The sequence below is a fragment of the Equus asinus genome, chromosome 4, assembly GCF_041296235.1.
Source record: "Equus asinus isolate D_3611 breed Donkey chromosome 4, EquAss-T2T_v2, whole genome shotgun sequence".
In the NCBI taxonomy this organism is placed as follows: domain Eukaryota; kingdom Metazoa; phylum Chordata; class Mammalia; order Perissodactyla; family Equidae; genus Equus; species Equus asinus.
Window position 1 is genome coordinate 67,254,666 of NC_091793.1, and position 72,089 is coordinate 67,326,754.

Genomic DNA, 72,089 nt, shown 5'->3' on the forward strand with positions numbered 1-72,089 from the left:
CCTTACAAACACCACACGTAAGGCGGCCTACAGGGCACATCCCAAGCAGTCTAGGGGCAGTTCCTGGAGATGGGACAAGCTGGAAGTCGTGTGGGTCAACAGCCGTGTCAGGTCTCTCAAGGGGCAGGGTGGAGGAAGTCTTCTGGGAGGAAACACCGAGCTGAGCACAGAAGCAAGAGCACATAGCTGGTTCAGATCCCAGCATTGCTGCTTGCTCCCTCTGTGCCGGGTCATTGAGCCCTTGAGCAGGTTATTCAGCCCCTCTGAGCCTCAGTTTCCTTGCCTGCAAAGTGACGACATTGTCCACCAGGTGACGTTATGTGAAGATGAGATGGAATAATGTCTGCCAACAGCCTGACCTCGTCCACACCGAGTGCTCAGCAATGTGACTTCTCCTTCCCTCCCTCCTGACATACCAAGAGGAGGAGGAGAGGTGAGAAGGGGTGGGCGGGCTCCTCCCACTGATCTCCACTGCACAGAAATCTCCTCCCACGACAGCCGAGACTTCAGGAGACCGGCGGGCCCTGAGAGACAACCGAAATGCAAACACCGGAATCGAATTTGTTTCCTGAAAGCAAACGTCTTCTCAAGAGCTGAGCTGGTCTCCAGCCGCAAGGAGAACTCAGCAAATCTAGGTGAGCCGAAGGCCAGCGGGAGGCGCTAAGCCATCATCTGTAGCATTGTTTTGGCCTCATGTGGTTCCACATTTTCCCAAGAGTTTCATAGTGAGTTTGCTGTGTCACCAGCCACAGCCAAAGTTCCTCTGGGGTGGAGACAGGGTCCTGTCCCTCTTTTGCATAATTCTAACAACTTCCACGTGTACAGCATTTACACAGACATCAGCTCACTGATCCTCAGAACAACCCCATGAGGTGGGCCTGAGGCACAGGCATCAGGATTAAGCTCCCACTTTACAGATAAAGAAAGTGAGACAGAGCAATTCAGTGTCTCATCCATTCCCCAGGTCTAGCGGGTGGCTGATTCAGGATGAGTACCCAGTTACTCTGACTTAGATCTAATGCCTGTTTCACTACATAATGTAACATCCATATATCTCAGCACTCAGATGTCCTGGATACGAATCAGACTGAACTGATATGCAGAGAAATTGCCTGACAGCTCCATCGCCATTCATCGTCATGTACTAGATGCTAGCAACAGTCCTGGTTCCATTGTGTACACTATTTGCTCCAAACCTCAACACAACCCTATGGGTTTTACTGCCCACCCCCATAAACCCCTTTAAAGATAGGAAAATTCAGACCAAGAGAGGATAAATAATTATATCAGGGTCACACAGCTAGAAATTGATAGAAGGGGGACAGAAAGTAACTCCAAAACCAGACTCTGTCAACTGTGCAAGGACACCTCTTGATGCTGTGCAGTAAAGGACCACTTGGAGAAATGAGGGACCCCCTCCTCTGCAGACTCTGAAGGAGGGAAGGAGCTCAGTGCCGTGACTACCAGATCTCTTTGCTTGATCCAAGGAGATGGTGTAAACAGATTGAACTGGATTTGAATGCCAGCTCCACAAGGTAAAAGATCTTGGTCAACTTACCCAAGCTTTCTAAACTTTGGTTTCCCAATCTATTAAATACGGCTACTGGTATGTACCACATAGGATTATCGGGAAAATTCAGTGAAACAATCAATGCAAATCATTAAGCACTGGTGTGTGGAAGGCACTCCATCCATCCCTTCTCTCTCTTCCAACATGAAAGAAAGGATAACACCGGATGTCATGCAAGAAGAATGTGGGATAAGAGGAGGTTCTATTGAGCAACAGTCACTGGAGATGGCCTGAGAAGTGGACTGGGACCTCTTAGAGAAAACCAAGGAGGATGGCACGCCAGGCGAAGGCAGCGGGCAGAGCAGGCCTGGAGGTGTGTCTTGTCTCCGTCGTCTCTTGTCTCCGTCGTCCCCCAGCAGCAGGGCCTGAGACTCTCGACTTTCCAAACCCCCCTATTGCTGGCTTTTGTTACAGTCCGTCCATGCTCAGACAGGAGGCACACACAGGGCCCAGCCCATCCTGACCTGTCTCCCCCCACAGAAACCCAGTCAGGCCTCCCCACCCCGTCGCAGTCTGGAGGCTGTGGCCTTGGGCCCACGGTCTCCACCAGAGTTTGTTGAGATGCACTACCGCAAACTGCCCTCCTCCTGACGGCTCTGCCTCCAGCCTCTTACCAAGGCTAGGTTTCTCCTCTTCCTCCCCAAAACTGCACCTCTCTTCCTGTTTGAGGCAGCTTTCTTCAACAGCTGGGGACGGTAAACTGGGGCAGGTGGGGTGGTGAGGCGGCCATTGTTATATTCTGCAAGGTGGCATCGTCACCTGTGGGTTTGAAGGACAGGAGCCTGCAGGGGCTTGAGTTGTCCCACTGGCTTCCAAGGCTGCTTTGCTCTGTGTCACCACAACCCACCCCCACCCCCACCATCATCCAGCAGACAGCTTCCAGCCTGTCCGTGTGTGGGAAGTCACATCCCTCCCCCGAAACCTGGCATCAGCCCAACTCATTAGTCCCCGGGCTAATATACGTGGCTGATATACACAGCTAATTATGAGCTTTTCTGGTCCTGTTTCCCTCCTTCAAAGCTGCCACATTTAGCGTGGCTTATTAAGTCCCAGCTATGTTGACAGTCCCCAGGTCCCTTTAGGGCCAAAGTGGAGCCTCCAACGGGACATTACTGCAGACGTGAGATGAACATCACCAGCTCTGCCAGGATCACGGATCCGCTTTTCAGCCGGACTCTGAGGCCTTTGAATTACAGTTTGTGAAAGCACCAGCTCCTTGAAAAACCTTGACAATGAAGACAGATGGACTGAAAACGAATCCTCTGGGAGGGTTTATAGTCTATAGATGATCCTACCAAAGTGGCATTGCTCCCTCCCCTCCGGCACCCCACCTGGCCACGCAACCCTTCCCCAGCACCACAGCACAGGTCGCCTGGGTCACACGACAGAGTCGGGGATGGAAGTGGAAATTGACCAAGGCCATCACAGTCAGAAAGCCCTGGGCTGGAATTCTGACTTCATTTATGACAAATGCTTTATCCATCTCTCTCTGAGTCTTAGTGTTTCAGCTGTAAAATGGGGTACAATATCGTCCCAGACTGTGGTTGTGAAGATCAAAGCCAAGAATTCAGGCAAAAAGGCCTAGCACAGAGCCTGGCACTAAGTAAACACATAATGAGTTACCTTCTTCCATAGTCACTAAAAGGGCTATTGAGAAAAACGTTGAAGGAGATGACACAGTAGTTGTCTACTCAGCTGTAAATCAATGGATGTCGCGAATCCTGTTAGCAACGGGCCCAGGCTCTGAGGCAATGCTTGCTGGTCAGTTGGTTTCAGGCAGTGAAGTCTTAGCTACAAGCAGTTTGTTAATTCATGTTGGTGGGAATCCTGGGAAGCCCCCACTCCTCCATCAATACCTATCTCCCCACCTAAACTATCACAGTCCTTTGATTCCTCCAGAAGAGTTCCATTGTAGAGTCCTGGCAGTGCTCCCTGCGGGAAGAGATCAAAGAACTATGATTCCAAGGCACAGATGCAGTAGCATCACCCCCATTTCCCAGCCTATCATGACTCCCCATTGCCTGCAGGAGAGAGTGAAACTCCCAGGCAGAGCTTTGGATGCCCTTTAAAATCTGGCTGCAACATGTATTTCCAGACTCAGCTCTCCCAAACTCTCATGACACTATCACATCCATTACACCACTTGTCTCGCAATCGTTCCCCAAACCCACCGTACCCTCCCACAGCTCCTGGCTTATACGCTTGCAGGCCCTCTTCCTGAAACACCCTTGTTCTGTTTGTTGAACCCATGAACTCAAGGACAGGTCCCAGGCCAAACCCTCGGAATCCCGGCAGGCTGGGCGCACCTCTGGTTAAGACCAAGGAAAAGAGGGAAGGCAGAAGGAGACAGTCATTTCCCGAACACCGTGTTCCAAGCACTGTGCTGGATGACTCACATGGATATGCTTATCTCATTTTAATCTTCAGAACAATGCTCTGAACTCTGTATTATCTCAATTATGTAGGAGAGAGAACAGAGCTGTCAGAAGTTAAAGTAACTTCTTGCCCAAAGTCACACTGTTAGGAAGCGTAACGGAGATCTGACCCCAAAGCCAGGGCACTTAGCTGCCCATTTCCTCACACGGCCTCCCTTCACTGGGTTGAGCATTTCAAATGCCTGGGATGGATAGTCACAGTTTATGGTCTCGTGGCCACCTCTGGCTCTGAGCTCTGGCTTCTGAACTCGCTTCCTCGTGTCTGCCCAGCAGCCACCCAGGTGAGTAACTCAGCTCGTTCCTGCTTCTCCATCTCTTGACAACTAGCGTCAACCAGTTCAAGGGCATTAAAATTTACAGAAGTCACCGAGCTCATGGGAGGGGTTAGCTAGGACCCTCCCTTGCCAAGAGTGCCTGCCTGTGGTTCTTAGGTTAGAGCAAAAAGGAGGGAAAGTAGTTTCTTGTGAGAACAGACATCATCAAGCTCAATTACACTGGATTGCATGACAAGGAAGTGGGAAAACAGCACAGGTGCATTTCAGGGTCCCTGAATGCCCCTCTCTGGCCAGTCATCCTAAGCCTCCTTCACGAGCGCTCCTTCTCTGCTTGCCCACTGGTTCTGTCCTGCCCCTTCTGGCCTCTTCACTCCAAGTCTGCTCCGTGCTTCTTACTGTCTCTTCACAGGGCTCCAGGCTCCTGCTGATGGCTCCCACACTTACCTCTCCTTCACTCCAAACCTTTGATTCTGACTGCTTCTAGATATTTTCTCCCAAATGCACCAGAGAAACCTAAAACTCAACAACTGCAAAAACAAGCTTGACAATCTTCCTTCTCTTCAACAAACACTTCTTTTTCCTGATTCCTTTCTCTTATATGGCAACACCTACTGAACTGACCAAATCATAAATCTAGGAGTCGTCCTTGACCCCTCCACCTCTTTCCTCACCCCTATCCAATCAGTCATTCAGTTTTGCAGATTAATATGCCTGTTTTCAGTCATCTCCCCTCTATTCTAGGACCGCCGCTGTAACTCAGGACTTAACTCTTAATTGGTCTCTCTGTCTCCTGTTTCATCACCTCCATTTATGAGTCACAGTGATGTTAGGGTCATCTTCCTGAAATGCAAATCTGATTTTGGACTCTCCTATCCAAATCCATCAACATCTCTCCACAGCTTTCAGAGTACGGCTCGAACTCCTTAGATCCACACACGATACCCTCAAGAATCTGACCACTCCTGCCTGTCTAGCCTTGTTTGCTACCACTCCCCCAGTTATACAACGTGGTTCACAGTTCCCCAGTCCCCAAGCTGCTTCACACTCTGTGTCTTTGCACACATCACTCTCTCTGCCTCAGATGCCTTTCTCATCCTGCCCCTGCTCCACATTTGGGCAACTCCCGCTCATTCTTCATCACCAGTTTACGGGTGGCCTCCTCTGGAAAGCCCTGAATGGTGCCACTCTGATTTAAAAGGCTCACCCCTGTTTCCCATAACAGTAGTTCACTTTTGTCATAGAACACATGGCACCTTCCTGTCATCTGCCTTCACACTTAAAAAGAACAGGGGTTCCACTTGCTTTATCTTCGTACTCTTTCAGAATATCACAGGTCCTGGCTCAGGGCCAATTAATAGATGTTTGTTACATGCATGAAAGAATGAGTGAATGAATCCTGGGAACATCTATAAACTCCACTCAGGTACTTTTGTCTCAGAAATGTCGACCTTAGCGGAGTTTATAGATGTTCCCAGGATTCATTCACTTATTTATTATTATTCATATTATTCATATGATATTTATTTTATTTATTGCTATCTATTATTATTTCTTATTATTCATATTATTCATATGATATTATTAATATCACTTACAGACAGCAAAATCGCTAATCTTTTCTATGTACTCACAGTTGCAAAACTCCCAGGCACTTCCCCCTTCTCCATTAAGCAAGTCCAATTGGGCCTCTGGCCACGCCGGCCCTGGCAGGATGGAGGAGAGGAGTCTTCCTAAATGCATTTCCTCTCTTGGTTTTCTTAGCTACAAAAACTTAGCTCAGACATTCAGATGCGCCTGAGGAGGACCAACTGCAAGCACCTCGTGCAGGAAGGGGGGCTCCCTCACCCAGAGTCGTGAGAAAAGACACTTCTCAGATTTGGTGGCATAGAATCCCCTCACGACTTTCCTCAAAGCCTTGTTGGAGTCGCCCCCAGACTTTCTGATCAGCGGAGAGGGTCCCAGAACACTCGTCTGTAATGAGCAAGCGGTTCTCACACAGGTGCTCTGCGCTCTTTCTAAATACTGCTTTAGGTATTTAGAAAACAGTCCTACTCATTCCTAAGCCAAACGTAATTTGCTGTGCTTTCAAGGCCCCCTCTGGGACGCAGTGCTCGGAAGACCAACCGCATTTGATATTCTGTTCAGAACTAATGGGAGCAATCACTTCTCCTCCGCTTGGAGAGCCCATTAGGAGAGCGGGTGAGATAAGCATTTAGAAGATCAAGATGCGTTTGGAATATCATTTATGATGCACCCTGCAGGGCTTCTCAAAACAATTCCTGCAGAGAGAGAGCGTGTGTGTGTCTGCCACGCTGACTCACTACGTCCATCTCACCCTCCACAAACACACATATCCTTGTGTCACCTAGTTTACCATTTAGGGTAAAAGTTAACCCAATCTGGAATAAAATGAAATCCAGAAATCTCTGGAGCTTAGCCTCCCTCCGACTTCTGCGGGTTTTTCTGTTTGCTTGCTTCTTTGTCTGTCTGGGTTATTTGTTTGTTTTCAGTGATGGTAGGTGATCACTGTACCCAGACATGGACCTGAGCGCTCAGCCCCTGCCCCAGCTCAGAATCCAGGGGGCTCTTCCTCGGGCAGTCCAATTCTGCTGAGGCCAGTTCTTTTCCTTGCAAGCATTCAAATTCCTTCAGAATCCCCAGTTCAAAAACAGACATGCATCAAAAAATTAAATTAATAGTGTAAATTATTTGCCACAACAATAATACAGAATATATACTTACCACTGTGCTTCCCTAAAGATTTCTGACCAGGTCAGCCTGGTGGACACTGGTCCTTCACTCTGAGCTCAAAAGAAATGAAAGGCGGGGAACTCGGAGCCGGGAAGAAAGAGCTAACACAAAGCGCGTGTATTTTCTGTTTTATTCTACAGTGAGAGGAATCTTTACTCATCTGCCTTTTAAATCATGGCAAAAGTTTCCTGTCTGGATTTTAAGCCTCCTTGTCTACTTCCAACGAGAAAATAGGTGTGGTTTTGGTTTGCCTTTTTTTTTTTAAGGGTTTATAGGTTTACTAGCACAAGCAAATTAGCATAAATGAGATTTTTAAACCATCGTATAGTCAGAGATCCCAACGGCAATATTCAAAATCTTTGTATTTCTCCTTTAGGCTCTAACACGAGTCTCTCTCCAGATCTCTGAATGACTGTTTCTCTGGCAAAGCAACTATGCTGGCAATCACGATAAGTAATAGTACCAATACTGTGTGTGAGACCTCCCTTTGTGCCAGGCTCTATTTAAGGAAGTCACTTATATGAGCACTCAGTCTTTACCACCATCCTACAAATGTTACAGATGTAGAATCTGAGGCCAGAGCAGCCACCATATTTTCCCCAGTTCACAGAGTTAGTAAGTAGCAGGGTCAGGAGGCCAACCCAGGCAGGTGGCACCTCAGCGCTGCTCGTAGCCCCAACTCCCCACTGCCTCTGGGGGGCTGAAGGTCACGCCTGTGCTGGGGGCTCATAATATCATCAGCCCTAGACTGTCATAGCCTCTCACAGAGTGCAGCAAGTTTAAGGTACGGGTCCTGGTGCAGCTTTTTATAAATCACACAGTGGACAGCCGAGTCCCACCTCCTCCAGAATGTTGAAATGGAATCACAGAGCAGAAAAGCGTGATCCACAAATTGACAGCAGCTCTTAACAAGTCATTATCTTCACCACCTGAAATCCTTCCTGAAAGTATGCCTTTTTTCCCCGTTGAAGGTTAACTGGTTAATTAACTGGTTAATTTAATGGAAAGAAGGAGGGAGAAAAAGTGGAAGGAGGGAGGAAAGAAGAAGAAATTAAGGTAAAAACAAAATCCTGCAGTGAAGAAATGGCAGAACGGAGAGTAGAACCCATCCCTCATACTCCAAAACCCAATTTGAGAAGAAATTATTTTCTACGCCTTTTAATTTAGCTTTGTGGTAGTTTTTGAAAACTCTTTTCTTTGAGCATTTCAGAGGAAATCTCCCCCTTGGGATGTATTGTTCATGTCACAGGCATATTGGAAGAACATGGGGGATCATAATAATCATCTCACAAAAGACACACTCAATATAGCAGAAAGATTGTGGTTGGTCAAATAACCTGCTCCATGAAGACTTGTGTGATAAAGATCCAAGGTGGAAAGAGGTGGTGTTCTCTAGTCCAGAGCAAAGCCACGTGCCTTCCTTATGGCCCCGCCTATCGCAGCTTTGCCATTTCTGCAAAGAGAGCAATGCCACCCCTCCAGAGAAAAAGGCGACTGAGAGGCCACCCATGGCACTCATGAGCCCTTGCATTATTATTATTGGTGTCCCTCTTATCCTCATCATTTTCATTATTTATCAGTGGCCCTGATCTCAGAGTGAGTAAAGCGCTCTCCACAAGTAATCTGTTCCCCCAGATGTCCGAGTGAATAATAGCTTCCCTCTCTCAGAATAATTGTGGGGTTTTTGGCCAACATGCATACCACTCTGTTATGGCTGCCATTTCACGAAATGATTAAACCTAGTTGTTTCACCTGCAGAAGGAGGAGGGTCACCAAGATGGTGGCCACCTCTTCTCTTATCCTTCAACAAAGCTTCCAACATGGGAAAGAGACAATCAAAGCAAACTAGGAGAAATGCCCAGCAAGTAAACTACAGCCCTGCCCAGGAGGAAACAATCATTCGTTCCCTGGGGAACAGCCCTCACCACCACAATCAAGCTCAGAAACTGCAGACTCGGATGTCCACTGGGGCCGGGCAGATGACAAAAGCTAGTGAGACTCAGACCAGTGAAGACCCGGGGTCGTTGCAGTAGCAGGGACCATGGTATGCCCCCTCTAAATGTAGTCTCAGTGTTGCCAAACTCTCAGATTTTTCCAAAAAAGCAGGAAATTGAGATTTTGATATGAAATATCCCATTTTTCAAATTTGGTAACTATTTTAAATTAAACTGTGTGGGCCAGGAAAACCCATTTCCTGGTCAAATATGTGGTAGGACCTCTCATGAGCATCTGCTGAACTGAAGGGGCCTTCGGTCCAGCAGGTGACTCATGGTGACCTGTGGGCATGGCCCAGAATCAAGAGCACAACAGTACTTGAGGGCTCTTGATCTTTAAAACCCTCAACTTAATGAAATGATCTTAGAGCTCTTAAATGCATGCAGCTACTGGAAAAAGAAGAATGCCGTCCTCCTTCTCTGCAGAGTGGTGGTGGGGATGAGTAGGCGCTTGACAGCTAACGTCTCTGAGCTTCAATTTCTTCAACTGTAGAACAACGGAAAGGCAATACTTACAGGAATGTTGCAGGGATTAAAATGTGCTAACACAGAAAACTTGGTCAGAGTGGATGCCTCTTGATAGATACTCCATAAATCTTAGTTCCCAGCTGCAGCCAAACGGCTTTGTGACTTTGGGCACATCCTTCACTTTTCTGGACTTCGAAGGCACAAATGCTGGGTTTGGACCACGTTATTTCCATGGCTCCTCAGGACATGGCCATTCTGGGAGCCCCTGGTGACGGCTTTCTGCGCCCCGGCGGCACTGCCCTACTGACATCTTGCTGTCTCTATAATGACTAGGATGGCCTTACTAACACAGTTACCTCCGAACTGAGATCCGGCAAAGGAGTCATTAACGATTTAACTAAGTTTAAAAAGAAGATGTAAAAGACCTCCAGATCTCCCACAGTGCTATCTAAAGGACAAAAGGTTGTCATTTAAGTTTTGACCTAATTGTAACATTTAAGGTTAAAATTCACACCGCTCTATAATCCTTCCTGAATAATTGCGATGTTCCCAGCCGATAACTGACATGCCTGGAGGTTGCTAGGGAAGCACTAACTGCACAAGATGAGCGTAGAGAAGTAAAGTACAGGACATGGAAGAGACAGTCACGTCTCCCATCGAATAACCCAGGGCACCATGGCAGAGAGGCCAAGGAGCGGAGCCCAGCTCCCCGCCGTGGTGGGGCTTGGGGTGTAGGGACCAACACTGCTGCAGCTGCGCCCAGGTAAGGACTCTCCGTTAGTCGAGCCTCCTCGGGCCTCCTCCCGTACATTATGCTATCGTTATACTCGATCGTCATCATGTCTCCCCAGGTACCAGTCAGTTTTTGCTGCAAAACACCACACAATCTCAGCCGTGTAACGGCGAGTACTATTTCTCACTCACGTGCACGTGGGGCCGTACCAGGCCACAGGTTCAGTCTAGTTCCGCTTCATATGTCTCTCAACCTCTTGGGACCAGCAGGCTTCCTGGGGTGCAGCACTTTCATGGTGATGGCAGAAACGTACAGGCTCTCTTAAGGCCTTGCCTCGGAGCTGGTGACCATGAACACTTCTACCCACATTCTACATGCCAAAGCAAGTCACATGGCCAAACCCAACATCCGTGGGGAGGGGAGGGATAGACTCCTCCCATGGTGGGCAGGGGAGTGAATATTTGCTGAGCAATAACCTAATCTATCACACCCCTTAACACTGTGAGCCTTTCCCAAAAGGGACCATTCTTACTCCCTCCCCAACACGTTGCACAGCTTAGCTATAGAAAACTTGACTCTCATTCATCCATTAAAATCCAGTCCAATGGTACCCAGTGGTGATGCAGTCAGGAAGAAAGCAGTGATGAATCAGAAGTCCAGGTAGGCAAATTGACATCAAATTGGGAAGTCTGTTAGCAATGAATAGAGCTGCAGTTACATTACTCTTTCCTGCGAGGTGGGGTGTAAAAGGAGGGCGGTGCTGAGTCTAAACGTCCTGGAGCAACAAGCCTGTGATTAAACTGGGCAAAGAAAAATGACAATTGCCAGGGCCAAGGTGGTGACAGGGCTTGAGAAGAGGCAGATGCTCAGCCATCACAGTCATGACAGCAGGCAGGAACAGCACCCCAATGGGGGCCAGGATTCCAGAACAGTAATGTGCACCCCCTTCAGCTCAGATCTGCTCCCGGCCTGGGGGCTTGATGGCATGGCAGGGTGGGAAGGCTCAGGGCTTTGGCAGTCGAGACTTCTGGATCCTTTCATCACTTCTACTGACAGTGTGGCCTCGGGCAGACTTTCTAATCTCTGAACCTTGACTTCTTCATGTATAAAATGGGAATAATAGTCTTACAGCTTAAAAATAATCTGAAAGAAATGTCCATTGTCCAAAATCTTGAGGAAGGATATTAATGGACCCAAATTTAAGCAAAATACTGTGCAAAAGTGAGAAGCAGGGTATTTTCCAGAAAACTAGGAATGGAGGAAGGTGAAAACCACAGCAGATGTGATGCTTCAGGAAAGAAATAGGTGAGGACAGGAGTATTTATTTAGTGCACATCATGTTCTTATCACTGTGATAAAACACTATATCATATGACTTAAATTTGAAAGGAAAGGGTCAACAGCTGATTATGGTCTTTCCTCCAGCCTCAGGGGCACCCAAGATTTGATCTTTGCTTAAATCTTTCCCATAGCACTAACTTGAGGAATTTGTAGAGGTATAGCAGCTCCAAGATGCATGCTATGTACACGTCAAGTGCGCATACCTCATTATTGAGGTTATTTAGTGAGTAAACCGCAATTGATGAGTGATTGGTAACGGATGAGTTACAGGTGCACTGAGAATGAGCGTTGACCAGTTATCCCTCAGGAAGGTGTGGCAAGACGTAGAAGCCACAATCCCCAGAACAGATCACTGTCTGTGTCCACTCAGCCTTGTCTTGTGACCATAGGGTGTCAACTATACAGCAATTTGGAAAGAAGTGGAAGCTTGAGGACCCCCAAGACCTCTGTTGTGCTATTGACATACATGCAGTGCTGTTGCCCATCTCATATCCTTTCTTAAAGTTAAACTGGACACTGGGTGAAGGCTATTTTGCCCCATGAGTTCCAAACACATTATGAGTCTCAGAGTATTGCTGCTACTCAGGCAGAGTGCACAGTGCAATCCTAAACTGGCTCTCAAACAGGGAAGATAACTTGCCAGAGACTGCATAGTCAGTGGCAGATACTCTTGATTGCCCTCACCCTCAACCTCCTCTCCAGCAGGCTGGGTGCCACAGGGGAAGGTGGATCCAGCCCGGCTCAATGATGTGCCAGTCATGGTGGTCTCCTCCCCTTACTGGTGGCTGATAGGTGGGCAGTGGATCAGTTGGCCAGTGGACATGAGGGGAGGTCACTAGGGCTCCCGGGAATCTGCAGTCCTTTCTCTTTTATGAAGACCTTGGAGAGACGCTGTCTTTCTGCCCCCTGGAATCACTATGTCTGACTGTGATACCTGGAAAACAGTGACCCTCTTATGAGCAAGAGGGAGCCATCCTGAGGCAAAGGTGGCAAACCGAGGATGGCAGAATGGTGAGACACGTTGATCTCAGCATTGAGCTTCTAATTGCAGGAGGCCTGGAGCTGCCTTACTGCTAAGCCTCTCATTATACGCAGCAATGGATTTCCTTATCATTCCAACAAATTTTGGTCACTGTCTTCTTTTACTTACAGTCAAGGGGATCCTAACACATGGGGTCAGTAAGTTCTGGAGCTGAGGAGATAATGGCTTCCCCAAGGCCCAGGAGGGTACCTGGTGAAACACTGACCACACAGGATCAGCAATGTTAATCTATCACTATGCAACAATCTGGTCTGGGAGAAGGAGTCGAGCCAGGCACCAGGGACAGAAAGCTCCCGAGGGTCAGCACCGAGTTCTCCCAGTGGAGGAACAGAGACCCGAGGAGAGGCAGCCATCAACACAGGTAAGAGTCCTCAGTCAGGCATCCCTGGTGCCACTAGTTGGCACTACCCTCCAGCCTAAGGCCACTTGACAGCACCAGTTTTGAAAACTCTTAGGTGAATATGTGCAGTTTATTTGGGGGAAAATGCTGGCATAATATTAGGACCTATGTGTAGGCAGATGTTGGACAGGGAAATTCAAAACGTACAGACGAAAAATTCTATCCACTGGGGACTTTGGAGCCCCTCAAATAACACCCAGGAGACAACTGCCAGGTCACTCCACACTGCAGACCAGCTCCGCACAGGAAAGCATATTTCCATGTCTTAGATGAGGTCCTGGCCATATAACTGACTTACACTCTGAATGTAATGATGCAGCACGTGCTAGACTGGAAAAGTCTCTACTGGAAGTGGAGGTGCTTGTCCACAGGAACATTAGGTGGTGTCATGGAGAATAATGGCCGAGTCACAGGTCCATGAGTGAGTCAGTTGTTTCTGACACTCACATATTTGGTTTCTATGCCTCCTTTATTCTTAGATGCATAATCCACGTTACCAAACACCGAGCAGGACTACTGAGTCTCCTCCTTTTGGAGGTGATGCTAATTCGAGACATTCTTCCCAGGCCCTCCGCACTGGCACGGGTTACAGAGAATGCTGATCATCTATTCCTCAGGAAAGCTCTGCAAAGAAGGACAGTCGCGCATGTGTCTGAGACTTTTGCAGGGCAACAGGCCTGTCAGCAACCTCGAGGATGGATGGGCTGACCTGTAAAGGTCCCCACTGCCAGCAGTCGCTGATTGATGAGAAAGGGGTGAGCTCGGAGAGAGGAGTTTGAAAAGCTTCATTTCAAATGTGACTCTGAGGCAGGGAACTGCTCTATAACCACAAGTTGCTGGAGGGACTTTTTTTTGGTCTTTCTTTTATATCTTGGTTTTTTATGCACATCAACAGACATGCAGATAAGGTCAAGGAACTTCCTCAGACACTCTTCTACCTGTCTCTGTTACACTTTGCTCAGCCGAGGCATCTTTCCAGGCCAGCAATCGAATTAAATAACCTGAGTATCCATGAGTCACTTCTATAAATTGCACTGCTTGTAACTGTCCGCAGGTCTCCTTGTAATGGCTACAGAATAAATCCTTCTCGTTAAGATGGAAAAGCTGGGATCTCCACTTTACCAAAGTGACGCCTGACTCCTGAGGTTTACATTTCTTGAAAGGCTTCCTCCCTCCTTGGGTCCAGGCAGAGTGTTGAGGATTTGCCTGGGGATCACTCTGTCACCTTGAAAAGGCAAAGGAAAGTTCTGTGTGCAAAGCTTGCAAATCTCAAATGATGGCCTCTCCATACCCTTTAACCACAGAATCTTGGCTTCCCTAAAAGTCAGACCTGCAGTCTGATGTATTCAGGGGAAAGAAGCAGGGAACCAGAATTTATTGCACACCTGCAATGAACCAGGCACATTTGGTATACGCTTTTGCAGGTAATTTTCAAGAGAGAGTTAAATTCCCAGAGAAGTTAAATAACTTGCACAAGATAACTAATACATAGAATTCTCAGGCACCAACCAATCAAGAACTTTCCATAAATTATCTCATTTAATTCATATGTAAACGCTAATCAAGAATTACTCCATTCATTCCCATTCTCATCTCACAAACAAAGACTTTGAGACTTAGAGAGATTAAGTAACCTGCCCAGAAGGGTGGAAGGAATGGACTCAAACGTAGACGTCTGATGGCCACAGGTGCCTGTTGAGTCCCTATACAACCTACTAAGAGAGAGCCCAGTTCCCAGCTGTGTGTGCCTGACCCTGCAGTCACATTCTTTCCACTGCACCACGTTCATCTCAGAACGAAGATCATGCAGTTGTCTGGAAGTTGAGATATGTCAAACTCAGGCATGCAAATGCCAGATACCGGATCTCAAGGGATCAAATGGATGTGCAAAGCACATGGAGCTTTCCACACCCACCACTCCGCACCTCTATCCTAGCATTTCTCTTCACACACCATTGGCAGCCCCACTGCCCACTCAGAAAGGGAGAGTGCTGGAGTTAGAAGGGACCAGAGAGAGGGCATGACTCAGCTGGACTCACACAGCAGGCCAGTAGCCGAACCATTATTGGAAGCCTTAGTCTTAGTCTAGAGGAGGCCGTGGCTCTTTAGCTCTGGCTGGAAATCAGAATCATCTGTACAGACTGTTCAAAATATGGACCCCAAGGCCTCATCCCACATCCCCAAGCAGACTCTCCAGTGTGGGCCACAGGTACTTGTACTTTTTAAAAATATCCCCAAGGCTTGGAGTGATTGTTTTTCTGTATACTTTTGCATTATTTGAATCTTGCACGATGAAAATAAATCAATTACTTTTTCTGTAATAAAATAAACAAATAAAAGTGTCGTGTGTGTGTGTGTGTGTCTTTGGTCTCCAAGCTTCCCTAGGCTCTCTGGATGTGTGACCGGATTCAAGACCTCCTGGTGCTGTCCCATCTATTCCAGGATGTTACTGCTCAAAATTCTTACCAATTGCTTCTATTAAACCTCTTATTGAAAATCAAAGAAATAGTATCTACCTTGACAAAGGAGACCAAAGAAAGAGAAAATACCTACAATAAAAGTGAATTAAGCTAGGGTTTAAAGTGTAGGAAAGGCTATACAGACTTTGAAGTCAGAAAGCTCTAGTTTGAGTCCTCACGTTGATTGCTAGCTCAGTTTTCTTGGACAAGTACTTCAACTGCTCTGAGCTCCACTTTCCCCATCGATCTGATGAAGATCATCGTCTCCGTCCTGCAGGACCGTGGTGAGTATTAAACACAATAGTGTGTGTAGCACATCTAATGCATACTTGATGCCAACAAATGGTAGCTATTATTATCATTAATATCGTTATTATCAAAACTAATATTTTATTAGCATTGATGACCTTTCACTTCCAAGAAATGAATGGGAAGAAAGAAAAGAAATTCAGGAGCATTTACATAATGAAAAGGGAGCAATTCACAAAGTATTCAGGCACAGAAAGCATCTGCAGGTCCCTGCAGGTCCCTGCAGACGCTTTCTGCAAGCTCTCCTCCAGCTATTTGATCCTTCTCCTTTTATGCTGAGAGTTCACAAGGCGAGACTTCCTGCTCCTTCTGTAGCTGGTGTAAGGCCAAGTACACGGGCAGCACTCAAGAACACAATTTTATCTCCTCTCTCTTTTCAGAGCTGCCTCAGGAGAGTAAAATCAACCACTGTCCAGGTAATCTTTGTGGAAGAAAAGCAGCATCAAAAATTGGAAGGTGCTTGTTTAACTTTCCAAAGAAAGAGGCATTGTGATCTCTTCACGTTTTGTGGCATGTGTAGAATCAGATCCCATCAAATGGAGAGTGTAATGGCATCAGAGAAAGGAAAAGGGAATCAATCGGAGGGTTCCATCTCCTCCAAGAAGATTAACAGTGGGAATTTGGCTGTTAAAGTCATCTCGTCATATCATAACAAAAGGAGGACACCCAGAGAGCTCCTGTTGGAGACAGATTCAGAGGAAATCACCCTGATGGATGACAGTGGACTCCAGGAGCACCTGCGGAAATCCAGAGCTAAATAACAGGAGGAGGAAATAATACGGAAGGCATCACAAGACAAATTGCAGCATGAAAAAGCATCCTTTAAAAAAAAAAAGTAGAGCTTCTGTAAAAATGACATCAAATAAGTGGTTACAAAATGGAAAGCCACAGTCTTGGAGCAGACTTGCCACGGAGCAGTGCCAACGGCCCCACAGATCTGCCCTTCGTCTGTAGCTCATCCTCAAAGACAGAGTGGTCCACCCAGCAGCCTCATCACTCCTCCAGGTTTTGCTGCACAGCGTGGAGATTCGGTAAAGTTAGGTGCCTTGCTCAGTGTCCCCCATTTGGAAGGAGAGAAGCCAAGTATCTCTCCCATCCTCTTTTCTGTTTGCCCGGACTAGCTTGTGACCCAGGAGGGGGTTTGTCTGAACACAGAAATCCTCAACTTTCAGTGCAGGTCACCAGCACAGGTGGCCTCTTTGAATAAGGGGCTGAGGAAAGAATGTTCAGTGAGGTGAATGCTAACAGCCCCCAGGAAGAAAGCTTGGATATCAGGGACAAGGTCAGGGAGTGGGGAGAAGGATCCCAACTAGAGGAGAGGGAAAGCCCAGGGCCCAGCTCTACTGATCTCATAGAGAGAGGGGCCTGGGGTGGGGCATGCTGCCATGTCATTTTTAATGATCTCATGCCACCTGTTACTGCCCAGGTCCAAGGTGGCCCAGGTCCTGAAAAAGCTCTGAGAGACTCACAGAAACCCAGGACCCAGGCGGGAGGAAGCAGAGAGACATTGGGAAGCCAAAGGTCCAGCACTTTCACACTTTCAAAGGAAAGTATTTTTATGCTTAATTGTCTTTCCAGGCTGCTGAGACCCCAACACAGTGAAGCAAGTATTGATGTGCAGGTGGGGGTCAACAGCGGCCATGAGCAATCAGATTCTTTCCATTGACATCCTTGTTTTGTTTCCCAGAGGAAAGGAGAGGAGGGAACTGCTTGTTCTCTTTTGATCTTGAACTTGGTTTAATAACAAGGATAATTTTTGAGAAATCTCTGGTATTTTGGAGATTCTGGTCTTTCAATTTTTGTGGTTTTTGTTTTCTGTTGTCTTGGTGCTAGGAGGAGGAGAAGGTAAATGTCACCTCAGGAAAAGAAGGTTATGACAGGGGAAGTCCCTGTCAGACAAGAAGGAAGAATAGGACATGGTCCTTTAGGACCTGCAAGAAGGGGACAGAAAGGGAAAGAGAGGAACTCTCTCGTCTACTGCTTTCCTCTCTCTCCTCTACTCATATGACCAAATCTGAAGCAGAATCTCAGACAAATTTTGAGAGAATTCCAGAAAAACGAAGCTTGTTTTGAGTTTTCCTGGACACAAATGGAAAACTTTCAAGAATCACCATATCCAACACGGCACCACTCTGACCTTAGGTAGGAAATGTCACAGTGACAAAGCAAGTCAGAAGAGAGTGAAAGTCATCCTCGGTTCTCCCCAGAGCCATAGGTCGGGTAACAGAGATTCCTCAGGGTCCTGCAGGCCTAGAGAAGGTCACCAACGGTATTTGGGACACGGATAGACCATGACTGCCAGAGTCAGGAGGGAACCCACTGAGACACAAATCCCACCTGGAAGCTCTGGAGTGGACCACCGATGGGGCAAGGGAGGAGGGCAGGCCCCCAGCTCGAGGAGGCTACGAAGTGATGGCCAACTCCATGCCTGCAGCCCGTGGCAGTGCTGCCTGACAGTCAGAAGCTAGACTGCCAGCCCCAAAGGCCCGATGTGGCAGGACACCAGCAACTGGAGCCAATGCAGAACCAACAGAGCTTTGCCTGCTGTGGGTCATCAGGGGACGAAAGCACAGTCCCTAAAACCAGACATGGCCATCCTCACCCCGTGGGCAGCAGCACCAGAACCCAGTTTTAGACAAGAGCAGCCACACCTGGAGACCACTGAAGGACACAGTGACAAGAAGCAGATCTGAGCCCATGTACCTAGTTGACACTTAATGAATGCTACCTGATTTCAACCAGCTTTATATCAGTTACAGAGCTTAACAGACGCCTTGTGTGTAAAGAGTAGACGCTTACTTAAATGCACACAAAGGCTCAGCACTAATTATGTGCATGTTAAAAACGTTAGGAAGAGGTATTCTTGCAAATCTAAATAATTATTGGTTAGGGAAAGGTTGCTCCCAAATCTCCATGACCTTTTGAAGAACTAGGGTGAACGCTGTTCTTTGCTGTCTGAGGACAGATATTAGCTGCCTCATGTGTCTTTCTCTCATAAGGGAAGAAACAGCAGGCCAGGCGCAGGGGCAGCCCTCACGGAGTGAGTCCAGGGCTCCTTGCACAGAGACCTTGCAAGGAAAGTGATATTATTCCCAGGACAACAAGGAGGCTTTTAAAAACTACTCGAGGACACACAACTGTTAAGTGTGAAAGCTGAAGTTTGAACACAGGTTCTTTCTTTTACACACTGTCCACAACTGTGTATGAGAGGCTGCTAGTGTTCAAAGCTGTCACTCACAGACAGATGGGTTCTCAGTTATTCACTCTGACACGTGGCCCTTCACTGCAGAGGATTCTGGAAATCAAGAGGAGGTTCCTAAGATGAGAGAGCATGATAAGAAGGTGACTATTCAACCACAAACATGGAGTCCAGAAGACAGAAATTTCATGTCTAAAATTGGATTATACTATATATTACTCAAAAACTATAATATAAAATTAACTGACCCCTCCCTATATTTTGTCAAGGTAGTAGTGGGTCAAGTGGAGGGGTTTAAGAATACTTTTTTAAAAATCTAAATGGACTTGGCATAACTGACCCTAAGTATTCCGAAACAGTGTGCCTGGAGGAGAAAGCAAAGGTCCCGTGGCCTTGTGGGAAGGGTTCTTCGCTTTCCCTGAGTCCCAAGGTAGATTTATCAGGGACAGAAGGACACAGTAGAATAGTGGAGTTCCCCACCCCATTCCAACTCTACCCAGCCTTATGCGTTATTGTTCTGCCCCTCAAAGTCCCTCCAAACCCCCCAGGGGAGAGAGAAGTGCCTGAAAAGGGCAAAGCAAAGTGCTGGAGCGTGGAAGGTCCCCCGCTTCAGCCACGTCCAGGACAGGACGGTCCCGCCCTCCTCCGACTGGTCGTTTGTTGCTTATAGGATCACGGGCTGTCCAGAGAGCCTTCTGTGGGTCCCGCCGGATGGTCTTCTCAGTGCTGTGAGATGGGGATCTCTGTTCTGTTCCATAGACCTGGCAGAATTCATCCAAAGGGTGCTCAGGTCACCTCACTCTCTCCCGTCTCTAGTTAGGACAGCCTAACCTTGGAGGGACAAAATAAGAATATTCTCTATAGTAGCTTAAAAATATCCTTGTAAACAACTTTTCGGGAAAGTGGTAAAAACGAGTCTGAACAAATCATTGGCATAACCACTGTACTAGGTGATTTCAGGAAAACAATTTTAATATCATTTCTAACAGCCTTGCCCAAGTTGGGAGAAGAGTCTAGAAGCATCTCCCCTGTGTTCCTTCCAGGGCAGAGAGACAGCAGGGCCCAGGGCTTCCTGGGTCCCCTGACGTGCAGCTCAGGGCTCCTGTGGAGCATCCTTGGCCAGCATCCCTGGGGTTCCTGCAGCGCCTGCAGAGCCCAAAGATTTCTGCCTCAAGGTCTTCTTGGAAACAAAATAGATGGCTTTGTCAACATAACTCCACAGCACAACGTTTGGGGTTCGTAGAACTTTCTGTAAAAATTCTTCAAGGATATGCCAACAGCCATTTGAATAGAGAAAATTTTAGGGAGCAACTTTTTGTTCACAGGACTCATCCCATCTGTAGGTTCGATCTGCATTTGTACAGCAGGGGCTCCTCCGCCATCGGAGGCAAAGCCACAGCGATCACTTAGAGAAACATCTCACAGCAAAACAACCTGTGCTGTTTTCAGGAGCAGATCATTTTAGGAATGACAAATCTTCGAGGTGGCAGCACAGTGACATACTCAGTCCAGAGTCTTCAGGGGAGAGAGCTTGATACAGAGGGCGAATGCTCCGCCTCCCAGACCCATTTACTGCGTGGTGTCTCTTGAGGGGCAAATGTGAGCATCTCGATCAGCAATGGCAGCGAGAGCTGACTCATCTCTGTATCCCCAGCGCTTAGCAAGGTGGCTGACCCACAGTAGGTACAAGAAAAATGCAAATGACTCAATGAATGGATATGCAACCTAAACTTTGGTTTCCCCGTATATAAAATGGGGGTCCATAATTCCAAAAATACAGGTCCTGTCAACCTCATAGGATGACCGTGAGCATCAGGAAATAGGGGAAGCCTACATTCATGATCACGTCTTTTGGGCAGACTCTTCATCTCTGCTCCTTCCTGCTTTTGAACTCAGTGGTCTGTACTATGCCTTACTCACTGAGGGGTCTGTCTTTGCTTACCAACTCGATGTTGGAGGGCAGGACTGGCGATGTTTATTTCTGTGTCCTCACTCTTGGTACAGATGCTCAGGGGTGTTGCTGAATGGGTCCTGGAGAGTGCACCCCGAGAAAATCTCTCTGAGCCCCAGTCCTGGTGGCCGCATGCTGCTGGCCCCCTCGGACACTCGGGCATCGGTGGAAACTGACTTGCGCCTGAGCGACAGTGGTAAGAAATGAAGTTAAATGTCTTCATTAGGAAATGTCAGATGCGTGAAGGAGGAAATGTGGGGCAGGGCCTGGCTGGCCCAAGGAGCTTGGTTAACGAGGCCTGGGAGTTGCAGGAGGCAGTCGCTATGCTCCGAAGATTAAGCTGGCTGTACTGGGCAGAGGGCGGAGGGGCTCGGCTGTTAGCATCCCAACTCCTCATCGCTAACGCCTATTTCCTCAACTGCTAAAGAGATCTGTGCAACCTGGCAGTTAGTAGAGGCGTTTGTCAAGATGAGAAATCCACTAGGAAGCATTTTGCATCTTCTACACAATTGGCTCCTTCACGATGTAATTGCGCTGGAAGCAGAGGCTTTCAAGCACTCCCCAGGCACCACGCGCCAGTTGGTACCCAGATCTTGACAATACTTGCCAAGCTCTTTGTGTTTCCTTGATTTTCATGAAAGGAAGATGGGAGCAGGATACCCTGGGACCTTCATCAAAGCAAGAGATACTTGAATTTATTGCTCATCTTCAGCAGGGAAAGACACTTCCAATCTCATGTTAAAAGCTTTCTCCTTTTAAAGGCATTAGTGATCTGCATGAACAAATAAAGCTATTTTCCACATGAGAGTTGGCTAACACATGGCACTTATAACACCACCCCTTCCTTCTGCACCGATGATAGACTTTGCTTACTAATGACTGCATACGGAGACTCAGCCTCAGAATCCTTCTCAACACCATGCTTTAGGCATTCATTCCAATCAAATGATATTCATCATTGAGACTTGCTACTGCTAATCTACATGCTTCATGAGCTAACCTCCTTGGCCTAATCTCCTGCTGTTCCCCACATGCATTTGATATTTTTTCCTGCCCCTTCTTCTGGTAACAGAACCCTAAAAACTACCTCCAGGACCCAGCCGCCTTCCACATTTCCAGTTTAAGTAGTTTAGGTGCAATCATTGCCTCCTGTCTCTGGAAGTGGACACACGAGCTAGGCCCGGCCAATCAGAACACTGATTCTCCCTGATCACAGAGATTAGTCTGGAGATGTTTACAGGTTCTACCCTGGCCCAACAAGACTCAATCTCAGGACTTGAACCAGAGCTGCCAGAAGAAGGGAACTTATTTTACGTCTGGACCTGAGCTCATGTAATTGTAATCCCACAGCCACAGGGAGGAAACCTGCCTAAGGGTGATACCGCATCGGAGATCGGCAGATGTGTGCGAGAGGGCACTGGAGTTCCCATGAGTCATGACATCTTTTGATTCTCCGTCCTCTGATGTTTTTAAACCTAGATCTACCTCTGTACTTTTCAGTTATATGAGGCAACAAAATCCATTTTTAAAAAGCAAGTCAAGCAAGCTCGAGTTGAGCTTCTGTCACTTGTAACTGAAGCAGCCCCAGGTGACACAATCATGTACTTCAACAGGATGCTTTCCTTATTTGGCGATGGACTCCAGAAGGAGCAAGAGAATATAAAATGGCAGGACCTCCCCTAGATGAGGTGAGTCAAGGCACATTTGTGAGCAGCCAGGACCGTGTCCTCTCCACATCCAGAAAGTGGGAGCCCAGCTCACACACGTTGCCCTCAGAGGAAACAGTCATAGAAGGACAGTTACAAAGAGAGACTTGGCAGATGGAGGCCAGTCACCACTGGGGCCTCAGAGTGAGCCAGTGGGGAAGTTCCTGTGCACAACCAAGTCTTCAGGGAGTACAGACCTCGCACTGTGGCTTTGATTTGCCACTTTGACTGCCACAGACACAAGTTTGAAAAGCAAGCCAAGGACCTGAGGAGTCTCTGCAGCATAGATCTGAACCACTCTCCCCAACCCATTGCTTGAACCACACTTCACTCTCCTCCGGAAGTCCCTGGCTCGGCCCTTCCTTGCATCTTTCACTTTCTGCCCTACTTCAACCCTCAGTGTCTTCTTCCTGCCCACCCTCAAGGCTCCCCAATATCCAAAACTCAGACTCTCCCTCTGACTATGGGGTCTGACCCAGCTATGGGATCCCTTTCTGTGGTGAAAAGCTCCTACTGAGCTTACCTAGTTCCTTAAAAGGATCTTGACACAAGTCCACTGGTTTCGAATTCATTCTGAAGTCTTTGGTTTCAACATATGAAGGCAGATTGGAGTTTCCTTGGGCATGAGGGGTCCTTACACATATAGCTGAGTTTGCTTCTGACAGCTGAATCAGAATCTTTGTTCCCTATTGTTACAGAAGCCATAAAAATGCCAGCATGCTCCCTGTTGGTGCAATATCGAGGGTTAAAATATTAATCAGAAATAATCATGTATGCATTATTCATAATTCAGACTTTCTGGGTATGGGTGCCAAGAAGTAGACATATTTCAAATGTTAATTCCCTGTTCTTTTCCAGAGAGCTCACATTTCAGCCATCATACCCAAGGGGACATTTGGGTTCATTTTCCGTCATGTGCCAAAAGAAACAAAAGAGTGCAATTTAGCTCCCACTGTTAATACCAGATGCCCCTTCCGGATACTTTGTCAAAACCTCTTAACAAACACGTGTCCCACTCGCTCCCCGGCTCTATCACTCTTCTGGCTTCCACTGAAACACATGTCATGCCCAAGAGAAGACACTTCAGAGAGAGAAAAACCTCAGCGTTTCTATAAACAGAAACAGCTTTAGCAAATCCCATAGAGAACTGTCTCCCTTAACAGTTTCCAAGGAATCTTTGAAATTTATTAGTTTTTAGGAACTGGTTTCCACCAGGGTATAAGCCATTTATAAGGGACCAACTATATCATTCTTCTGTCCTTGGAAACTGTCTTTTCAAGCAAGAACAATTATGAAACTATTTCCAGCAATGATAAGATTTTAGCCAATTCGAGGCATTTTCTTTTTAAATTTTTTTTAAAGGTTGGCACCTGAGCTAACATCTGTCACCAATCTTATTTTTTTTTCCTTTTTCTCCCCAAAGCCCCCCAGTACAGAGTTATACATTCTGTATAGTTGCGAGCGCCTCTGGTTGTGGCATGTGGGATGCCACTTCAGCGTGGCCTGATTAGCGGTGCCATGTCTGCACCCAGGATCCGAACCAGCAAAACTCAGGGCCACTGAAGCGGAGCTCGCAAACTTAACCACTTGGCCGTGGGGCCAGCCCCCTCAAGGTATTTTCTTTATCTCCTTTCTAAACTCCCCAATAGCTAGTTCACAGAAACCCTCCTTCTTTCCTCTGTCACTACTTCTCCTTCTTCTCGCAAGCCTGCAAGTACGCCGCTCGCCGGGTCCTCGAGTCGGACGCTGTCTGTTGGTGCCTGTCACTCTCTCTACTGTCCTATGTTGTCCCATAAGGCACAGAGGCAGAAGGTGAGAAACCACACTTCCCAGACTCCTCTGCCAGCTTTGCTTCTTTTCAAATCTTCCAACAAGAAGGATTTCTGAAAGACTTAGAAGGCAGAGAGAAGCCGAAGCTGTCATTGCTTCAGCAGCAGGCAGCCACGAGGCCTCGGCAGACAGCAAGCACCAGGCTCAGCAACAGTTTCTAGAACCTTTCCTACCAATCATGCCCTTCGGTGATGAACAGCTGAGACTATGAGCAGCTCTTTCTTGTGCCGATCTACCTGGAATCTGCTGAGTTCTGCCCATGGTCAGTCTGGAGGCAATGCAGGGCTGTGGGGATGGAACTTGAGGATACCCACTTTCCCTTATAAGTGAAACGCCTAGGTGAGGACATTGCCGAATGTCCATACAAGGGAAGACTGGCCTCTCTAGAGGGGAGAGGAGAGGCATCTTCTGCTCATAAGGGAGGCTCAGCACAGAGTGGAGGTTTGAAATATTAGCTTCATCAGAATTCATACAAACGTCCCCATTCCAGCTCCCAGCTTCTGCTCCTTCTCAATCAGTGCTCTCACTTTTACAGAAGAAGAGTGGTTAGGCTCTAATGCCAACGTGAGTTACAATCCTACAACCTGCAGGATCAAACCGTGCCTGGAAGGAGAGATGGTCAGAGATAGAGATCTACATGGATTCACAAGCAGTGATCAATGGTTTGGCTACCTGGGTAAAGGTTTGACAAGAGTTGGATCAGAGAAATGGTGGAAGGAGTTCTGAGTAAGAAGTAGGGAGCAGAACCTGTCAGAACGAGCATAGAGTGTGGAGATGTCTGTATTCCATACAACTCTTTACCAAAGGGCACCCTCTGCACAGGTTGGTCTCAGAAATCAAGCAGAAATGGTAATCCATTCTGGACAAGTCAGCCTCTTTCCCCAGTTACCTCAGTGCTTGCTCAATGGGCTCCTGAGCAGTGTGGCCAGGACAGAGACTGAAGTTACGCATCAGTTCAACAGTACAGATCTCTGCTGGCTGCGATGATTGCCAAACGCCCTACCTGCCAAAATCAGAGATAAAAACCATGTTCACAATATGGCATCAATTCCAAGAGAAGCAGCCAGGCACCTGGTGGCATTTAGATTATATTGGGCCCCTTCTACGGAAGGGTCAGCAATTTGTCCTCATTAGAATAGACTTACTCTAGATTTGAATTTGCCTTCTTTGCCCCTGATGCTCCTGCAGGATTATCATCCCTGAACCTACAGTATGCCTTTGTCGTTACCATAATGTTGCTTCCATGTACCATCGCATCTTGCAAAGAAATTTATTTCAGCAGAATGAGTAAGGCAACGGACTTGTGCCCTTGGCACTCACTGTTCTTACCATTTTCCTAATTATGCAGATACAGCTGACCTTCTATAAAATTGCAGTGATCTGTTAAAAACTCAGCTATGGCACTAGCTCAGAGGCACCACCGTGCAGAGTTGGAAAGCAATCCTATAAAATGCAGCATATGCTGTGAACCAGCAACCAACGAAGGACTCTCTCTGACAGCCAAAATGTAAAACTTGGAGCTTCAAGCAATGAAAACAGGAGTGGCCACCCTCACTGTCACTTCTATAATCAATAGGAAAATTTTTCTTCACATCTCCATAACTTTGGAGTCCGCTGGCTTAGCGGTCTTTGTTCTCAAGGCAGAAGTGCTTTCCCCAGAGGGACACGGCAATCGTTCCTTGAACTTTAACTTGAGATGGCTACCTGGTCATTCTGAGCTCTTCCTTCCACTAAACCAACAGGCATAAAAGAGAGATACTAGGCCAACTTAGTGATATCTCCTGATTATAGAAGAGAAATAGAGCTGCTGTGAAACACTGGGGGCAGAGAAGACTATCTCAAGAAGCCAGAGTATCCCCTGGGGAACTATCTGGTGATTCTCTGCCTAGGGGCAAAAGTTGTTGAAAAATCGTCATAACCCAATGCAGTCAACACCTCCAAGGGTACAAACCCTTCAAGAGACTGAAAGATTCAAGTCATCCCACCAGGTGAGGAACTACGACCAGCTAAAGTGTGGGATACAGGAAGGGCAGAGGGAACTTGGAACAGACAGAGGAAAAAATAAATTACTAATGAATGCCATTAGTAATGTGAGAAGGATGGTCTCACAACCGGCTGCATAACTAGGGGCTGCAACAGATATGTATATCCCTTGATTATTATTTACCTGTCAGTATACAGTAACCAATTTCTTTTCCCACCCAGTATTCCCTTATTATTTTATATAATATGTGTTGTGATGTTTATTTAACCTTACAATTCAGTCTTTAAGGGATAAGGTATTAAAGGAGAATTGTGACTGATAGAGAATGGCTATGAGCATCCCTCACAGCCAGGTCCTGTGACTGCTATGACTTTGTTTCTCCTATTTCATGGAGAGAATGAGAGCACCTCTGTTGTAAGAGAGATAGCTGGGTTGTTACTAGGCAGAAGCACGATGCGTCTGTTATTATTGTTCTTTGGGAGTTTAAACAGGAGTTGAGGTGTGTTTATGGAGTAGGCGGCAGAGATGTTCTGTTCTAGATGGCAGCAATAGCACTCAGCACCATCCCTGTCCTCTTAATTCTACGCCGCAATGCAAGAGCTGGATGTCTGAGAGCCACATTTCCAACTCTCTTCAAATATGGTTCCCATTAAGACTGGCAAGGAGAGACACTCTCATGAGACTGGAAAGGCAAAATAGTCCATTAGGAGGGCAGGCAAGTGGGCTTTGATTATTGGCAGACATGAGGATTTGTTATCAGCTCCCAAGTGACCCTGAGCACAGAATGTGACTTCCTTATCTCTGACATTTAGTGAAACCTTAGAAAATACTTTTTTGCCTAGATGGACAAATAGATAAATAACTAGATGGACATATAAAAGGATGGATGGATAATGGATGGGTGAGTAGGTGGATGGATGGATGAATGGAAGGAAGGATGGATGGATGAGAGGAAGCTGAGGCAGAGAACATATATCATATATTCAAGGAATTTGATGTGCAATGAAAAATTTGAATAAAAATAACCATAGAAGGATCAATCAATGATTTTGGTTTTGTTTTAAAGATAAATGAGAGAGCATCTAAAGTTAAAAGAACATTTACAGTTAAAATAGAAATCTCCAGAGAGGAAAAATTCAAATTTGCTAGAGAGGATTGTGATCATTATTAGTGTAAATTCTCAGACCAGGTGGGCAAATGTGGGCTGCAAAGTGAAAGGCACCATTAGAAAGGAAAGCTCTGAGCCGTCCTCCGAGGAGAATGGAGAAGATTGGGATTCCGGGAGATCTGCCTCTACATATATATATAGGAATCTTGGGAGATTTTTATATCATCACTATTTTAGATATGTTTTCTGTGTTGACATGAATCCTAGAGAAACAGATTTGGGCTTTATAGAAGAAAGAACATCCTAGCCAGTAGAGACAATTAACCATGAAAGTGGAAGTCTCTGTCCACTGGAAGCATTTGCATGGCAGGTAGATAACCAGATCTGGAAAATACTGTTAAAAGGATTCTTGACCTGGCGGGGAACTGGACAAGAAGAATTCTAAGATCCTTTCCAAGTCCAGCTTCCAGGGTCACTTTCTACCCTCTTGGGATCAACTTGACATTTACAAGTAGCCAGGACACAGGCTGACCTGCAGCAAGACTGTAGGTGTGACGACAGCTAGTAAGGGAGCTATTTTGGGTGAAGGGTCCGTCCCAGCACTCCTCATTCACAACACATGAGTGGTGGCCTACGCCACATATGCAGGAGGCAGGATGATTTGAAGGGTGTCTGCTAAATCAAGCAGTCTAATTAATAAAGCACTGTCAAGTACCTGCAATGCTGATTCATTTAGCCGCATTCTCGCACACCACCCAAATAGGCAACCACCTGGCCAAAGGAAAGCAGTTTCTAAATTATCCTTCAAGAGGAAGACAAGTGCCCAAACTGCAGTGAAATGAAGGGAATGCTGGAGGTTGAAACAATATCTGAAATTCAGAGCCTCTGCCTCTGATCTTTCTTTTTGAAAGATACTCTCAGCCATGCACTACCCCCTAAGGCTGGAGCGCAGCGGTGGACATGGCTGCTCCCTGCCCCGTGCTAGAAACCCTTCGAATTCAAAGATGTCCTGCTGAATGAACTCTCAGGCAGAGTCAGAGTTTAAAAGCCTAACAGCGTTCTTACTGTCTTTGAGCTAACTGGGTCTCTGGATTCCCAGCCACTAATTCTAAAACCCAAAAGGTAATCCTGGCATACGTTCCAGTTTCAGACCACCTCAGGGTTTCAATCCCAATTGTACTGGTTTCCAGCTGTGTGAACATCTGTGAGCTTCAATTTTTCATCCATAAAGCAAGGGACAATAGTGCATTTTTGCAGAATTTATGCAAAGATTAAGTGAGATAGTATGTGGAAAGCTGTGAAAACAGAGTCCAGACCCTCACAAAAATATTATTTTACCCACCCACTAACCTTAAAATCATTGATAGTTTGAAAACCCAAAGGTCTGTTATTTTTTCCCAAGTGTTATCATTTCTTTATTCTTAAGTGGGAATTTGTATCTACAAAGTGTTATGGTTAATATCTACAGGCTCATTTATTCATTCAACAAACATTAATTGAGCACCAAAGATGTGCCAAACCATATGACTCATGCTGTCATTCTAGAGATAAATAAGACCTACATCCTATGTTCAAAGAGTCCATGTCATTTCTTCATCTAGGCCAAGCAGAAAAGTTAAATCTCTGTTATCGTTGTAAGAGCCACTTGGGACCCTACCATCCCTGGACTTGTGACTATTGGTCGTGTTAGGGGCCTGGCAACTGGCCCTTGAGACAGGGACACATTCAAGGAGTCAAATGCAGTCATTGAACATAGCCTAGTAGCCTGACAAATGCTTTTCAACCAAACTGACAACTAAATAGAAGGAGCTTCTGGAAAACTCGTGTTACATAGGCTTTTAACATGTCATGTCCACAGTCGCTGAGCAGCGTCACTGTGGGGGTCGGCAAAGACCTGAAAATGCTTCGTTTTAATATACTGCTGGGTGACTTATTCATTTATTGCCCATTCAACAAGCATTTCTTGAGCAGCTACTATGTGCGAGACACTATGGCAGGTGCTATGAAGACAGAAAATAAATCGATGGTCCCTGTGCACGGGGCGCTCACGGTCTAATGAAATAGACAGGTAGGATGCAGAGATCAACGGAGCAACGCCCTTGCTGCTGTGATGGGCGTTGCAGAATACAGAGGAGGACTCTCCACGCATGACAGAGACAGTGGGGCGAGCTGAGTTTGGGATGCAGACAAGAGTGAAAGGAGCCTCAAGTGTATAAGCCAAGAGGCATCAAACAGGGCAAGACTTTGGGATGATTCTCTGTGGCTGCTCCAGAGTCTGAATGCAGGGTGAGGCAAACAGTAGTACAGAGAAGTAGATAGAAGCCAGACCACTCACTTCCTCCAGACAGCCCGAATGTGCGCTACTGTGTAAATGAAAATTAAAACAAGAGAAATCTGTGTCACTCCTTTCCTCCGATGGCCCAAGAATGAAAGGCCTGGATGACTATTGGTAGGTGAGCCATATATTCTTGGTTTAATCCTCACCTACACACTTGGAGCTCACCTATGGTGGGGGATGGGGATCTATTGCCTACCCGCAAGCACTCAGCTTAAATCCAAGAAACGTTTAAAGCCTACAGCATCTGTGGCCTCACTGAGAACAGTGCACTTGTATACGTCTTACTAGGACCACAACAGTCACCGCCACTCCCTCCAACCCACAACTACATCTGGTCCTTGGGTGGCTCTCCTGGTGGTACTGCCCTGGGCTCAGAGGCATCCGCCACCTTGTTCGTTGGTCTGGTTTTCACCTCTATTGTCATCACCAGCTTTTTGACTCACAGTTTGGTGGAGGGGGCAGAATGCAGAGGAAAGTGAGGGGCTTTGGGGCCAGGGTCTGGTTCTCCCACACGCTGTCCAGGTGGCGTTCATGTGAGGCTAGACGGGACCCCTTGCAAATCCAAGCTTCATTTTCCTGATAGGTAAAATGGAGATATTAATACCCTCCTGGAGGGCTTTCTGGGAGTTGCCACCACCCTGCAAGCTCCTCGGACGGGACCTTGTCCTCCTCGCTGCCATAGCTCTAATCTCCAATGATTATCTGGGACATGGAGAGAAATCATGAGATATTTATGGACGACTGAATAATGTATGCAGAGTGCCTGACTCCTACTTAGCACTGAGTAAGTGTCTCTGTCTGTTCCCAGCAGTAACTCCACCCTGAGGACTGCAGGTGGGGGAAGAGCAGAGGGGACTTCTGACTCAGATCCCCCCCAGGGCCACCTCATTCTCCTCCATGCCAGGAGAATGTGGGACACCCCTTCCCAAAAGGCCCATCCAGCCTTTCTAATAGAAAACCTTTAACTAGGCCTTGGTGTGCCATGGAAATTAAGCACACACATCAGAAATAACACACCAGAAACTACCGGCAGGGGCTTATCCTGTGCCAGCATCTGGCTGCATCCTTTAGACACATCTCTAAGTCTCAGTTTAGCGGTTAACGTGTATTGAATGAGTGAGCGAGTGATTAAATTTAATCAAGGAAGCACGTCAGTTAATTTCACTTCCAAGAAAAAAAAAAATCACGCACTGCACTTGTACCAAGCCTTTGCACACATGATCTCATGAGTCAGACTGAGGAGGACCCTTCAATGCCGTCTCTGACTGAAGAGGAGACAGAGGCTCAGGGAGGGCCCATGACTAGTAAGCAGCAGAACCAGGCACAGAACCTGTGCCTCCTGACTCCCCAAGTTGCTCTTGCCTCTGCGTGCACTGAGCCGCCTCCACCAGCAGCTCTGGGATTATCTAAGTCTTGCTTAATTTGAGCCCATCAAGAAAGAAAATATCATTATTCCAGGGCCAATAGTTCTGCACATCATGTGGATATCGCTTTTCCCCTTTCCACTTCCAAAGCAACGCCAAGGTGGTTTTCCACCAGCTAAAAGGACTAGCTCCCTGTTCAATAGAGAATCTTTCGTAGACAAGAACAGATATTTAAGATGCGGAATTTTTTTTCCTTAGAGCAGAGCTAAGCAGATGGTAAAACGTGCTGTTATCTTCTTCAAGTGTATGCAAAGACAAGAGTCTGGATCTACATTCTTGTACACTTGGAAGAGTCAGATTAATGATATTTCATAATCCGGGGGCTCAAATTTCAACCAACTGTAACTTTTCTATCTTGCAAGACAGATGTGGCCATCCAGAAATATTATTATGAGGATACAGAGAACAGGAAAAGTACAGTTTGTACTTACATGGCAATGAAGAGCTATCCAACAGTGCACCAGAATACCATGAATTATGAATCCAGTGGGACAAGAATTTTCTTTTTCCTGGAAGGAAGGATGAGTGACACTAAATACCACAGTGACTCAGGAAAGACAGTGTGCGCCCTGACATTCCAGAAGGAAACACAGACGTAAAAATCAAGTATAAACATTTGGGGCCAACACTGAAGTGAAGGCAGAAAGGTTACCATTGACAATGTGGATATAAAAATATCAATCTGCAATATAATTATAAATAAAACGGTTGTTAACTTTTACAGTGCCCATATATATTTATGTAATGTCAAAGCTTACACATCGCCAATCTTTATATCAACTTTTATATTGGCATTCTGAGAAAAACATCATATTTCCTGGAGCTTTTTGTAAAATAATAGAGAGGCTGCAGTCATAACCATCCTTCAAATGCATAGATCGCATCTCAGCGTGTGTAAATGGTGTGCCGTGTACACAGGCATAAATAACTCACCGGAGACGCCAGAAATGGCCAGAGCGGCATTGCCAGTTTGACCTTTAGCAGAAACAGCGGGAAATTATGACCACTGCATCCAAATGCTTCACCCTGCCCCCAATTTGGGAACGTGGGAAAGGAAAAATAGGTGCCATGACCACTTCCCATAGCACGGTTGGGCACAAAGAGTGCCTGGCACTGGGCTGGAGAGGCTGAAGTTGAGTTCAGACCCACCTCTCGCTGGCTCAGTGATTTTTAAGCAAATCAAACATTCACTTTATACCTTCATCCATAACAGAGATTTGAGTGTATGGCTAAGATGAGACTCAAAATCATGTGAAAGACTTTGCGTTCTCTGAGTGCGTTTATACTCAAGCTACTCTTCTAGGTTCAGGTGAATGTATTATGTGGACATGATAATATCATGTTATCATGGGTGGAGGGGTGAATTTTATCTGCCCTCCTCATCTTTCAACCTTGGTCCATAAAGAAGGCAATTTATACTCCATCTTCGTAGGTAGGGAAATTCTGAAAAAGACATTCCACCGGCTCTCTCCTCCCTCTGATTTGCTCTTCTCCAGTAAAAGACTAAGAGTAAAAACATGGCCTTTCGAGAACTTACTTTGTGTTGGACACTCATTTAAAGGCTTCACACACATTCACTGATTTAATTCTCACAATACCCATGGCACTATTATATCCCCATATTACAGCTGAGGAAATCAAGGCAGAGATCCATACCTCACTTGCCACCTGGAATTCACTCAGCCAGTAGGTGGCCCAGCCAACAGAGCCATGGCGGGAGAAGCGCAGCCACGCTTGTTTGGGAGATCCGGAGAACACTTATGCAACCAGTCCATGGCAAGGAAATGGGGCCGAGAGGAAAGGGCAGGCCCAGCAGGCGAGCTGAGTAGCCACCAGGTGCGCATCTACAAGGCAAGCCCAAGTGTGCACACACATGGCAGCAAGAAGCACAAGAAGACAAGAAGGGCCTCTCGGATGTGAATGAGGATGCTGAGGCCAGAACCCGCTTTTCCGGTTCTGCAATTCTGTCTCGGTACATGGGCATGGCTCATGGGGAGCCTGGCCTCTGGTGCTCATTGTTAGACAACGTCACCTAGCCGTCCGACTCACAGTCTCTGCCTGCATTGAGATCCCAGGTCTACCACTCGCTGGTCACCCAAGGGCCGGATTCAGGTTGCAGTCTGGAAACTACACTTTTGCCTCAAGCCTGGACTGTGTTCTCCAGTCTGCGGTTGACCTGAGCTTTGCTGTGGGGTTCCTGGAACTGGCCCAGGTTAATAAAGCTGCATGTCATTTTCCTTTTGACCGTGTAACCCTCTAAAGTCCTAAGAGTAAACAATGAGTTTGTTTAGGTGCCTAAAAAGATGACATCGAGTTTTATTATAATTGTTCACAGGCCCAGTGGTTCTAAAACCGTGGTCCCCAGGCCAGCAGCATAAGCATCACCTGGGAAATTATCTGGCCCCATCCTGGGCCTACTGAATCAGCCACTCTGGGGTGGGACCCAGGAATCTGTGTTTGCACAAGCCCACCAGGGGACTCCACTGTGTGCTCAAGTTTGAGACATCAGGTTAAGACAGAGACCACTGATTGATCAATCAAGTTGAGACAGAGACCATTGATCGATCACTCAATTTTACCAGGCCCACTACGTACTAAAAACCAAGCCTTGACACACTTTTCAGGGTAAAAGCTGCCATAAGATGAGCCCCCAACCACACCTCTGCACGCGAAGAAATAAATTTCTCTAAACAGGAACTAGCATGGATTTTGCTAATACAAACATGGCAGCCACCTCAGCAAGTTTCCACTGGGAAGATCCCCCAACAGTGTTTTCCCAGTTATGTCCTTAGGATTGCTCTGTGACTTATTTCTAACAAAAACACCAGTTTAGAAGAGAAATTACAAGCAGGAAGACCTGAAGCTAAAATACTTAATTGTCACATTTTATGCTACTTCACCTCTTCCCACCTGCCTGTTGTCTCATCCTAAGGGCACACACGTGGGCACAGGCACACGCACACCTACACACACTCTGCTGGGGCAAGACCCCAATCCTGTCAGTCATGGTTAACCTAGCAGCAACAAGACTCCAGGGATGGAATGAAAAAGGCACTTCATATTCTGCAAAATCATCACTCAAGTCGGGATGAACAAGAATGATAGTGTGATTAAACACACGATATATTCTATCTCTTATAAAGACTTTATTTTTTAAAGCGGTTTTAATTTCACAGCAAAATTGAGAGGGAGGTACAGAGATTTCCCATACACTCCCTGCTCCCACACATGCACAGTCTCCCCCATCATTAACATCCACCACCAGAGAGGGACATTTGTTACAGCTGATGAACCTGCATTGACACATCATTATCACCCAAAGTCCACGGTTTACATTAGGGTCACTCACAGTGTTGTACAGACGTATAATGACATGTATCCATCATTATGGCCTCATATCAAGTACTTTCTCTGCCCTAAAAATCCTCTGTGCTCTGCCCATTCAGCTCCCCACCCACCGCCAAAAAAACCCTGAAAATCACCGATCCTTTTATTGTCTCCATAGTTTTGCTGTCTTCTATTTTAAAGTACACGTAACATTATAAGGCCCGAAGACAACACAAGACAGCACCTACAGAAGGATTTCCTGTGTTTGCAGGCAGTCGCCTACCTCACCCTCGCAATCTCATTAAATTGAGAGTCAACTCAAGCAAAGACAGTGGTGGGCTGAGTGCCCTGGTGTGTCTTGACTGGCCCTTGCATCTTTGCTGTGGGTTCCCCGGGACTAGAAGCTCATCTTCTGTGCCCTGGAGTTCCACAGGGGACCATGGGCAGTGCCACCTTATACATGGGCCTTCTGACTGCTCGGCCTTTGGGGCTCCCTCTTCTCAGGGCCAGCATCCTGAGCACTCCTGTCTTCTCTTCATTAGGACTGAGAAACGCGGCCTACTTTCTCCCCTTGGTCATTGTCACTGCCTCCACTCTGCCCACTGGAGGGAGCCTCCCCCAGTCACACTGAGATGGGCTGAAAGTCTCTCCAGGCCCGGCTCCCTTGCTGCTTCCAAAAACTACTAGAATGCCGAAGACCCAGAAGAAACAACTAGAAAGTCCCTGAGGGAGATGAGAACTTGGGACCTCTGCTTTCATGAAGTTCCAGAGGAGGGTCTTCCTAATCCTCTCATTCTTCTGACCCCACCTTCCTTCCTGGAGCGCCAGGTAGACCTCTTCTTAATAACCATAACCTCAGCTTAAGGACGGTGTCTACTATTTACCACCCGCCCTAGGCAGTGTGCTGGGATCTAACAGGAGTTACCTCATTTGGTCCTGCGAGAACATTGTGAGAAAGATACTATCACTTCTATTCAGCAGATAAGGAAACTGAGGCTCAGGGAGGTGAAGGGACTTGCCTCAGGTCACAGGAGCCTAAGACAGTTCATTTGACTCTCTACTCCCCCTGCCTCTTCCTCTGAAGACACAGGTCAGAGCTCTGGGTGAGCTCTTATCTTACCTGATTTCTCAGGCAGCCCCAGCCTAGGTGATGCCCATGCTGCTGAGGCCCTGTCCCATCCAGGAAGGCTCACCTTAGACACTGCTTTATGGGGTCATTGCTATGGCCCTGCCCAGAGGGAGCCGAGGCTGCCCAGCCCGGGCCTCCTGACTCAGTCAGTTCCACAGGCCCTTAGCTGGTTCATTCAGACTAACCATGCTCCGCCACTTAATCTCCTTGTTCCTCCAGCTCCTCTTATGAAGTATAGACACAAGAACGCCTTCCCACCCATTCACAGTACAGCATAGGCTCAAACAGGAAGGCATGTGGAAAAGACTGAAAGTACAACGCAACAGAATATTAAATTAGAGGTTTCAAAGGAGATCTCAACACATAATAAACGTCAAATGCCAAAATCAAGGTATAATAGAGACTTCAATGTGACATTTCGAACTAGGCAATGAGAACCAGCTAAATGATCAATTGTCAGTGAAGACAGAAGAACCAAGATAAATATTAAGGAATTTAATTTTTTGAAGAAAGATCCCTTCAGATATGATCACTGGGAGCTGGGAGCATCATCCTCCCACACAGGAGGGATGGAGAGCGGCCCCCCACTAACCCCAACGGCTGAGAGGCCACGGTGGGGAGCGCAGCAAATCTAGCCTGACTCATGCTGAGGAAGCCAGAGCCGAGATGCAGCAGGATTTAGTCCCTGTCTGGGAAGTAAGTGCAGATCAAAAGGCAGATCAAAGCAAGGGAACCCCGCGAGCTGGAGGGGAACCCAGGGCAGAACACTGACCCAGGGCCATCCTAAAATGGATCCTGCCAGGGTGGGCCTCAGCGTGGAGATGCAGAAGGACCTACAGGCAGAAGCGGAAGCTGAGGTGCGAGTGAGTGCATCCTCTTGAAAGAGAAGCATTCCCCACAAAAGAGGGGCCCAATAGGGAGTCGCCAAAGAATCCATAAAAGTGCCCCTGAGGGGCTGGCCCTGTGGCCGTGGCCGAGTGGTTAAGTTCCCGCGCTCCACTGCAGCTGGCCCAGTGTTTCGTTGGTTTGAATCCTGGGTACAGACATGGCACTGCTCATCAAACCACGCTAAGGCGGCGTCCCACATGCCACAACTAGAAGGACACACAACGAAGAATATACAACTATGTACTGGAGGGCTTTGGGGAGAAAAAGGAAAAAAATAAAATCTTAAAAAAAAAATTAAAAAAAAAAAGTGCCCCTGAGAACACCTGCCAGGCCGAGAGGCAGAGCCATGTCACAGCAGCGTGAGTCGAGTAAGGACATCCCCAGGCATGTCCCTCTCCTCCGCACCCACTTCTACACTGAAGGCTCAGAGACAGTCGTGAGTCAAGTAAGGCCATCCCCAGGCCTGTCGCTCTCTTCTGTGCCCCCTTCTATGCTGAGGGCTCACACACAGCGCCTGGAAAGTGGGTGAGGAAGAGCTGGGAGCAGAGAGGCCGACCACACTCCCCTCCCTAAGGGGAAATGTGCCACCTGCAGGGGCCCTTGCTGGGCAGAGGTGGGGACCCTACACATAAATGAGGATTGGGATGCTCATTAACAGATTGCACTAGACCCCCTATTTGTTTACTGAAGCTGCATTTGTGACTTAAAGTGACTAAGGACCCGGCACCACCAAAGAGACCACAAAAGTCATGAGACCTGCCCAAGCTTTCACCCCATGCAGCAGATTTAAAGGAATAGTAAGAGATAAAATATAAAATTGCTTTCATGATCATGCCACATTATTTCTGCCAACTTAAAAGGCCAGTTACACTGTGCTCTTTCCTACCCTAATAGCTGCCACCACCATCTATCCAGCAACCCAAGCCAGAGACCTGGGCATGACCCTCTACTCCTCGCCCCTCTCCTCCTACAGTCAGTCCACCACCAGGTCCTGCGTGCGGTGTTTCCTTAATACCCCCCGTAGTCCGTTTCTCTCCGTCTCCACTACCGCTGCCCTCGCCCAGACCCCCGGCCCCTTCATCCACCCAGGCATGGAGCCGCCACCCGGTTTGCTCTCCCTGACTCTCAGCTTTCCCTGCTCAATTCACTTTCCTTACTGCAGCTAAAGTAAGGTACTAAAACAGAAAGCCATGTCGAAATCCCTTCCGTGGACCCCTACGGCCTTCAGAATAAAGTCCAAACCCTTTAACTGGGCTTATAAGAACTGGGGCGACCTGGCCTCATCTTTCTTCACTCCACTCCCTCTCACCACCCTCATACTGAACCACGTGACCTGTCCATTAGGCAAAGAACTGTGCTGGTTTCTCCTCATGGGCTTTGCTCCTACTGTACTTAGAAGCCAAATTCTAGGGCGATTCATTCATGCACCAGGAGTGGGCCCACAACACAGTCCAGGTTTTCGTTTTCTAATCTAGAAAGCCTTAACCTCCACTTTGTCACTACTGCACACTGAAAGAAGCCAGAAGAGCCTGGTTAAAACCTCACCCTGCAAGGGCGGTAGGATAGGGCTGCCCCACCCCATCTTTTACCTGGTTGGCTACTCAGGTCTCAACCCAAACATCACCTCCTCCAGGAAGCCTGCATTGACATCCTAATGCTGCACTAAGGTGGCTTCCATGCAGTTCCATAACACAGTCTCACATGCTTGTCACCTGCATTCGGTTGTCCTGTGTGTCCTCTCTGGACTGTAAGGTCCTAGAAGGCAGGGCTATGTCCTATTCACAGCTCTTTGGTGCCAGTTATTCAACTTTCCCAAAGCACGTCTATAACAGGATAGCGATAGCCTATCCCTCAGCGAATTGTTAACATAAAATGAGAAAAGCAGTGCAAAGCACTTAGCATGGTTTCTGGCCTATAGGTAAATACTTAATAAATGCCAGCAGTTTATTTTTATCATTACTCAATACATTGCTGAATAGATGAATCAATGGAAATATTGGCATCACCATTGAAACACGGCGTATACGTGGCACAGGGGTCAGCCTGTGGGCAGAGGCCAGGTGCTGACTAAATGAGTTATCAAGATCCTTTCTATTCCAGTCCCTTTCTATTTTGGGGGCCCATAAATTACCTAAACACCATCAAAACTGGAAAATTTACCTCCATCAAGCAGTTGTCTGCCACAAAGATTGATAGGAGATGGGAAAGGCTGGCAATAAAATGACATTTCTAATTAGCTAGAGAAAGTGGTCCTGTGTGCACGTGTAAACGGTCTTCAGAGGAACACCTGTGCTGTCGCGCTCTCACAGAACCTGGTCACCTCAAGGCACGGCTTTGCTTCTGCATTTCAACGGGTCTCCGTTTTTTAAATTAGCTAACATTGTTCCAGAAGAAAACTATTTACTGATGGAGACATTCGCTGCCCCCTTTCCTGCCTCTTTGCTGGTTTTCCTCCTCCAGCGTGACTTGCTCCGTGGGCAGTGACTGTCTTCTTCCAAATGTTCTCTCCAGCCTGGAAAGAGGGCTCACCAATGCCCTCACAGATGGCAGCTTGAGTGGTCCTGATGACAGTGGTAGGAAAAACATCAAGCTTCCTTTGGGGACAAGAAGTGAGGTACTATATGAGAACCAGTGCAGGATATTGGGTCTCTCAGGTGCAGAAAGAAGCCCGAGTGAGGGGGATACGAGTGGGAAGAGAATTATTCTGTGATCCAAATCCCACCATCCCAGGCAGGTTGCTGAAGGTGTGCAGGATCATACAGGAGCCCCAGCTAACCAGGAGTGAATTTAAACGTGGGAAACACAAAATAATACCTGGCATTTAACTAGCTCTGACTGAGTGGGTGTAGCACCAGGCCCTTCACTGTCTTATTTCCTGTGATGGTCATGACAATCCTGCAAGATCAGGGTTATCGTTGTTCCCATGGACTGATGAGGAGACTAAGGCTGAGAGCAGGTAAGCACAAAGCCTAGCAGCTGGAAGTGAGAGCTCAGGGGTCCCGTGTCCATCTCCTTCCATCAGAATACCACACGTCTGGGTCAGAGGAGGAACAGCTCAAAACAAAATTGCTTCCTCCAAGAGCTTCAAAATTACTATGCACGATATAGTTATGATGAGTTTGGGATATTCTTTACTTTTGAAGTCGCTGTTGACGATGATGTTCATGTCTCCAAACCCTGTCAGAGGCCAAACCCATGCAAGCACGAACACTGTCCCCTGAGACAATCCAGAGGTTGCTAGTCCCGGAAACTTTAAAGCCCCAAGCTCCAATTTGCCATTATTGTGCAAACCGTCATTCTTGTCTTGGAACAAGCCGGACAAGCCGGGCAAAAGCCGCAATCTATGAGGGGGCAGGGGGCTTCTCCCTTGACTCAATCCTCTCTCAACACCTGAATCCAGAGCTGCCCCAACCAAACAACTTCCTTTTCTGGTTTGAGTCAAGTGCTCTGCATCCTACACTTATTTTGGGCTCCATGCCTATATATAATGAAAAAGGAAGTTTTCAATGTCTTTTAGCAGAAAGGCATCCTTTTCTGATTGGGATCTGAGCTGCAAAGAAATAGCCAGTTGAACAGAAATAAGATCTTACTTGAAGAGGTTCTCAGACTGATTATCCGCATCCATTTCTCCTCTCCTTCCAAGCTTGAGGGAGGTGTTCCCTGCCCCATGGAGTTAGGAGGGGTCGTGACAGACCTGCGGGCTGTGAGGGAAATGACGTGTGCCGCTTCTGACCTGAAGCACTGAACTCCCGGGGCAGACCCTCCAGCCTCCTCTTCTTCTGCTGCAGCCCCCAGGAAGCTCATGTTTCTCAGATGGTGCAGCTCAGTGATGGCGGAGGCTCCATCAGCCTGGACCCACGGGAGACTGTGGGGAGCAGGGCATTATATCTGACACAGTACACAAGTAGAGTGAGAGAGAAATAAAAGTTTATCGTGTTAAGCTTAAGCCCTGAGATTTGAGGCTTGTTTGTTACTGCAGCATAGCCCAGCCCATCACTTTCCTGGTGTGAGGGACATTCCCGCAGATCCAGCAGAGTTCAAGGATGCTCTCATGTCGCCAATCCATGTTTGCTGTCATGGGAGCCACACGGACTCCCGCAGCCTCAGTCAGCAGACAGTGGGTGACCCATGTTGTGATGCTTTGGTAGATGTAGCTGATAGCAAGTTATACTCAGTGTAAATGGTGAGAGCAGAAAGTAAGCTGTATACTCTTTTTTCTCAAGGCAGAGTTAACATTTATCAAGAATTTACTCTGTGCTAGATATGTTGAGAATATTTTTTCTAATTCTACAACATCCCTGCAATAAAAAATAGTTATTCTAATCCCCATTTCACATGTTAGGAAACTATGGTTCATGGAGACTGGTTTATTCTAGGTCACACATAGAAATTGGGCTGTAAATTCAGGCATCTCTGATTCAAAGTGGAAAAGGTTTTCCATGACCTGACATAAGCCCACCCACTCAGTAGTCTCTGAATAAATGATGGGTAAATGATAGAAAGTTGAATTAACCACAGTCCCTCCCATCAGGAGTGGAGCCCAATTCCAAAAGAAAAAAAAAAAATGCTGGTAAATGTGCAGGAAAAAGAGACATTTCTCAAAACACAAGAGATTAAAATGCAAGCATATTGAGAGGCAGCACAGTGCTGTGGTTCTGAGGGCAGGCTCCGCATTGAAAACCCAGATTTACTCCCACTCGTCATCTCTGTGACTGTGGATGAGCTACTTTCTTAAGCCTGATTCCTTAAGTGCAAAATGGTGAAGCCACAGTGTCTGCTGCATTGGGCTTTTGTGAGGATGGAGTGAGCTAATACAGGTCTGCGGCACAGAACAAAGGGCTGGAGCACAGCAAGCCCTCCAAGACTTTCCTTTCTGTACCCTTAAGTGGGCTGTGAAGGGCAGAGTGGACAGGGCCACCAGTGCAAAGAGTGCTGTCCTCTGTCCACTGTTCTGTGGGCAGGTAGTCCATCTGCTCCCCTCGGAACTCACCAAAGCCCCCGATCCTTGGAAGGAAGATGGCTGGAGGGGACACCATCTCACGTGTGAAGGATGGCCCTACACCCCTCCTGAACTGAAGCCTGTTTTGTACACGAGATGATTCTGTGCCTAAACCACCAAGCAACATTGAAATCAAGCCCCGACTCCGGGGCCCTTCTGCTGCTCCAGGTGAGGGTGGAGACACGGCGGTGCCGGGAGGCACACAGCAGCAGGAGGTGCCTGCCGGGCGGAGGGGTGCCAGGCTCACAGTAACCCCCTGCTTCAGCCTTCCCTCTCAGAAGCATCTCTTAACCTTGATTTTATGAGCTTCACAGCTGAGAAAAAAACCTCATTATAATGGTATAATGATTATAATAATAACACTTTGAAGTTATTAATTTATTATTTATATGATCAGCTTAACCCAGTAGAACACGTTGCAGAAGACGAAGCCTTGCATATGTATTAGCAAATCCCACAGCCACGCTGAGCAGCAGGCAGAATGAAGAGAGAGAGATGGGCAGTGTCCATATTCTACAGGTGAGGAAACATGCACACACACATTCAGACTCTTCAAAGTTGCGCAGCTTGCCCAAGGCCCATCAGTGTACCAGCTGAGCAGGACAAGAATCCGAGTGCAACGGCACAAAGTCCAAGGTATGCTTTCCAGTAAAGGCAGGAATGCTCCAGTCCCAGGCATCACCTCTACAGGATCTCAGCCTCAGGAGTGCAAGAAATTATTCCTCTCGAGTAGAGGGATTTCCACATGGCAGGGACTCAGTAAGTCGTTGTGGAGTGAATGAATGAATGCATGCCTGAATGAATGAGTGCATGGATGCCCTCAGATTGGAGAGTGATCTGTCTGAGATGAAACTGTGATGATGGAACAAACATGTCATTCCTCCACCTGTGTAGCTCCTGAAAGAGATTCCTTTAAAATGATGTCACTTTAAAATGATAAAAAGACCATTCCCGGCTTCTAACGTGGTTCTTTCAGAGTTTTATATGCACCTTAATTGCTTTTAAAAATTTATCATGAGTTACTCCTCAGCTTTTCCTTTCCATAACCCCTTCAAAAAGAATATTGGGAAATTGTCTCCAATTCACTGTCCCAGACAGTTTTTCATTCTCTGCTCCATAAATTCAGTTTCTCGTGAAAAAAACATGTCAAATTGGCCAAGAGTGAATCTCTGCGGGTTTGGAGATGTGTCGTGAAGCAGCCTGCCGCAGGCACAAAATTTCTTTGTACTCTAGTGTTTTTTCTTTAAATAATTCATGCAGATTTCATATTTCAATGCTTGATGTATCTGTTTGTTTAATATAAAAATGATACAAAATACTTAGCAGTTAAATTACTTGACTTTCTCACCCCCCCCAAATTAAATCAAATTGAATCTCCAAAAAGATATGTTGTGTTTATGCTATGCCTCACATCACATCACACCGGAAGGATGTGGCAGCCAAACTTAGGTAGCGCACTCCTAGGGAGTGTCGACGAAAATAATCCGTAACCAATCTATAAATGAAAATTTGGGTGAGTTTATTCTGAGCTAAAATGTGAGGACCATGGCCCGGGGCCTTTCTTACCAAAGGAAGAAAGGGCACCGAAGAAGTGGGGTGCACAGAGTGGTTATATACCCCCAGAGAGGATGTTTCACATGTGATTGAAATGTCCTTTTTACAATAGTCTCGACACTGCTCTGTCGGCACAGCGATTGATGGACACAGCAGGTAGGTCTGCTGTCTCAGTGGACACAGCAGGGTGGCAGGTCTGTTGTCTCGAGCTGGGTGGTCACAGGTGAGCACAGCAATCAGTCCCTAGCCTAAGGAAAGGTGCTTATCCTTAAGGAAATGCCAATGTGGGGGGATGTTGCACCTTTATCTTAAGGGCATTTGTTCTTGCCATAGTAAATGTTTAAAGCAGATGTACAATGCATGCTCAATGGCCGTGTCAGGCCCTTTTGGAAAAACAAAGTCAGGCCAAATTAGGTTTACACCGAATGGCTTTCTCACAGGCTCCAATATATCCTATTGCTCACCATTTCTATTTGTCAGGAGCGGAGCTCGGCCCCCCAGGCACGGCCCCAACAGCCATCTATGCTCTGAATGCTGTCCCCCGGCCTCATCTCTCACCCTTCCATGCTGTATGTACCACAGATGAACTAAATCAAGCTTCCTGCACTCCCCTGAACACACACTTACAGAGGTTGGCAACCAAGGATATGCAACAGTATTGGGGAGCAGGGCCCTGGGGCCACAGGCCTGACCTCAGAGGGGATTTACACCTCACCTCAGCCTGCAGTCCCCTCCCCATTTGAATAGTGCCATTGTGATGCTTAATCTGTTGTTTGTATATAAATAGCAGGCACCAGCAACTTGGTGCCTTCTCTGAGAGGAACTGGGGGCCTCTGGGAGCTTCTGATCTCCCACCATCACGGGTCCAGCCTATGGACACCACTGTCTCTGCCTCTGATACGAAACTTTGCTGCCAACAATTCAATCCATAAGTCTTCCTGACCCTTAGATTTAAGCCCTACCAATGCAAAAATGAACACTTCGTATTATCATTCATTTTTTCCATTATAACAGTAACAAATGCTCATAACAGGACATTTGGAAACACAAAAGTAGGAGGATCACCCACCATCCCACTTCATAGAGGCAACTAGTGTTATCATTTTGATACTTTCCTTCCAGTCTTTTTTCTCCATATAACTTTTACTTAGTGTCATATTATGATTTATAATAAGGAATATGCATTTGGTCTTCAGTCTCATTCCTGGCTCTTTTAAGCTCCCAAGACCCTTGGAATTTCTTGTGCTAAGAGTGATAAAGGTGTCTTTTGTTATGTTAATAAGGTGACGTTTAGAAAGCGTCTTAGGAAGGGGGCTGGTTGCCAGGGGAACCAACCAAGAATAGAGGCCAGAACTTCCAGCCCTAACCCCTGACTTCCAGGGAAGGGAGTGGGGCAGGGGCTGGAGGTAGAATCAATCACCAATGGCCAATGATTTAATCAATCATGCCAGTATAATGAAGCCTCCATAAAAACTCAAAAAGGAGGCATTTAGAGAGATTCTGGGCTGGTAAACACTTGGAGATGTTGAGAGGGTGGAACCGCTGGAGAGGGCACTGGAGCTCCACACCCCAGTTTCTCCATATCTTACCCTATGCATCTCTGCCATGGCTGTTCCTGAGTTATAGCCTTTCATAATAAACTGGTGATCTAGTAAGTAAAATGTTTCTCTGAGTTCTTTGAGCCACTCTAGCAAATTAAACCCAAGGAGGGAGTCATAGGAACCTCTGATTTATAGCACAGGCGACAACTCAGACTTGCAACCATCATCTGAAGAGGGGAGTAGGGAGCAGTGTCCTGGGGCTGAGCCCTTAACCTGTGGGATCTGATACTATCTTCAGGTAGACAGTGTCAGAATTGAGTTGAACTGTAGGAAACCCAGCTGTTGTCAGAGAACTGCTTGATGGTGTGGGAACCAACCCCAACCCCCAAACACACACATTGGAATTGAGCGCAAAATCATTACATAGCTTTAATCAGAAGGCAGGGATATTTTATATTCCACCTTTTAATGCCACTTTAGCACATTAGTGTTTTTCCATGATAAAAACTCCTAATTATTCCTGAACATGAACAATAATTGCTTTCTCATTTCTAAGCCCAAAATGGGAGACAGCAAAAGTACCAAAGTACTAAGATGCCCAAACTATTTCTCATCAGAGCCAAGCAAACCTAGAAAAGAATTTCCTCACAGTGCATCCCTTCCTCTGCCTCCAGGAGGAGTTTCCCGGTTGGTGTGGGCCATCTCTCCACTGAGGTGACTTCTCCCCATGAAGATCGCCCCGGGTCATTCCTGAAGGGAGACTGAGGATCGGATAAAACTCGAGCCCAGAAACCAATCCTGTAAGCAGCTGTGTTGATGTGTTCTGACCCTGAGCTTGCTTGGGTTCCCTCGCTGCAGAGACCCACAAAGAACCATAATATTCCCAGAATATACTTCCAGTCTGCCCAGGATATTCTTAGCAGCAGCTGACATGAATAATAACTGCTCAACCTGGGAAATAAGAATCCTTTCATTCTACTTGTGCAAAAGTATTATTTCCCATGATGCAGTTGAAAGCTCTCAGGGATAAGATTCAAGAAGTCATAGGTCGAATTCTATCTTTGCTATTGTTTGATCTCAGTTGAATCCAAAAGGAGAGGCAGAAGAAAGAGTTGATAATTATAACGATGAAGATGATGATAATCTGTCAATGCCTTGTAGCCAAAGCTACCAGGAGCGCACCACAGTTCAACAGAGCTGGGCTTCATGACTCCACAAGGAGAACGCACGCCACGCGGAGCACTGGGAAATCTCCACAGAAGGATGGCAGGAAGGATTGATAACAGCGTTTGGGCTCACATTTGGAAATTTTGGGGAGGGGCCAAGAACGGGGGACTTGGCCCCGGCTTGGATACTTTCAGGAAGGAGGGGTAATTCTATCATTGGTTAACTTGATAATTCTTATCTAGAAGGTGGAAAGCACAGATTAAGGCTGAAGGTGTAATTGGTAAACAAACCACAGTTACTTGCATAAACCAGTGTGGGGGATGTTTTCTTCTTTCTTTGGTTTGGACCCTGCTCTTCTTTTGTCTGTCTTTAGACATGATTATGAAGTGATCTTGTTCGTGTCTTGCTCAGTCGCAGTCACAGGGTGGCTTTGTCTGACATGGGTGTCCTGCGACATTGGTTATGTTCACAGGGCACCAAGGCCTGGCTGTGAGTGCCAGGCCAGCTCCCAGCTCACAGGGGCTGCTTTTTCTCTTTCTAACCTTATTAAAGAGTTGCTGTTATCATATTTATACTAAAATAGAGAAACTAAGGCTTAAATGGGCTAAGAAGTTTGCTGATATTCACACAGCTAGACGTGATAGGAATCAAACACAGGTCTGACACAAAGCCCAACGTTCTTAACCCTCACTCTAACCTTCGACCTCATGGAGTGATTGCTCTTGTGATTTATTTTATTTTTTGTATTGGTAACACATGTAACATGTACAAAATTCAAATTGTAAAGAGGGCATCCTGGAGGCTGGCCCATGGCCATGTGGTTAAGTTCAGGTACTCCACTTTGGCAGCCCAGGTCCGCTGCTTCAGATCCTGGATGCGGACCTACACACCACCCATTAAGCCATGCTGAAGTGGCATCCCACATAGAAGAACTAGAATGACTTACAACTTGGATACACAACTATGTAGTGGGGCTTTGGGGAGGAAAAAAAAAAGAAGAGGAAGATTGGTAATAGACGCTAGCTCAGGGCCAGTCTTTCTCAGCAAAAAAAGAAATAAAGAAAGAAAAGAGGGCACCCTATGAAGGGCAAGTCCCCCTTCCTCTCCCTCTCCCCGAGACACCCTATTCCCCTCCCGGAGGCCACGTTGTTCCCATTTTTCCCAGCATCTCTTATTCATAACACCGGGCTTTGCAATGCGTGGACACAGTGAATCCCCTTAAAAGGATCACACTGGGAGAAACAGCCAATGACTTACGACTTAACAAATTGCTCACTCTGGTTCTGCTCTTCCAAAAACTCTTTCACAAGGTTTCAGTAACTCAACAAACGTTGATTAAACACATATTATCTTCCAGACACTGTGCTCAGCATCAGACGAAAAAACGATGAAGCGAACCAGCTGCTTGCCCCTGAGGGGCTCACAGTCAAGTGGCAAGGACGGCATGAAGGAATCGCAGCCAGGGAGCTGCAAGGGACGGTGCAGAAGGCCCAAGGATGGCAGGGATTTATGGGGTGGACAGAGGTAAAAGAGAACTCTAGAGAGAGAGAAGGGTAGGAGCATAATAGGGAGGTATGAAAGATTCCCAGAGGCTCCGAATGGCTGGAGCACAGGTGCTTGGGACAAGAGGCAGGAGAGGGGCTGGAGAAGTAGCCACGGGTCCATCGTGAGCAGCATTCTGCAGGAAGCTAAAGAGAATGTGATCAGAGTTAAATAATATAGATGACGTGGAAAGGATTTGAAAAGGTTAAACACTCGGCAAATGTAATAAACTAATGGGTCACTAGTTTTTGTTCCTCCATTGTCACCGGTCATTTTCCTTCCCTGAAGATGCTGTTTCTAATCACGTTTACCACTTGTGTGTACAGCTATTGAGGACAAAGGTCACAGAGGTCACTGAAAAGAAAGACAGTCACCACCTGTGGGCTTGACCCTCAACCAGACACGCAGGTCGCGCGCCGCGAGGCGCCATGAGCACACAGCACTTGGGGTTCTCCGGCGTCCAGTTTCCATCAAAAGTGCAGGTCAGGCAAATCATGTTTGAGAAAGAAGGTCTAAGGGTCATGTCATCCTCTCCCACCTTGAAGCATCCTGAATACCGAGTTGGACTGTCAGAGCTGCATTCCTGCCCGCATTAGTGGAGGCGCCAGCGGCTCCTCCCACCCGACTATGCTTGCCACGGGGGTTTTTAACTGCCTTTTGAAAACACATCAGTACTCAGACCCCCGAGATTCTCATTTGCTTGTCCTAGGCTCTGCCCAGGCATTTTTTTTTTTTTTAAAATGGTGGTTCTAAATGTGCAACCAGAGTTGATTTAAAAACAAAACTTAACATTAGGACATTAATCAAGAGTCTTTATAGAAACTACCCTATCTAAATTGATTCTTCTCCAGCTTGTAACAGTGTTATTGACTATGCTGTCTGTTATCCATCTGGCTTTTTATCCTAAAGACAGATCCTTCTAGGACCGATTCTTATGACAAAAACCCTGTAAGCCATCAAGTGTTTTGCCCTGATTTCCGGGAAGCTCCACGTCAAATGTGACCCATGACAGCACAGGCTGTGGAGTCAGACAGTGTCCCTCACTACCTAGGGGACCTCAACTTGCTCATCTATGAAATGGAGCTAAGACTATAGACTGCCCCATGTTACAGCAAGAATTAAATGTAAATGTACAGAATAACATGGTACCTGGCACATACAATCAATGTATTTTATCAATAAAAAAGTGGTTGGTTTAGCATATTGATTTCATTTGGTTATGCATTTGTAAAATAGAAATTATATGTGCCATTTTAAGAACTAGATGAGTACCAAGCCCCAGCACAGACTAAGTGTTTATAAATCCGCCTAGTTCCCCCCTAAGTAACTCCCCCCGTTAAAAGCAGGCTTGCTTTCTGTAGGGTCTCGTCTAAGTCCTCCAAACAAATATCAAAAATTGCCACAAACCTTTCAATTCGACAAGCCTTTGCTGATCGCCCACCTTGTGCTGGATGCTGTGTGATCTACGGGAGACGACGGGTAAACCCGACTTCATCTCTGCCCAAGGAGCTCAGATCCAGAGGGAGAGACACATATGCAGACGCATCGCTGCAGGCCAGCAGGACAGTGTTCCACGGACCCCTCTCGGAGCCACTATCTAAGACAGAATCCCAAACCAGACGAACTGTGGCCTGATAAGGAGGGTTCTCCCCATCTGTGCAGAGAGCCGACAGCTAGTGATAAACTGGGGTCCAAGGCCCCACAAGGCCCTCCTATAAAAATATAACTGTGGGTGAAGCTCTGACTCTTCCATAATCTTTTCCTGCTAGGAAAAATGCTAACAATCCATCAAGATTTTACTTCCCTAACTAGCTGCACACCACAGTCCTAGTATGCAAGAGCCATCGTGAACCTGAATAGCCCTAAGGCCAGCTTCTTCAGAGAGACCCAGAAAGGAGAAGTGATTTGTTGAAGGTCCCATGACCAATTTGGCATCTGAATTTAGATCTCCTGACTCCTACAGCCCTTCTCCCACACCACCAGAAGACAACAAACTCAAGAATGTGGGCAAGGGATGGCCAGGTCCAAGCCTTATTTATCATCGAATCCCTATTGCAGTGCTTAGAATGAGGGAGGGATGCAGTCAAAGGAGGTGTTTGGGTCATGGGAGAGAGGGTCTTCTGCAGGGAGATGGCAGGAGCAGCAGTATGCAGGCGTGGGCACGGGGAAGGCAGCTGGGCTGCAGGAGAAGGGGGAGTAAGGGGGTGCCCCAAGGATAGTCAGGCAGTCCGGCTAATCGCATAGTCCTGCAGAGATCAGGGCCTGGTGGGAGCAGGGTGCCCACCACCCCAAGACAGCTTTCTCTCTGCCGAAGTCTTATGCGGGCACCACCAATTATCCTCTGAAGGCCTGCCACACACTTAAAGATCCGTGCCGTGTGGCGTTTTAAGAAAGCCATAAAACATAAAACAGCAGCAACAATAGAGCTGTTGAATTTTAAAAATTCTATCTCAGGTCTACCTATTGGTGTGCTACGGGGGTCCGCAAGCTACAGCCCAGGGGCCAAATCGGGCCCACCACCTGTTTCTGTAAAGAAAGGCTTATTGGAAAACAACCGTGTCCAGCCATGTCCACATTGTCCCCGACTCCTTTAGCACTACAACAGCAGAGCTGAGTAGTCCCAACAAAGACAGGAGGGTTCACAGCCTAAAATATTGACTATCTGCCATTTAAGGAAACCCCTGGTAAAGCACCCATGTGATCAGAGAGGAGCAAATTTTCTAACAAGAAAAGGGCACTTAGCACTTTGTTTCCTGTAAATTCTGATCAAACCTTCAAGTTCCCAAAAATCACAAAGCTTCAGCTTGAGGGGGTACTTAGGCATTTGCCAGGAGGTACTTAGCTGCCTGCTGTGGGCCCACCTCCCTTTCCCGGTGCTTCTTAACGCTTTCCCCAGGCCCACCCGTCTGGGAATGCTCACCCATGTGTCCAGGCCGAGCCTAACAGCTGTCACTTCCCCGTGGACTTCCTCACGTCCCCACACCCACCCCTGCTCCATCCCGCACACAGAAAATTATGCTGAAGCCAATTTGAAAGGGAAGAAATCTTAGATATCATCCCATCAAATTCTCTCACTTTACAAATGAGAAAACTGAGGCCCAAGGTCAAAAGGCGGGCCAGCAGCGAAGCAGAGACACGGCTAAACCCTGCCTCTCAAGGGTCCCCCTCCGGGAAGTCCAGCACTCATTCTCGCAGACCACACAGGAAGGCAGGGAGATTCAAGCACCTGAAACAGCAGGCGCTTGTGAACGGTGGTCATTATTTTAGAGGGAGCAGCAATGGGAATCTTCTCCTTCAGTGACACGTCCATCCCACTCCCAGAAACCAAGTGGCGCCCCGGTCTCCTGACGGCACTGACGAGAGACAGCGTGATGAGGCCACGGAGTGCCTGGCGCACATCATGGACCAGTGGGCTGCAAAATTAAACTCCTCTTTTTAGAAGCCATTTGTGTCTTAGGGAAGAGAATAAATAAGCTAACACCATGGCCAGTTAAAAAATGCACCCAGACGGGGAAACTTTCTTTGACTCTTTCAGGCCAACAGGGAAAAATGAGCTTTGTAATTGAAACTGTAATGGAATGAGTCGGGCCTGGCAGGGGAGGGCAGGATGTTCTCAGACAGGGTGTCAGGGGAGGTGATGAGCAGTCACCATCAGTGTTTCTCTGGCAGAACAGGAGGAAGCGTTCTGGATTCAGCCCCAGGGTCTCAGGGGCACAGAAGTGGTTGGGACGCTGGAATGCAGTGTGGGGACTGGGCCACAATGGGATCGTTTCATAATTCAGTTCCAGGCATAGCACCTTCCTTTGCCATGTATTTGCCTTTCTCTGTTCTCCGCACCAGGAGCCAGGCCCTCATCTCTCTTGTCCCTCACAACCCACCCACACTAAGGGGGTACACATGCCTTGTCTTCTCGCTTCCTGAGCAAAAGGATATGAGATGGGATGATGTTTACTCTCTGGTTAAACATTATTAAGAGCTTTCTCTGTGTCTGGACTGGGCAGAGAATTAAATGGTAAATACGACAGAAGATTTCTGCCCTCGGAGCATTGGCAATGTGTAACCCCAACATGCCCCAGTCATTCTAATGAAAGAACTTCAGGATGAGCTGGAGACAGAGAGTATTTTGAAAGATACCTTCAATTTATTCTGTATGGGGGCCATCCATGTAGAGTGGAAAGAGAACTTGCCTTAAAAGCCTAAAGGCATGGAAATAAGCACCAGCCTTCCATCTAAGAGACCTCGGACAATCTACTTACAGTGCAACTGTATCTCATTGGTCAATGGAGACAATTACAGCAACTTCAAGTGGGTGGAGAGGAGGAAAGAAGCCAGCGTGTGTTCGTGTCGAGCACCATGCCTGGCATATTCGAGCTGCCCAGCTGGCAGGAAATAGCAGTGCTCTTGTTATGTGATGGATAGAGTGATAGAAAGGAAGATGCTGAAGTACCAAATGCTCCTGGAATGTCAGTCTGGGAGACTTGGAGGACGAGGACGGTGGCACAGTCAGCCCTCTGCCACCAGCACCCGGCAAGGACCTGGCACACAGCAGCTTCTCATTATTTGTTGTTTGTTTAAAATAAACTTGAGTTTTAGGGAGAATGTAAATTCCCTCCATTACCTCCTTTTTGAAAGACAACAGCCCCGTCGCTCGGCGTGCCTTCCTCTCCAGCTCCCCACCTCCCCACCACAGCCCAGCCCACCTCTCAGCAAGGGCAGAGCTCACTGGCACTCTGCTCTCGAGTAAAATAAAACAACTGCGGGCGAGCATAAGCTTTAGAATCAGACCACCCTACGCTGAGCGTCCCAGCTATAGAACTTGCTTCACCCATCCAGATAACGCCTCTGTGCCTCCATTTACTCACCTACAAATTGGGAATGCTGACAAGGCCACTCCCATAGGTTCACTGCCAGGATTAAGTAACCTAATTCATGTAAAATGATTCGCACGGCGTTTGTCACATGGCGACAATCAATAAATGCTGTTCATCACTGACGCCGCTGTTGCTCCTGTTAGCTTTCTCTTTTGCAGGTGAAATGAATAGTCCACCTCGAGCAGGTTGTTGCAAGAAATCAGCTGCATGAGAGGCTGCTCTCACAGGGCGTGGTCCCTCGCACAGGCTGAGGAAATGCTAGGCATCCTCCTTGAAACAAGCACTACACCATCCCCCTATTCGTGTTTACTTAAACTTGGTAGAGAAACGTCAGGATCAGTGGCGGCGGACCCATGAGCACTGGGCCTGGCGGCAGTGTAGTGTCTGAGGGAAGGACATCGAGACGAGCATGAAATGTAATTTAATCCAACAGGAACCCTGGAGCCACTGGACTTTCCTGCCTGTCCCTCCCTGTTCAGAGGCCTGCAGTGCCTTCTCAGGCCCTACGGGAGATAAACACCCTCTTGTCATCCGCCTTCTGTCCCCAGACACTCCAACACAACTGCCCCACTCACCCTGCGTCATGCAAATGGACTGGGTCAGCATAATCATTTTAATAAATAGAATGGGGTTTTTTGCTGTTCACTTCTTAGTTGGTTGGTTAGTTTAGAGACTAAAGCATACTTGGCCAGGCCTTATGTACAAATGCCTCACTTCTCACATCTGCTTTAGCCGTCACTTGCCAAACTGCTCCTTCTCTTAAATAATTAATATAAAGATAATCTTGCTTATTTTTGAGTGCTTGTTCTGTACCAAGCACTCTGCATCCATTACACCACTTAACTCTCTCAGGAAGCCAAAAAGCAGGTATTAGAATATCTCTTTAGAGAGAGAGAAACTCTATCTCTGAGGCACAGAGGGGTTAAGTAACTTGCTCAAGTTCATACAGCTACCAAGTAAGAGGAGGAGCCAAAACTGAATCTAGACAGTCTGATTCCAGGAATCTCTCACCTGCTAGGCTTTCTGCCTCTTCAACGAAGAAACTGAGTCCCTGGTACCATGTCCCAAGTCACACAGTTGTTAAGTGGCAGAGCTGGGATTCAAATACAGGGCTGCCCACTCCAACCCCACACTCTTCACGCTCAGCTCTAAGCTTTCCTTGAGACTCTGTGCCTGCCAGATCCAGTCCAGTTGAAAGGCATCCAATGGACATCCTCAGATGAACACAAGGGCATGTTGCCCTTCTGCTCTTGGTTCTTGGTCCATGAGGCCAGCGGCTCCCCCAGGGCAGAGTATTGCTTTGGGCTTATGTCCAGGTGAGGAGGGGATGTTCCAGGAGCTTCCACTCAGCCCTTTCTGCCATAATAACCCTCATTCCATGGGCCTGAGGTCAACGTGGAGACTCTGGAAATTTCCGACAACGTCTATTCAGATCATCCATTCAGGAAGTGGGGAAATAACCACAGGGTGGGTCCATGAGCCTGACTGGTGGATCACAGCTTTTGGGCTCCCCAGGAATGAGCATTCCTAAAGAGCCAGTGCTGAGTAATCCCCGAGAGTTCTGGGCATTTCCCTTTTCCATTTACCGGAGCACAGTTACCCTAGTAAATTTCTTTGGGGATGGTTTGGAGGAAGATTTACAGGATCTATTCGTGGCAGTGCTGTGCGGTCCTTCCTCAGGAGCACTCGGCCTCCCCTTCAGTCAAGGGGCTCTGGGGCTGTGAACTGACCCAGGTCTGAAAATTGGATAAAAGTCTGTGACTCTGTGTTGTGGTGACTCAAGTCAGATTTCTAGCCAACAGACCTAAAGTTTGTCCTGTTACATAGATCAAGCAATATTTCAGTAGGCTGCCCATCTACTGCTTTCCGAGGGGCAACAGTACTGCTAAAGATAACTGCAGGTCAAAATATCCCGGTTACCAGCATGATGATAAATGAACTCACCTGGAGTCAGGTGGTTAATCCTTGGCTCCTGCCAGTCCAGGATCCCATCGTCCCCACTGAAATCAGGGCACCCGTCCAAAAGGCAGCACTTTCCACTGTCATCCAAGGCCTCCAGAGGCCAGCCACCACAGAGCTTTGCAAGGGTCCTAATGTATTTCCCAATGCCATAGCGAAGGTACTGTCCCCTGAGCCTCCTCAGGAGATAGAAGGCGAGGGGGACTGCAGGCAGCACATGATAATCCACTTCAATGTCCCAGTCTCCCCAAATCTTTCATTCCTTCCCCACGTCATAGCAGGAAAGTTCTGGCATCTTGACCTCATTTAAACAGGCTACACTGTGTGTAATTTTATCCAACCAATCAAGCAAACTATTAGACCCATTTTAGCTGCACGAGTAACACATTAAATCTAAAATCTCAAATAAGGGCATGCATATCAATAGATTTCTCTCCATCTATGGTTAAATTCCATCCTCCATCATCTAAAAGTTTTAGAATCCATTTCCACATATTCTCAGAATTCTGACATAAGTTAGTCAAATTTTGCAATTACTTTGCAGTATAAGCTGTCTCCTCCTTACACGGATTTTTATGCCCAGTGCTTGCACATTCTGAGATCTGACCCTGGTTACAGGTATATGTGTTAATTTTCTATAGTTGCCATAACAAGTTATCACAAACTTAGTGGCTTAAAACAACACAGATTTTGGGGCTAGCCCCTGTGGTTTAATGGTTAAATTTGGCACACTCCACTTTGGTGGCCTGGGTTTGGTTCCCGGGCATGGACCTACACCACTTGTCAGTGGCCATGTTGTGGAGGTGACTCACATACAAAATAGAGGAAGATAGGCACAGATGTCAGCTCAGGGTGAATCTTCCTCAGCAAAAAAAAACCTAAAAACCTGAAAAACAAAACACAGCTCTCTTACCTTACAGTTCCATAGGTCAGAAATCTGACCCAGGTCCCACTGAGCTCATCCAGGGGTCAGCAGGTGTACACTGCCTTCTGGAGGCTCTCAGGGAGAATTCCATTTCCTTGCCAGTTCCAGCTTGTAGAAGATCCCTGCATTCCTTGGTTTGTGGCCCCTTCTTTCATCTGGGAGCCAGCAACAATGACCTCTCTGACCATTCCTCCCTAATCACATCTCTCTCTGACTCTCTTCTGCCCTTTCTTTCACTTTCAAGGACCATTTTGGTTACATTGGGCCCACCCAGGTAACCGAGGACAATTTCCCCATCCCAAGTTCTTAACTTAATCATATCTGCAAAGTTGCCTTTTGCATGTCAAGGACCATGTTCAAAGATTACAGAGACTAGGACATGAATGTTTTGGGCACCATCATTCTGCCTGCCACAGTCTGGACCATCCCAGAGACAGTAAGTGGATGTGAACGTGGGACTTGAGGAGGATGGGGCTTCCCCTTGGAGAGATTCTTCCAGGTCTCCATGCAAGGGTAAACCAGTCTCCTCAGAACAGCAAGGGAGCTTCAGGGACTCGCAGATTCAAGGTTTTCAGCTTTGTCTGAGCCCTCAAGCAAGGCTGACCCTGCAAATAGAAAAAAAAGAAATTACTCTGAGGTGGCCATAACCGCTTTCCAGTTTTCCAACTCTGACTTGAGCAGAGGTTAGAGTCCTGAGCTTGTCAATATCCTTCTATAAGGGCATCTGCACCCTCAGAAGCAGCTGCTTTACCCACAGTCCTTGCCTGCAGTCATCGTTACGCACAAGGTGGCCACGTACAGCAGCCATGTGATCCCAGGACACTTGCTTCGTAGGCACTTCATCAGGATCAACACAGGTAATGAACCAGGGCATTTTCTTGCCACTGAATGCCAGGAATTCCTTGCATCTCATCGCTATTAGCCAGGAGCTCGGCACTGCATTTAGCTGCAGGTGAGGGACACCACCAATCCCACTCCCAAGAGTCCTGCTTGAGGATCTGTTTCCAGGAACTCTTTATACCACATCCTACATCATCCTATACTAGGCAGGGTCTACTCAGAAAGTCAGAAATCACACTGTGCATTTCAACAGAGGGAATTTAATATAAGTCATTGTTGAAAAGGATGTTGGAGAACTGAAAGTGTAAAAAGGGATGTGAGGGTCCCTAGGACCCCCCAGGGTTGCTGACACCCTAGGAGGACTCCCAAGTCTCAGCGCACAGTCAACCACACAGCAGTGATTATTACAGAGAAAGGAGGCAAAGCTCAGTCAGCAAAGTGGGAGCCCTAGGGGCCGAACGCTGGGGAACCAGACACAAGCTTCTGGAGTCCTCTCCCAGGGGAGGCACACAGGGCCCACTTAATGCCCCAGCAGTGAGCTGTGACAGACGACACCTGGGAAATGCTGTCAAAAAGCCAGGGAAGCTCTTTGGATACTTAGTGCCCAGGGTGTCTACTGAGGGCCAGTCACCCTCCACCCAGCACGCACCAAAACCCCAGACTCCAGGCGGAAAGCAGGTGTGCAGCAAAAACCATAGTGTTTATAGAAACAGCTTAGGCACAATGAGTCACTCATCATTTAAGGAACAGTGAGGACCCTGGCAAAATCCAAGGTCCCAGACACCAGCCCAGGGCCAACCTCGCAAGCAGGACTTTCGAAGCATAGCGGCCAGATCTGTTATGTCAACTCTTTTCTGTACACAAGGGAAGGTGAGGGAGCACAGAACTAGTGACTGCAGGAAGCAGCCACCACCCCTAGAACTGGAGGAACTAAAAGAAAAGGTTGGAGCCATCAGAACCTAGAGGCGTGAAGGAAAAGTCCCCACCAGCTGACACCCATGCCTGTGAGGAGAGGGAGCTGTCCAGCGGCTGCTGGTACCTTGAGGGGAGCCCCAGGAGGCTCCTGCTGGCAGCGCTTCGGGAAAGTTGGAGAATGAACCGGTGCGCTGCCAGCTGGGCTGATGCTCACAGCAACAGGAAGCAAACAGCCAGGAGCAAGGCCCTTCTTCCTCCTCCTCCCTTCTGTGTCTCTGTCCCTCCGACTGGTAGAGCCTAACAGGGAGCAGCTGGCAGTGCAGAAGTAGAGGTTGCAGAGACCCAGTCACAGCACCACAGAGCCAAGAAGGGTGGATTTGGAGCTGGGAGACAATAGCTTCATCACTGGCACGCTCACTACATGCCAGGCCCTCTGCCAAGAGCTTTCATATTTTATCTCAGCTAATTGAATCTTTACAGCAAACCACAGAGGTAGGTCTTCTTATCCCCATTTTAAAATGAGGACATGGGGGCTCAGAGGGGCTAAGTAAATTTCCAAATGTCACCCAGCTGGTAAGTAGCAGGACTGAGTTGAAAAGCCCTTACCTTCTCTACCATATCATATGGATCCAGAGCCCCAGCTGAGCTGAGAAATCAGCTACAGAAAGACACATCAGAGCTGGACAGAGGGAACAGTGACCTAGCTAAATTAGAGGGCGCTGGCCCTCAAAGTGCTGATCAAACATCTGGATCCCGCAGGACCAAAGATGAGCAGACAAGATCCATCGGCCTGCTCATCCACGCCTACCACGTGTCCCCCTCCCTCACTGACCAGCCTGCCGTTGACCCAGACTCCACCAGGCAAGGCCACTCTGCCACCAAGAATCCCATGTCCCTCCAGCAGACAGCAAGCCACCACGGGGCCAGGTTCCTGGACGCGCTTTTCAATGGTGATGGCGGGAGATGCAAAACCATCAGAAGAAAACCCCAAACCACTGTGTCCTGGACAAATTCCTCTGGTTCCTTGTAAAATGTTTCGGAAGAAATCTCTATGTTCTTCCATCTCAGAGGATAGGCTGAGTATTCCTATGAGAAGGGCAGTGGGTGCTCAAAGCCCTCTGGAGGGTGTGGAGGAGGACACGTCCTGCCCTTAAGGAAGACTCCCACCTGCTCCTACTGAGCTGGTCATCAAACTGCGACCACTAAGCACAACACACGAAGGCCAGCGGCGCCGCGGAGACAGAGCATCTGAGAACAGCTGCCTGGCTACCCGCCGCCTGAAGCACCAGCAGTGATGTTATTCTTACAAGCGGCAACAGGGCTCCCAACAGGCCTGGAACAACAAAATTAATGGATTGGAAAGCAAGAATCTAATGTACGAGCTCTCAAAACTCCCCAGACTGGCTGACTCACCGTGCACACCCAGCAATCACAGCTCGGGTCCAAAGTGGCTGGGACGCCATGGGGGCGGGAGGGGACAGGAGAGCATCAGGGAGTGCCAGCAGGAGGGCAGCCCACACCAGCTCCTTCAGTGAAGCAAAATACCGTCTTTATGCAAAGCTTCTCTGAACTTCAGTAAAACAAATCGTATTTACACAAACAGCCTCCAAAAAATAAACTCCGTAATGAGAGAGCGAGGAAGCAGGAGTCTACCCAGTTCACCCGCCTGATGGTTAAATCATTTTTTATTGAATTCAAGTTTCATGGCCCATTAGTGGCCTGGAGGCAGAAATCTCAGGGACGCTTTTGGACTAATGAGTGTTTGCAAATTGTTTTTCTAACAGATTCGTTGTTCTTTTTTCTGAGAATCCTAAGACCCTTTGGTTTATGTAATTTGGCCCTGCACTCGAAAAACAACAAGTATTCTAATTGAACCTAATTTACTTCCATTATTAAGAGATGTTGGTGTTTTGTATCTTCCTAACACATTTTTGACACCGATATGAATATGTCATCATCAGTCGAAATACCACAACCTCCTACACTTGTCTTTTCACACATCAAATACCCTCTGACAAGTGTTCTCTCACCTCCTCCGTAAAGATGTGGGCCTCCCCTCACAGACTCAGCAACCCAAAGAAAACAGAACTTCCAGGCAGTACCTCTGCTGTGTAGTAACTCCCTTCTCCAGATTTCCCCTTCTGCTTCCTTTACAAGTGCCAAAATAGAAGAGGACAGGGAAAAACAATCCGGCACCCTCCAGAACCCCTCTTCCTGCCAGATGGGGCCAATGCACCCCCACTCCTAGAGATAGGCAGGTCTGGCTAGCCACATCCTCCCTGGAACTTTTCCCCTAGAGCTACCAGCAAAGTCTTGTTTTCTGTTGGGATCACTAAGGTGATAAGATGTGGCTGGAAGAAGCATCTTGCTTACTCACAAAAATAACCGGCTGTAGCCATAGAGTCACATTTAAATTCCACTTCTACACTTTGCAGTCATAGAAGCCAATAAATCATCTGATTTGCTCGTAACTGTGAGGTGGGTTTGTCACGTTCAATGAAGGAGCCCATGGTGTCTGCATCTGGAAATCAACCCAGCAGTGAGAATTTACTGAGCGCCTTCCCCGGGCCCAGCACTGTGCCGAGCTCTGGGAATGCAGCCAGGGTCAAAGTGGACACGCTCGACTCTAATCAAGCCGCGTTCTCATGTGCAGACACAGACAGACAAATGAACAAATAAATATCTACCATGGCAAGTGACAGTTAAGTGCCCTGGGGAAAAATAAAACAGCATAAGAAAATAAAGAGTGAGGGACAAGGAGAAGGCTTCCCTGTTTCAAAATCCCTCAGAGATGTTGAAGGAGAGGTTTGTGGAGTTGGTTAGGAGTAGGAGAATGGTGAGAAGTAAATTAATAAATTTCAGTAAATAAGTCACATTAAATAATTTGGATTTTGTCTTCAAGGCAATGGGCAGCCATTGGAGGGTTAAAGCTAAGGACTGGCTCAGCCAGATGCGTGGGTTGGAAGGTCACTGTGGCAGCTGGATGGAACAAACATTTGTAGTAGAGCGAGGGTGGAGGGGAGAAAACCAGTGGGCAGCTGCTGTGGTCATCCAGGTTAGAGACAGTGGGGTCTGGAAACAGCAGTGTGGATACCGGGGGCAACAAGTGAGCAGATTCAGACACTGGGTGAGATATCATCAAAAGGACCTGATGGGCAACTTAATGTGGAGTGGGGAGAGAGAGCAGGCAAGGAGGGAATTCAGAATTCTTATTGGGAAGAAGTTGATGGTGTGAGATTTTCCCCGAAAAATCACAGTATGAAAAGAGGTTTATAGGGAGTGGTAGCAGATTTGCACTGGATAATATTGAATTTAAAATTAATGGAATGTCCCAAAGGAGATGCCCAGGATGCAGTTGGATAATCTTCGATTAATGAGTAAAGAAGGATCCTCAGAAGCCTGTGTTCCCAATGATTCCACCCCAGTTCCCACACCACCAATGAAAGGAGTGAAGAGGACTCCACCCCAACCCTATGTAGCATGAAGAGAACCCCTGCTCCCCTTCTTCCCACCCAACACTCACAGTGTTGCCACCACCATCCAACTTGCACCTACCAGCAGCCACCCCATCACACCCTCCTGGGTAACCTAAGTCTCCCACCAATCCTACGAAGCCAGATGTCTCCCAGACTCTGATTCCATTCAGTTCCTTATGTCCTCTCAGCTGAGCCCATCTCCTACTCTCCATAAATCCCACCATACTCTCTTTGGTATTCAAGCAAAATCAGCTATATTCTCAAACTTTTTCTGAACGTTTCCTTCTCTTTTTCGTTCCAGCAACTCTTCAGCACCGGTGAGACTTATAATTCGTTGATCTGACCAGTCATCTAGTCACTGTCCCTCAACCACCTATGCATTCCTATAAACCCTCCCCTGCATATCTCCTCAAATTCCTCACCCACGTTTCCCTTTGTTGTTTTCTGCCCGGCGATACCTGACCCTCGTTAAATCCTCTTGTCGGCATCTCTGCACCCACAAGCTGGTAGCCAACTGAAAATGGCTGGCCAGATACACACCTGCTCGTCTCACTTCGAGTTTGTGACTGCTACTGTCCTACAAGGCTGCTATTCTCTCTAGTCCATTCACTCCCCACCGGCCTGGAGAACTACAGTACAACCCCTCCTCCGCTTCCTCCTTCTCTGCTGCTTCCCATTTCACTAGAAGTTGGAAGCCAGCAAGAGACCATCGCGAGTTCCCTCCCATCATCTACTTCGGCACCCACGCCCTCTGCCTTCCTCCCATTCCTGGCCATCTGGGCTCCTGCTCCAGCCAGTCTTCTGATGTTGGAGTAGATCACAGCCCCTCTCGCCTGCCCAAGGATATTGTTCCCACAATCCTTTCCTTTCTCTCCAACATCATCGGTTGTTATACTCTCTACTGGATCATTTCTATCAGTATACAAACATGAGGTTATTTTCCCCACCTCAAAAGACAAAGAAACTTCTTTTGACCCATATCTGCCTCTAGCTACTTTTGACTATTCTACTCTCCTTTTAAGCAAAACTCTGAGTTTTTAAAACTTATCCCTATTTCCTCTCTTGCTACTCTCTCCTGAACACACTCCAGGTGGTCTTTGCCCCAGCACTCTATCAAAAGTCCTTTTGTCGAGGGCACCATAACCTCCACACTGCTGAACCCAATGATCAAGGCAAGGTCCCCATCTTACCTGACCTTTCAGCAGTATTTGAATCAATTTCTCCCTCCGTAACACACTTTCTTCCCTGCTTCCAGGAAAGTGCTCTCTCTTGGTTCTCCTCCACTCTCCCTGACTGCACTGCCTCTCTGTCCTCAGACTTCCCTTCTCTATCTATCTAGACCTGTTCCCTAGGTGATCACCTCCAGTCCACCACTTTACCATTTATAATGCTATTATCTCCTAAATGTGTATCACCAGCTTGACCTCTCCAGTGAGCTCCAAATTTGTATATCTAACTGGCCATTGGACTTCTCCATTTGGATAGATAACAGGCATCCAACCAAAACTCCACATTCACTTTCTCCAACCTGTTCCTAATGCAGACCTCCCCATCTTAGTAAATAGCATTTCCATCCAACCAGTTACTGCAGCCCAAAACACTGGAGTGATACTATATAATCTATACTATACTATACTCACTTTCTCAAACACCCCATTTCTAATCTGCCAGCAATTTCTGTTGGACCTGCCTTTGAAATCATTCAGAATCTACCCATCACCTCCCCCGCTGCTGTCCTGGTCCAGGCGTCTATTATCTCTGGCCTGGATTGATGCACGAACCTGACAATTCACCGTGCTTCTCCTTTGTCTCCTGAGGTCTATTCACCACAACCACCAGAGTGATCACATCACTCCTGTCCTTCCACTCTTAGTCTTTCCCATGACAGTAGTTATAGAAGCCCACTCTTCACAGCAGCCCACAAGGCCACTGACTAACTCTGACCATCGATGTTCCTGCAATGCTCCCCCTCACATCCTCCATTTCAGCTACATTGACCTTCATGTTATTTCTCAGACAAGCCAAGTATATTCTTTCCTTTGGGCTGTTTCATTGAGTATTCCTCCTGCTTAGGATGCTCCTCCCCGATAGCCACATAGCTCACTCTCTCACTTCCTTCTAGTCATTTCTCAAATGTCACCTTTTCAAAAGGCCTTCCCTTATCATGCGACATAAAGTAACACCCGGCCCCTCTCTCCTCATCCTCTTGCTTTGTTTTTCTCTATAACACTTACACACACTTACATAACATGCGTCACTATATATCTCCTTGTCTGTTTCTTTGCTGTCTCTCCCTCTTGAAACTCATCCTGAGTCCCATTCTACTGAGCCTCGATCATGCTAGCTGTATGCACAGGGATCCTGGTTAAGGGTCCTGGCTCCTCCCAGGAGTATTTGCATTCTGCCTGGAACTCCAAATGGTGGAGTTACAGGTACTCTATCTATAGCCCCTGGTGGGGAGATATACTTGGGTCCGAAAACCTACTTTTAAGGTCACTGCTGATTTCAACCACAGGGACTTAGAAGGGAAAAAAGAGGTTGCACCAAGTCCTCTCCTGGGCTCAGTTACTGGGAGGAGAATCCTTCTTCCTTTTAAACCCTTTCTATTGGTGCCCTTCAACTGACACTAATACAGTGCAAAGCAGGGAGACAGCTGGGGAATCTCACCTCTGCCCCTCTGACCCCTGCTCTCCATCCCCACATACAGTTGGTTCTGGCCTTCCCATCTCCTCCCTGGAGAGATGCAGCACCACCCCCTCCTCTCAGATTCACCGGCCCCCAGGGCCTCCCTTAAAGAAAGCAGATCTATACGTGAAAGAGTCGGCCAGGCAATCCTCAGGCCTGGTCCTGCTCTCACACGCTCTCACTAGAAGAGCAGAGAGACCCAGAGTCCTTGCTTCCTCCATATTTCAGCACATAGCTTGTTCTCTTTCAAAGTTAAGTTGCTCCCACTGTAAAAATGATTAGTTAATTGGATGTAGGCAGTGCAAATGGGAAGGGCCAGGGGCATGGACAGCTGAAAGTGGTTTTCTCAAATTATCTCTATTAACGTGGAGAATAAGTTCCCAGGATGCTACGCCTTCAGTGCCTCCAAGTTGTCTTAGAAATTAGAAGCAGTGTTAACTACTTCTGCACCTTCTCATTCTGCCTCAGAGCTGCACCACCCACGAGAGGTCCCTCCATCCTGAGGCTCACCCGGGAAGCTCGGGGCACAGGTGACAGGAGCTTAATTAGTCACCTTCAGAACTTGGGCTGCCACGCCTCTCAAGTCCCCATCAAAGCAATGAGGGCAGAGCAGGGCCACGTGGGCTAATGAGGGACGGCAGCTGATTCTCCAGAATCCCGCTGGGGGCATTGTTCTTCTGGCGAGAAGCTCAGCCCAGGGCTGGCCCCTCTCGGGTAAGCTCCATTTCCACTCACAGCCACGCGTAAGGCCTGCGAAATTAGCAAATGATGGTGATTGTCTATTAATTGGCTTTTGCGGCATGTCAATGGTGAACCGCTGGGGAGCCTGCCAGAAGGAAATTATACTTATTTTTACTTAAGGGCAAAATAGCCCTTTTCATCTTTTTGCAAGAGAAAAAGAAATGAGAAATATTTAAGTTAGTGAGTGGGAATAAAAGAAGTAAGAGGCGGCAGCAGGGGGTGAATGTTTTGCATCTGGTTTAAATGCAATCCTTTAGTAGACTTCTTCTAATTATCAATTATTATTTCAATGATTACTGGAAAAATGGCCGTCAATTGCTAAATTACCATGCTTCAGTCACTCCACAGAGAAGAATTTATTGGCACCAGCAATGCTTCAGCCGATTTTGCCTTTGAATTTCCCTTGGTATTGCTGCTAAGCATAGCAGAAAGGCCCGCCAGCGCCTGAAGTGACTTGCAGTCGGCATACTCCCCCAGCGCCCAGCAGTGGCAGGATGCTAGTAAGGACAGTCTCGCTGATGGCGAGCAGGTCTTCATGGTAAATATTGAGCAGAGCCCTGATCCACTTTGTTTTTGAGAGTCAATCGTGCCTTGAATTCTAGAGCAAGGCTATTTAGGCATTACATTATTCCGTGTATTTTTAGAAAAAAATAAATGGTTTCTGCTCTCCCCCGACATACACACTTTCTCCGAGGTCTCCATTGGTTTCTGTCTATAAGACTGGAGAGGCGAGGAGAGGAGAGTCTCACAGCTCTGACCAGGATCCCAGAGTGAGGAGGCAAGATAGTGTTACTTCCTGGGAGGTTTCTGGTCCAAAAAGGAGAGGGTGTGAAAGGGCAACAAAGTGGAAAGAACTTTCCACAGGGTCAGGCAAACCTGGGTTTGGTATTGATTCAACCTTCATAAGCTATGAGACCCGGGCAAGACACTCAACTTGTCTGAGCCTCAGCATCCTCTCAGGTAGAATGAGTTAGTAACACCTACTTCAAATACTTGCTTTGAAATGTCAAGTTGCTTTATGCATGGGGCCTTTTTATAGACGACGCAACATAGGCCCAGAGAGGGAAATAAACTGCCATACACACACAGAGCAAGTTACTGGTCTAGCCAAGATCAGAGGCTGCCCTTAAAGTTGAGTCTTTCCATTGCACCTGCTTCTCTGGACAACTCAAATTTCATGTTTCAGCCACATTCACCCATGAAAAAGAGGACGTAAATTACTTCATTAACAGTTTTTTATATAATTACACATTGAAATGATAAGATTTTGGATATGCTTAAGTAAAATAATATTATTAAATTTAATTTCACCTGTTTCTTTTTCCTTTTCTTAATGCGACTCCTAGAAAACAAAATTACTTATGTGGTTTGCATTACATTTCTATCGGGTGCCGCAGAACTAACCCATAATCAGATTTCCTCCGTTCTCTCAAAAATGTCTTTTTTGCAGCTAAGCAGTTCAAATGGGCATGTGTAGTTTAGAAAAACTCACAAGTGATTTTCAGAGACCCCCTCTGGTCAAGAACCGTGGTTCTGGGCCTTGGGTTCAGGGAAAATGACCTTGTAATGACGCGGGATGGGATCAGTAGATGATGCTGTTTGCAACCAGCTGGCACCAGGCCCTGCACCCACACATCTTGGGTCCCTTACAGGGAAATTGTGATTTTGGAGAAGCCCCAGAGGCATGCACCTGTGTTCGTACCTAACCAAGTCCATCACTCTTCACTACTAACGTTGTTAGAACCGCCTTGTTAAAGATATTTCATTCAACAAATGTTTATCCGTATACGCTGGCCACTATTCTAGATCCTAGATATTTAAGATCGAGCAAGATGGTGAGATTCCTGCCTCCCTGGAGTTTACCTTCTTCCAGATAGTGGAACCAGTTAAGATGTGTTTGCCTGCAGGAGACAGAAAGCCCTGACTCAAATGGGCTTACACAGTCACAAATGTGTTTCTTCACATACTGAGAAGTCCAGAAGAACAACGACCCCAGCTGTGGGTTGCAGGGCTCTGCTTCTCTGAGGTTCTCTTGGTCCTGCCCTGCTCTATCCAAATGTCTAATAATTCTCAGGCTGCTTAGCAAGATGCCATTTTGCTACACGTGCCGTCTCCACTTCCTCATCCCCGCTCTCAATTTAACCTCTTGCGATCTGTCTCTGAGTCCTTCTTGATCACAACCCTCCAAGTTCTAATGGCTTTCATCGCCCTTGACTTTCACGTCCGTGGAAGCCTCTCCTCCCCAGTTCCATAGCATCTAGAGCAGGGTCAGGGTTAGAGTTGGCTTGAGGTTAGGGTTAGGGCTGTGGTTCCTAACAGACCCTACCTCTCGTCTTCCCTCCCTTCTCAGTTCTGCTGCCTTCTCTTCCTTCTCTATGCTTGACATGCTCCCCCTGAAGAGCTCATCCTCTCCCCCAACTTCAGCTAGAAGGATAATTCCCAGAGCTGGACCACCAGCCATCGCCTCGATCCTACACTTTATGTCCAAGTTCTCAGCCACCTGCTGGATATTTTCCCTGTTATGGCACAACTACCTTTAGCCACTTTACTGTACAGACCCTTAAAGTCCTTTTGTGATCAGTTTGCTTTGTGAAATGAAGACTAGAAAAGATAGTGCTCAGCTATTTATGGGCAGCAGGGATGTTGACAAGAGGATAAAAGTTACACACACTGCCCAGCGTTTGCTGACTACACCAGTGTGTGGTGGCAGGCAAGGATTATTAAAAGGTGTCTCGCAAAGTAAAATAAAGGAGCTGAGCCAATAAGAGGTAGGCCCCTGCTTGTAAGAACAGAGCCTTTGAGTAAATAAGTCCCACTCTGGCCACCAAGGGAGATGAGGGGACCAGCAGGCTGCCTCCTAACCAGAGCAGCTGGGCAAAGGCTTGAGAAGATAGAGGCAGGTTTGAGGTGAGAGCACAGCTTGTTCAACATCTCCACATCTAGGCTTCCCTCTTATCACGGTGAAGCAGAGCTAGGAGCCAGACAGCAGGCCAGCCGGGGTCCACCATGACCATGGCCACACCACCCAGGCAGTGACATACATCCTGAGGGAGTGCTCAGGCCAGGAGAAGATTTCGCCTCATGCTCAAGAGGAGTGAGCAGGGCACTAAGCAATGCATGCCTTACATGCTTCTTCAGCCACTTCACCCAAGTCAATATGCTTCTGAATTTTAAGTGTCTGGTGCTGAGAGCTCAATCTGATTAGGTCATGAGTTAGGGAGAATTGAAATAACCTGCCTGCCACCCCATCCTTTGATGGCTCCAAATAAAAAGAGAGTGTTCTAGAATTCTTGATAACGTTGAGCTCCACCTCTTCCCCCTAAAACCAGCTCCTCTCTCTTAACGACCCCCTTTCCAATCATGGTACCACTTCTTGCCCAGGTTCAAAATCTCTCCCTCCCTGTCCATGATGTGGATTACTTCTAGCTTACTCACATGGACATCCCTCCATCCTTTCCCATCACTTCTTGTGTGATTGCTGCAGTGGCTACCTAACTTGAACCCCAGCTCCAGTCACACCATCCCTCTTACTTTCTCTAAAGTCTTATGCTTCCCCTGCCAAATAAAGACAGAGCTCCTTGCTTGCCAGAGAAGACAACATGGGAATGCGTTCTCACAGGGACAAAGTTAGGTTTGGTGGTTCTGTCTCCAAGCCTGATGAAGGACATCCTAGGCAGAGGGATTTTAATAGTAATAATGAAGATAAGAGTAAACTGGGACCAACTATGTGTCAAGCTCATAACATACATTTTCTCACTAATCCCTGCATCAGACCTAAAAGTTGGTGTTCTTACCCCACTTTATAGAAGAGAAAACTGAGGCTGGGAGAGGAGAATAGATTTCCCCAGAATCACATAGTTGGCACATGACTTAGTCTAGATTCTAACCCTGCGGTGTGAGCCTGATGGCATGGTCTTTCTGCCGTGCCTCCCTCCTCCCATTATGCTGTACGGGCAGTGGACAGAGGACAGCGTTGTGAATGTATTCACCACTGAGCTCCTGAGCCTACATCAGGGCCTGGCACATAGCAGGTACACATTAACGTTCGTGGAATGAATAAACAATTGGAAAGGGCCTGCAATGAGGGTCAGTAACATCCACAGGGCGATGGGTTTTTGTAGTCAAGAGAACACAAAATGCAAGTGGAACTCAGATTGCAAAGCGCTTTAAGTACTCAGTGAAAAATAAACATTAATTTCTATAGACCAAGGGAAGTCACTGCAGCTTATTAATTAATGAACCCTCTTTTCACTCTTTTCACCAGCTGCACCCTGAATCCATTACCAAGAGTCTTGGAAGAAAACTAACGTGAAAGGGAGTCCCTCCTAGCAACTTTACTCCTTGTTAAAATTCTCTATGAATGCTCCTTCTCAAGCAAGACATGAAATTACCGATTTTTGCTCTATCTTCTCTGATTTGCACAGATCTGCCCTTTTGAGAGCCACAAATGTGCAATTGTCATGCTGCCATTAAGTCTTCTGAAATATTGATTTCAAATGCGAATCCCCATCCTCACTCATTACCTTCCAAAGCAGAAGTGTGTCAGAAAAAAATCTTATTTCCCCACCCTTTGCTCTGAGATCAAAGCCACTTGTAAATTTAATATTGAGTCTAGGAGTAGGTATTTCAGTCCAAACTTTAGAAGTGGGGAAACTGACACCCAATAGAATGATACACCGTGTTCAAGGGACGAGGGTACTTAGGGCCTACAGGGCTGGGCTCGCTTTATTTTGTGGGAAGGACTCTGGTGATCCACGCTCAGGAGGACCTGTTGCTGTTCTGGTCTCTCCTCCTACTATCTCTCAGCTCCCTGGAATCTGCTTCCTGCCCTCCTGTCACTCCCCAGACTGCTTTCTTGAAGATCACCATGATGCTGCATGCACAGGCCTTTGTTTCAGCTAGGCCCCTTTGACCATTTGAATCAATTCACGTATTTGCCCTCCTCTTCTGGGGTCTTTCCTCCCCTGGCTTCTGTACCTCTCTGCCTCTGCCTGTTCCCCTTTGATCTGGCCCTGCCATAGTCACTGGCTTGTCTTCCTTCTCCAGCTCACCTCCTACATGAGGACCATTCCCGAGATTGCAGCCTAGGCCCTTCTTTCCCGGCACTCTCATTCTTGGAGGGCACATTCCTTCTCAGGTTTCTCCCTGAAAATGCTCAGGCTTTTAGATGCAGTGATGACCTCTCTCCTGAGCTCCAGACTCTGCTTCATAAACACCGGCTGAGCCCCAGGTGATATGCAAGGGTGAGTCCCAGGCAGTGGTCCATCTTCCTTCCACTTACTCAGAACTGAAACCCTAGGCACACCTTTGGCTCCCTCACAGCCTCCATGGATAATCTGTCACCAAGTCTTGCCTACTGTTTCTCGTAATTCCTGTTTTAGCCATTTCCACCCATTGGTTAATGTCCACCTTACATCCTACCAACTTCATGCATAAAGCTATGCATGGCTTCCCCAATTCTGACTCTGAACACATTTGTTTGTTAAACTTTTACTGAATGTTATGTTCCAGCTCAGGATAGCCACTGAGCATGCGAAGAGCAGTAAGACATGGCTTTGGTCCTCAAAGATTTTACTAAGTAAGGAGTTTGTAGATGAGAGCAATGTGGACTTTTACGGTACTTGCTTGTCCAGAATCCCTTCTTCCAACAATAGCCCCGTGTTTGCCTCTGAAGAACTGCACTCTGAGTCCACGTAGTTCCAGCTGGAGCTGGCCATCCCTGACGTCCAGGGCACACGGCCACACCTGGCCAGAGTGTCCATACCGCCAACGAGACAGTTGGCTCAGGGATGGTCATGTGACTGAGTCAGTCCAGAACTTTTGCTGAAACTACTGGAAAAGAAGTGTCCTCTCCTCGTTAGCACAGCCTGGAGCTGCCAGCAGCCGTGTTCACCACCCCCAGGGGAATCTGCCTGAGTGACGCCTAACGCAGAAGATGGAGCCAACAGACAGGAAAGAGAGGCACCTTCCTGATGAGCACCCTCAGAGCTAGCTGTACCTGACACCAGGCTCACTTCTTGAATTTCCTAGTTTCAGGAGCCACCAAAAGAACAACCACAATAATCACAACCACTTTTTTTTAACTTAAGCTGGTTTGATTAGATTTCAGTCACTCAAAACTGAAGAGTCCTTTTTACAGACAGAAATACTCAGAGCAGCGCCTGCTACCGGCAGAAAGGGGGCTACTGTGAGCCATGGGTCTAGCACAGAGGAGAGCACGAACAACAATGCATGGGGTGAGAGGAGTGAATAACAGGGGATAAGCAAAGCTCCACAGAAAAAAGATTCTAATGTTAAGGGTAAGTCGGTAAAGTTGCAGGAGCCTGCGCAGAGATAGGAGGTGAAGGCAAGGCCTGCTCAGAGGGAGAGCCACGGGAGATGACAATTCCCAGGTCACATCAGCGAGGCCAAGAGCTCCGGGCTCTGCACGGGCCAAGCGCTGATGCTTAGACAAGAGTCACAGTCTGACTGTTGGTCCCAGAGCATCACTGGCCATCAGTGCCTATGGACAACACTGGGGAAAACCCTTAACGTACACACTCCTGCTCAAGCTGTCCCCTTAGATGTGGCCTTGTGAATGAGTGCTACGTCTGACCGACCATTGAATCGCCCCAGCGCCTGGCATGGAGCTGACACAAAGATTTGTTTGCGTAAATGATAACATATTATGCCATGTGACATGATTTTCAAAGCACCTTCAGGGCCTAGGCCTTGTCTAATCTCCCTGAGGTAATTCCACCAAGGATTTTTCCCACTGCTTGGAACTGAAAGCTTGGGGAGCTTCCGCGCCCCACCCAAGGGCTCACCCGGGTCTTCTGAGTCCCAGTGCAGGGACCCTCCGACCACAGTGCTGGCTCAGCCCTTCCTACCTGGCCCTCCTCTGACCAGTCGCCTAAAGAAGCAGGGCCAGGTGTGAGATCTGGGGCCAGGGAGTAGTAAGTGGCCTTAACCAGCCTCAATGTCACTTCCTCCAAGCGACCATAGATACCCCTGCAGGTCTGTCTAACAGAATCTGGCACTTTTCTTCTGTGGCACTTACAATTTAAAGTAATCTGCGTATTGGTGTGTTTGTATAACCTCTGCCTCCTCCATTAGAGTATATATACCCTTTATGAGAGCAGGGACTCTGCCTTTTTTTTAACCACTGTATAAACAATGCCTGACATAGAGTAAGCCCTCAATATATGCATAACCCAAGTGAATAAGTGAATAAAGGCCTGGAGATGGAGCCCATGACCTTGGCCTCAACAGCTCAGGTTGCTCCTGAGCAGCCTACGGCCTATGGACATCGTGGCAGCAGTGAGAGTCAGACTTCCGCAGAGAAGACCAAGTCTGAGGACCACAGCCACATTCAGCTTCATCCCGGCACCTCCCCAGCTTCTCTCCCAGGCCCTGACTACTTGAGTCCAGATCTCACCAGGGCGTGGGTGCCCATGGCCGCCTGTGCAGCATCTCTTCTTTGGGACTGTTGAGGAAGACATGCACGAGTGGAGCTGGGAGCTGCTGAGCACACACCTGCTTTGCTCAGTTCACGCGCTTCCCCCACTCTCCGTGTGATCTCTGATGCATGTGTTTGGCATATTCAAGTGTTGTTTAATAATCTGCCTGCAAAGAAGGCCACACAGGAATCCTGAGCCATCTAGCAGGGCACAGCTTTTGATCTGTTCGTTATGGAAGGTGAAGCTGAAAGATGAAAGCCTGCAGAGGGACTAAGGAGACGGAGGGGTTGGCTAGGACAGGGGGTCTGCAACCAACAGGCAGAGACTCACCCTCTCCAGTGCTGCCAGCCTGTCTGTCTCAAATGCAAACACGGCGCTGCCTCTTTCTGCCTCAAGCCCTCCCAGGGTCCCCACGGCCTGCGGCAGAAGTTCTCAGCTGCTGCCTTGGGATGCGCCAATACGTCGCGATCAGCTATGAGGTACGCTGCAAGTGATTCATTGTTAATAAAAATTAAAATTTAGAATGAGGTTTTTGTTTATAAAGTAGAGCAACTAATCCTAAGAGACCATGGTGCTCTCGGTCTGTGTTCTTGAGGAGGAGAGAAAGCAGGAACGAGCCGCAGCAGGCAGCGCACCGACCCCAGAGTGACCAGGGGATGCACGGTGTGTGTGAACACACTGGTGGTGGTGGTGTGTTTGCAAATGGGACCCAGACCACCAGCCCAGAGAATGGAGCTCTGAGTCCTCAGCATGGGCACAAGATCCTCTGGGCTC

At 47.4% G+C, this 72,089-nt stretch overlaps 1 long non-coding RNA gene across 1 annotated transcript; it reads right to left on the reverse strand.

Annotated features, from left to right (window-relative positions):
• Positions 1-1,269: 1,269 nt before the first annotated feature.
• LOC139045079 (uncharacterized) lies at positions 1,270-52,495 on the reverse strand. The gene is made up of 4 exons (XR_011502746.1): positions 52,327-52,495; positions 31,749-31,826; positions 30,337-30,469; positions 1,270-3,502 (listed from the first exon to the last, which is right to left on the reverse strand). It is a non-coding gene; the product is annotated as an uncharacterized lncRNA (long non-coding RNA).
• Between the last annotated feature and the right edge of the window lie 19,594 nt (positions 52,496-72,089).